Source organism: Ostrea edulis, chromosome 6 (genome assembly GCF_947568905.1).
Source record: "Ostrea edulis chromosome 6, xbOstEdul1.1, whole genome shotgun sequence".
NCBI lineage: Eukaryota > Metazoa > Mollusca > Bivalvia > Ostreida > Ostreidae > Ostrea > Ostrea edulis.
Window position 1 is genome coordinate 56,745,988 of NC_079169.1, and position 72,089 is coordinate 56,818,076.

Genomic DNA, 72,089 nt, shown 5'->3' on the forward strand with positions numbered 1-72,089 from the left:
TTGTGACCAGTGTCAGAAATAGATGAGCAAAACATTATTAAGAGGACACGCATGTGGGGGTAAAACACTATGTCGCATATGCAAGAAACTCGTCACCACTCCACATCTTTGCTTCGTTCAATGGAAACCCAAACCCAAACGCAACAAGGATCTGAAAATGTACATCTATTACGATTTCGAATGTACACAGGAAAATGGAATTCACACCCCTAATCTCTGCGTGGCCGAACGCTTGTGTCAACATTGCGACACGTTATACATCGACACCCAGAATGAACACTGTCAAGGCTTTGGGTCGCAACGCCGCTTCGTATTTCAAGGCCCAGGCACATTAAAGCAGTTTATGGAATGGTTATTACAATCCGAGACGGACGAGAAGAGTAATGTGTCCTTAAAACACGATGAGGCGATTGTCATCGCGCACAATTTCAAGGGATACAATTGGCAGTTCATCTTGAATTATCTGATGTACACGGCTTGTGTCAAACCGGCAGTCATCCTCAACGGGAGTAAAATCTTATGCATGGGAGTGTTCGGCTTGAGATTCATCGATTCGTACAATTTTCTACCCTTTGCACTCGCCAAGATGCCAGCGGCTTTCGGTTTATTGGAACTGAAGAAAGGCCATTTTCCACACTTTTTCAATGCGGAACAGAACCAGAACTACGTGGGTCCTTTCCCGGCTGCGCACTATTACAATCCCGACGACATGTCGATAGCCAATCATGAAGCTTTCTATACCTGGTACAATCAGCAACAGGATAAAGTGTTAGATTTCCAGCAGGAATTTCTTGCTTACTGTATCTCGGATGAGGACATTTTACGCAGGTATTGTGCGCAATTTAAGTCGACTCTCTACAGACTCGTACGCGTGGATCCGTTTCAGGAATCTATTACTTTTGTCAGCACGGTCAATTTAACCTATCGCCGAGGATTCATGCCACCCCACACCATTGTCATCATCCCCAATATGGGTTACCAACCGTCGCGCCGATACTCGGCCAAGGCCTGTCGTTGGCTCACCTCCCTAGAGAACGAAGACCATACCATACTCCATGCTAAGAACAGGGGTGAAATCACTATAGGACCCTATATGGTGAACGGCTACGATGAGGACTCCCGCACTGTGTACGAATTTTACGGCTGCTACTGGCACGGGTGTCCTACCTGTTATCCAAATCTGATGACGGAAACCCATCCTCATCGAGTCCAGCAGAAGTATCAAGGCCTATATGAACAGACCTTGAAACGAGCCACAGACTTAGAGGAACAAGGATATACAGTCGTGAGCATCCGGGATTACGAGTATGATCGACAAGTTCAAAACAATCCGGAGTTACAAACGTTCCTAGGATACCTCGATATTCAGGGCCCATTAAATCCTCGCGATGCCTTATACGGAGGTCGTACCATTATCACGCGCCTGTATTGCGAGGAAGGAGATATGCGATACGTCGATGTCTGCTCCCTGTATCCTTACGTGCTGAAATACAAGGTGTTTCCCATCGACCATCCTCAAGTCATCACCAGCGATTTCGCTGATGTGAGAGAGTACTTTGGCCTCATTCGTTGCCGTGTCCTTCCACCCCGAGGTCTGTATCACCCCGTGTTACCCTACAAGACGGGGGGCAAATTACTCTTTCCCTTATGCAGAACTTGCGCCGAGCCTGGCAGCTTAGGGTCCGACGATCGATACAGTCACAGCGATTCAGAACGGAGTCTGACCGGAACTTGGGTGACCACAGAACTACACAAAGCTCTAGAACTCGGCTATCACCTCGACCGCATCCACGAAGTCTGGCGTTTGGAAAAGACCAGCCAGGGTGTGTTTCGATCTTACATCGACACTTTCTTGAAGATCAAGCAAGAAGCCAAGCAAGAAGCTTCGGGATTTCCCGACCATTGTCAAACGTCCGAACAGAAACAAGAATAAATCGATGAGATCCGACGACAGAAAGGTATCTTCATGAGCCTGATAGACATCGAGAAAAATCCCGTTCGTAGAACCATTGCCAAACTGTTTTTGAATTGTCGTTGGGGAAAATTTGCGCAACGATTGCAGTTACCGCAAACACAATATCTGACAGAAGAAGAAGAATTACAGAAAAAAATTACAAGACGCCACTTTAGAAATCAAAGGAGTCGAGCTGTTGGAAAAATCGAGATCATCCCGAAACCGACATGATGCTGATCAATTATCAGGAAAAAGAAGAATTTCTGGAAGACTGCCCCTTTGGAAATGTGGTGTTAGCCTGTTTTACCACAGCTCATGCTCGTTTACATCTGTACGAGACTCTAGAGCCTTTTGGGAAGCGCATCTTCTATTTCGATACCGAAATCCATTTAATAATAATTACCTGCGAAATTCAAAATGTAGGTCACCATGACCTACTTTTGAGACAACATGATATTAGGTCCTAAGATGCATCAACTGACAAAATTTGATGATCCTAGTCCTTATACTAAGCAAAATATCAAAGTTTAACAAAACAAAATTTAAGGTCAACTTTGAAGTGACCTTGCGACACACCCTTTGCCTCAGGATGATGCCTTGAACAATTTTTTTATCTACAACATATCCTCATCCTTATGCATAAGTTTGGTGATAATTTGCCCAGTGGTTCTTGAGAAGATTTTTTAGCAACCACTCCATTTTTTGCATTTTGCTAATTATCTCCCCTTGTTAAAGGATCACAACCCTAGTTTTAGTACAAATGAAAGCCCTTGGGCAAAGGATACCCTGTGACAAATTTGACAAAAATTGGCCAAGGGGTTCTTGAGATATAACCCTTTTCCCAAAAAGTTGACGCACGCCAGACAGATGGCCATATGATTAGCTCCGAAATGAGCCTTCGGCTCAGAAGAGCTAAAAATGTTAAAAGGGGAAGAAGAGGTCAACGTGCGTTACCCCCAATAGAGTCAAAGAACGCGACAACACGATGTTCGCACCGTCCCGTTAGTGGAAAAAAATACCGCATGGTGTACGATAAACGACATCGGGTTCACCATTACAACACTCTGCCTTACGGGTATTAAAAGGATTTGCATGTGCGGAAAAACCTCAGTCTGCAAACATGAGTAAATGCGGATCACTACGACGATCTGATGTGGCGGCTTATGTTTGACTATCTGAAACTACTGGTACAGAATACACAATGGATCTCACCTCCTCCTAAAAAAAATAGTTTGCTATCACTTACGATTTTAACACCAATCACACCACTATCTGTGTAGGTGTGATAATTGAGAGTTTTACGTATCCATATTAATGAGAGATTGATCTACCGCTATTAGTTTGCATGTATCACCACCATACTACCACCCACATTTCCATTAACACCACATACCACCACTTATACACCATATACCACCACAAATACACCACTTATACACCACATACCACCACTTAAAAACCACATACAACCACTTATACACCACATACTACCACCAACATGTATACACTGCATATCATCTACACACCACTAATGCTACCAGACACCATCACTTGCATCTTCTTTAAGGTAGATCTATATTCAGCCTTAAATAGACTCAATCATGAAAAAATTGCCTTTACAAGATAAATATACATTCCAGTAATAGGTAGACATTGAAAAATATATATGTTGACATGCTATTTTCATTGTTATTGCTTCTCAAAAGTAAGCACCCCATCAACATTTAGGAAAATGCACTCCTCTTTCTTTATTTTTCTTATTAATTATTATTTTCTCAAACAAATGGGCTGTAATAAGCAACATACATGTAGACTATATACCCTTTATTTAATGGTATGTAATCATTTATTCTAATAAATTGGAATAAATATTTTCACAATGTATACTTTGTGAGCCCAAACATCTTAAAGGAAATACCATTTGACGTCAATATTGGTCTTTCCCTAATTTTTATGGACTAAACCGTGAATTAATTGTTTTTGATTTACAGATTATTATCTTTAAGTTAGAATATGCATATGTTGACGTATTATTTTAGAAGCTATCAGCTCTACAACAAGTACACCCCCTTAAAATCTTGAAAAATTATACATTATCATATTTTCGTAAGACATGTGAAGTTTGAGCATATTTACAACCTTGAATAATAATTTGAACTATGCTAAACTATAACTATTATAAGATACATGTGGTTTACTATTAAATTTTATATTTTATCTAAAAAAAATATTCTAGAGAAGGTTTTGCACAATGTAAATGTAAAACGAAAGTAACAAACTGAATTTTGATGATTTTGCTTAAATGATTGATGTATACGTGTAATGTGTGATATATCTTATATCCTAAGACAAAGTTTTATATGAATCTCTACAGGTCATGAAATCATTTACATGTACATAAATTGGATATCTGTACATGTACACATACACCACTTACGCTGGTTTAAGTAGATGCAATCTCAATAAGGAACTAATAGATGCCGCCCCAATAATTTTGAAAAAGGAGAGAGTATGAGGAAAAAATGACAAATGCATGACGGTCGGTGAAATAACACAAATTATTTGCAGCTGATCTTTGAAGCTTGCGTCAATATCTGTAACATTGTAGCAGCGAACACAACTACGATATCTGTGGTCACCGAAGCAGCAAAATGTGAACTTTTCTTTTTTACACGAGCGTACCATGTATTTGTTGATGATAATTTGTAACCTATTGTAACCCGAATCCTCACAAAAGAAATATTATCATGATGCTCGTGGAAATCTGAATTGGTCTGACCTCCTCCCTTTCCCATCTGTTTCCCCCACTTTCTGATGCCCCGTAATTCCATATGTTGAACATTTGGATCATAGTAAAACTTTTACATACATAAATAGTCAATGTATACTGAATGCCTCACGGACATGTACAATGCAATTGACACACCCTCATCCACCAAAATGTTGTTTGTTCTCCAACCGATTTTTTTTCTAAAGCTATAATCATCTCTATCTCCCCCTTTTTAAAAAAAAAACAAACAAAAAAACCCACAAAATCTCAATTTAAGATTTCACTGATACGAAGATAAAAACACCCAGGAAGGAATTGATATCGGATATTCATATCTCGTATCGCCATGTAAAATCAAATGGATATCGTTAAAATATCACATTTCGGAAAACGGAGGCGTGGTTCCGCATTTGCATTTGATTGTGACGTAGGCCGAGTATAGGTCTACTTTAACATTACTCATACCACTAACTATTTAGGTCCTAAGTTTTGCATTTATTTGCATAACAATATTGATGAAAGAGATTGATCTACCGTTATTAGTTTGCATGTATCACCACCATACTATCACCCGCGTTTCTATTAACATCAAATACCGCCATCTGTACACCACATTTCACTACCTATACATCATATACCACCACTTACACACCAGATACCACTACCTATACACCACATGCCACCTCCTATATACCACATACCACCATTTACACACCATGTCACCTCCTATACACCCCATACCACCACCTACACACCACATACCACCACTTATATACACCACATACTACCACTTATACACCACATGCCACCACTTACACACCACATACCATAGCCTATACACCGTATACCACCACCTGAACAACACATACTACCACCTATACACTGCATAACACTTACACACTACTACTGGCACACCAGATGCCATCACTTACGACTTCTTTAACATTACTCACATCACTACCCATATAAGTCCCAAATTTTTTCCTTTCTTTGCATAATGATATTTATCTAAGAGATTGATCTTCAGTAATTATTGTGGATGTATCACCACAATACACATAACATCACTCACATTTTCTTTAACACCTCATATCACCACCAACATTTTCATTAACACCACATACCACCACTTATACACCACATACCACCAGCCACATTTTCGTAAATACCGCCTATACACCACTCACATTTTCATGAACACCACTACTGGCACATGAGGATACTTTTCAGATCATGACACATAACAGGGTGAAAAACATAGATTGTAGCTTTAAAATTGGTTCTCTTTTACTATTTCCGGGAAATTGTTTCGCATTTGAATTAAGGCGTCCCATACAAAAAAAAAAGTAAAATACATACATAAAACAATCCTTTTAAGTGTTTTTATAAATGGATAATATTCAATGCCATTATGAATTAAAACCAACAAAAAAGATTGTGATAATTGCAATAGTGTAACGATATTAGCTAATATGCAGACCGACCCTTTTACATTGAAAAACAAAGCTTACTTTACATGAACTGAAAAGTCTTGGGAGCAATTAAGTTTTAGAAAATAGCCGCTTTTCAGAGAAGTCAAAGCGAAAGTAACCTGTTCTGAGGACTTTAAAAATTGTATTCAATTTATTGTTCAAATTGTTCATTTTTAAATAAATGTTTAAACTCTAAACAAGAGGCCCATGGGCCACATCACTCACCTAAGTCACCTTGGCCAATATCTGAAGACTTTCCATATACATGTAAAACCTTAGTCCCTATTATGGCCCCAACCTACCCCTGGAGGCCATGATTTTTGCAAACTTGAATCTACACTATGTCAGAAAGCTTTCATGTAAATGTGAACTTCTTTGGCCCAATGGTTCTTGAGAAGATTTTTAAAGATTTTTCCTACATTTGTATGTAATTCTTTGATCCCCCTTGTGGCCCCATCCTACCCCCAGGGCCATGATTTGAACAAAATTAAATCTGCACTATGTTAGGAATCTTTCATGTAAATTTCAGCTCTTCTGGTCCAGTGATTCTTCAGAAGATTTTTAAATTACCTCACCCTATTTTTGCATTTTTGTGATTATCTCCCCTTTGAAAGGGACATGGCCCTTCATTTGAACAAACTTGAAAGTCCTTTACCCAAGGATGCTTTTTGCGAAGTTTGGTTGAAATTGACCCAGTGGGTCTGGAGAAGAAGTCGAAAATGTAAAAAGTTTACAGACAGACGGACAGACGACGGACAACAGGCGATCAGAAAGCTCAGGTGAGCTAAAAATTGGGTTTTTTTTTATTCTTTCATACACTGAAAGTAACATGTAGCTATATTCCCTGTATTTATGACGTCACCTTAATGCTCTAGCTCGACCGCTCTTGGCCGCCGGCCAACTTGATTCGCTAACACCTGCACTATCAACCGCACTTTGCATTCGGTCGGCATGGCTTCCAGCTGACACCTGGCTTCCATCAGACACCTGCAGCTGACACGTGGCGCTCTAGCTCGATGGCACTTGGCCACCTTGACTCGCTCACACCTGCACTATCGACTGCACTCAAAACTGCACTGAGTTGAACCCCTCATCGACTCCTGTACTTTAAAAACCGATAGGCAGGTCAAGTGCACTCATTTGACCCACCTATTGAGCCACGTTATACTACTGGTTTTTTTTTTTTATCGTGCCATACCTGTGAGACACGGGAGCTCAGTTTTTGCGGTCTTATCCTAAGGACCGCCCTATTTATTCGCCTCTTACGACAAGCAAAGTGTACTGAGGACCTATTCTAACCCGGATCCCCACGGGATTTTTACCAATAGTAAAGCCATACCAAGAAACATTCATGCGAACAAGCTAAAAAAAAATCTATATATGGTGTTTTAAGAAATATCAGGCAGTTTAACTTACCTGTTGGAAGTAGCTCGATTTCTTCGATGGGGCACTTGGATCACTGTCACTCAGCGAATGTTACAAAAACTGATATACGACGGCGAAGTCGTGCCATTTTAATTTAGTAGAAAAAAATGAAGTAAATCGTAGTTCAAACGATTTAAAGAGTCATTTCTATGGACTACGATTTAGTCAATCGCTTAAATGATATAAAAAGTCGTCTAAATATCATCTACCAAAACAGAATTTCATACAATATGAAGGAATTGTGACCTGGAATATAAAAGGTTTTAGTACCACATGACCTTATACTACAAAATATTTCTAAAATTCCTACCGGGTAACCATTCTATACCTGTTGTTTTATGGCTGCCAATATTATGTAAGTCAGAATGAAAACGGTTCATTTGGAGAATAAAAGTATTCAAATAAATATGGCCATATTTTAAAATTGCACGCGTGTGTGTGCGTGTGTGTTATTCCCTTGTTTAACTTGGGTTAACATTTATACACTTAAAGCATTGTCATCTTATATGAATAAGGTAAAAGTTAAAGCTCTTGGTAAATACTTCTTTTGACAAATCCCGAATTCATGTTTTACAACAAGAATAGAAATGTACTTTATTTAATTGATGCAGAAAATTAAAAGTATACATGTCTAATAAGCCCCTATCTTTGCTCCTCACGAAAAAAATAACAGCTGTGAAGGAGAAATCTCAAACTTAATTTGCGACTACATATGCCAGAGGTGGTGTTAATGAAATGTGGATTCTAAAAAATTCTAAAGAACTTTTAGTAAACTTGAAATCGCAAAACTTTCCCCAAATCAATAACATCAAAACCTATGACTTTTCAACACTATACATGACCATTCCTTACGATAAATTAAGACTATACTTTTTGACATCATACACTGTAGACAGTTGCTTCTTCAACAAAAATGGAAATATTCATATCTAGTGATCAGTCATCCAAAAACTTACTTTGTTAAACACCACTCTGATTCCACGCACAAGTACTTTGAAGTTGAAATAAAAAATATGCTAGAGTTCGTCATTAACAATATCTTCTTGGTCTTTGGTGATCAGGTCTTCCAACAGTCTGTTGGAATACCCATGGGCACGAATTGTGCTCCTTTGTTAGCTGACCTGTTTTTATATTCATATGAAGCAGAATTTATTCAAAAACTTCTACGTGAGAAGAAACAATCTCTTGCTGTGGCCTTCAATTCGACATTTAGATAAATCGATGACGTTTTGTCTATTAACAATAATAACTTTTATTCATATGTCGATTCGATATATCCCTGTGAGCTCGAAATAACAAACACCACAGAGTTGTCCACTTCTGCTTCATACTTAGATATTTTATTAAAAGCAGACATTAACGGCAAACTGACAACTCAACTGTATGACAAACCGGATGATTTCAGCTTCTCCATCGTCAACTTCCCATATTTATGAAATATGTAGCAATATTTGTTTTACAAGAATAGTGATTAATTAACTATTATATGTACTATTTCAGTATTCTCATCTTTGGATATGCTTTCCTTGGTTTCGAGAGTAAGACAGCTAGAGGAAGAAAATGAATGTCTACGTCGTGAAATTGAAAAGAAAAAGAAATTATCGGACACTGCTTGCCAAACATACATGTGGGGAAATAATGTTTTTAATGCAGAAGAAGTTTCTAAGTCCAAGATCAAAAAGTTGTTTGAATTTTATACTGGGTTAACTTATGCTAGGTTTGTTTTGCTTGTTACTTTTCTCTTTCCAAATGGTCTAAATAGTGAAACTCCAATTATGTATGAAGACAAAAGAAAAGAAGCACATGTTGACAGATTTATCACAGCAGGTGTGTATGTACTTGTGAAGACTCAGAAATGGTTTGAATGCTTTTAGATTTGATATTCAGGTTCAAACGGTATCAACAGTTATTAATGGGGTTGCAAAGTATATGTATTTAAGATTAGGTTCATTAAGTTACTGGCCTCATCGAGATACAATCATAGAAATCATGTCCGAGTCTTACAAGCAAGATTTTCCTAATTGTTTAGCCATTCTTGACTGTACTGAGTTAAAGACTGAAAAACCTTCATCATTGAAGCAACAAAGTCAGTGCTATTCTGACTACAAATTGAAAGCTCTTGTTGTATGTGATCCAAGGGGGTCAATTTTATTTGTTTCAAATTTATATTCAGGAAGCATTTCTGACAATGATATCATTGAACAATGTGGGTTTTACAATTATTTGCAACATTTGAAAGAAAAAAAGTTTATTGTAGAAAATGATGTCTAACAAAGGATTTTTAATTGCAAAACAATTATCAGATCTAGGCCTACAGTTAAATATTCCACCCCTTGCATCTTGTTCTAAGCTATTTAATGAAGGCGATGTAAGTGTCACAAGGAAAATTGCTTCACATAGAATACACATTGAGCATGCAATTAATCAAATAAAGTTTTTAATTGTTGGAAAAAAAATCCCTGTGAGTATGTTTAATTGCATTAATGCAAATTGGTTTGTAGCTGCAATGCCGACAAACTTCCAAGATACCTTAGTAAAGTTCTAGAGAAAAATTGTCTTGGATATTGTTTTAATTCATTCTTACTTACAAATTTGTAAGAGTCATTTGTTGGTGCTACATACACTAATACATGTTATAAATTGTACGGTTTTACTGTATGGAAATGTAATTGTTAAAGATGTATCTCAAACTATTATTTTTATGTATGTGTAAAAAAAAATGTTTGGTGGGTCTTGAATTTGAACCAGGGTCATTGTGTTCTTGTATTGTTGGCCTTGGATTATTTTATAGCAGAAATACTGTGATATTTTGCAAGCTAAGTAAATTATTAGAGTTATGCCAATCTTTTAAATAATTTTATTCATACTATCAAGTTGATTGAATGCATATTGTTTAACGTTCCTCTCGAGAATATATCACTCATATGGAGACGTCACCACTGCCGGTGAAGGGCTGCAAAATTTAGACCTATGCTCAGCAGGTACGGCCATTAAGCAGGGAGGGATCTTTATCATGCCACACCTGCTGTGACACGGAACCTCAGTTTCTGCGGTTTCATCCGAAGGACAGCCCTATTTAGTCACCTCTTACGGCAAGCAAGAGGGTACTGAGGACCTATTCTAACCCAGATCCCCACGGGATTACTGTCAAGTTATTGAGATAAGGATATCATTGTTTACAGACAGATCAATCAGTGCTGCATGATTACAATTGGGTGTTTGTTGTTCAGAGAAATCCACACCAGTACTCTTGATATAAATGTGAAACAATTGAGTTGAGTTCCTACAGAAGTGTATATTCATGTATCAATGGATCTATTTATAGTTTGTCCTAATGTACAAATTCTAGGATTTAAATATAAACCTAGATAGAATTGTGTTTTTATATGATAATTGACCATCTCATCTGTCTATCTTATTGAATTGATAGTTTATTCAGAAAATGTGAGTTATTGTAATTATGGTGTTGTCATGAGAACTGTGATTGTCGGGATTGTAAGATAAGTATCAATATGATAAGGTCTTTTTCAGTTAATGAACTGATATATATGATTATCAGGCAAATAGCATCATTTTGAAAAGAGGAAAGTTGGAGAAAATGACTTTATAACAACTGTTTGAAAATTCTTGACAAGCCAAAAAAGAGGGGGGGGGGGGTCTTCCCAAATCTTAAAATCCTAGTGAGGGGAGGATCCATCAGTACATGGATTCAAAATTACATCTCCACTACCATTTACTACTATACCAACAGTGTATGGGATTTTGAGGGGGGATATAACCCCCCCCCCTTTTTTAGTTGTTGCTTTATGTCTTTTTATATAAGATATTTAAATGTTCCTATGTTTCAGAAATGTTTTGCTCATAAATTATAAAACCTAAGATTACTAGAGTTGTCATCTTTTATGCAACAAATAACAAATATGTATATATAGTTGTGCATGTATAACATGGTAGTACCTGATATGGAAGCATTGACCCAAGTTGAACACTTCCGAGTGTTGTCTCAGTCAACTGAACCTCCTCTTGAAGAAGGTAAGAGAGAGGTGTTCCTACCGCAGCATCATCCATCTTTAGTTGTTGTTCTTTTTAGTTCTATGGCATCAACGTCTGGGATACTTAATAATTATACAAGTACGTAATGGTACGTGTATCATAGTATGTGAAAATGACTAGTGTAAAATTATAATTTCAAAATCGGAAATATTTTGGCAGTACCTCCTGTTTGGCATTATGCTGTGGACAGGCCTTTTTTTCTGGGAGTCTGTTTAGGTTTGGCAAAAACCATGGCAGCAACTGGTTCAGGGCTTATTTTAAGTCCACGAGGTTTATGCCACTGTTGTGGCATACTAGTACATGAAAGGGCTGAGGGAACTTCAATCAAGCCAAGGTCTTTGTTGTGTATCAATGTATACATCGAGCCAACAACATGCGAACAAGTACCACTTACCCTAAAAGGAGGAATAACTAAACATGTACGTTTCGTAATAGATTTAATGCGTAATTCATAAAAGTATTGTAAGTTTTTAAATGATGAGCACCTAAATCTTTATATTTAAGTACATACCAGGCTTTGCATGAGCAGTGACTCTCGGTAATAGTGGATGTTTCAAAAGTAATTGTCACATTGGTCTTGTGTGGGGATTCAATTTTGCCCATAGATCTTTAACATTTTGCCACTATATCGATGGATTCATGACTGGCTGAATATAATTTCAATGCATGGGTGTATCCATTAATAAAATAATTATATCCTCTTTCCTTCGCTCTCTTGTAAATTACAGTATTTCTGAAGAAATCGAGAGAAATGTCGGACGGGATCGAAGTTAAATTGATTTCGCCCGCCATGTTTACTAAAGAATGTCCGACCTGGAACCATAGCTAAGACGTAACTACGATGGGCGGGGCTTATCGACGCGTAATGGATCGGTGTATTGGTGGCAGCGGTGGGATTCTGTTGTTTGGTGAGATGCCTGCTTCAGGTATAGGGTATGGACGTGGTTTCATCCGGAGACGGCAATGGTTGTTGTCGGGAACGGCGGATGCCGTTGCTGAGCAGGTGCCAAAACACTCAGAGAGAACTCACGCTAAGCTTCGGGACGAAGCTTTACCGAGCGGGTGGTAGTGTAGCGGTCATGATAAGAGGGAACTTATAATGCCTTGCTTGTGAGTTAACTTTTCTAGTGATGTGGTAGAGTGTATCTCTTCATCACGCAAGTTAAGCAACGGCGAGCGTGATCAGCACTTGGCTGGGTGACCATTACACGCTACAATATCATCAAACGTGTACACTCAAAGTTTTTGAAACATCCTTTTCAGTTGAAAAGTAATACTCCTTATTTTATGATATATGGTTCAACATGTCGTTTTCCATTCTCGTCGTAAATGTCATTCTTTACGCTAGAATGATCTCATTTTGGTTAGAATTATTTGAAAGCTCAGAAAACAATATTGTTTATATTCTACACAGGTCCATGTCACTCATGGTAGAATATTCTGTTGAAGATATTAAATTGGTATTCAGAGCATTTCAGATTCTTGTAAAATTACTTACGAAATGAATTTCATTAAAAAAATACATGAAGGTATGAAATGTGAGGCGTTGCAGTTCATACCTTCATATTTACATTTCAAATGTTTTTGCCTTCGGTATTTCTACCAATTGAAATGCTGGCCTGTTTATCAAGATTCATAGTCGCATTGTTTCATTATCTTCACCCTTTGTTTTACAACAGCAGCAATCCACTTGATATTGATTTCACATAAAAATTTACCATTACATACATTGATATTTACAGTTCCAATGTCCTTGTCAAATTGTAATCTTAGCTATTTCCTTATTAATGTTCTGTAGTTGTGAAAGGTGAAGATAATGAACAATGATAAATCTCATAACTTCTATAAAGGTGAAGGTACCGAACAGTGATCAATCTCATAACTCCTATAAAGGTGAAGATAACGAACAGTGATCAATCTCATAACTCCTATCAGCAATACAGAATAGATAGTGGGGCAAAAACGGACCCCTGGTCACACCAAAGGTGGGATCAGGTGCCTAGGAGGAGTAAGCATCCCCTGTCGACCGGTCACACCCGCCGTGAGTCCTATATCTTGATTAGGTAAACGGAATTGTCCGTAGTCAAAATCAATGTACCAAGAACGATCTAACAATCGGTATGAAACACGTCAGACACAATTTGGCCTAATGATAGGTTGTATTGGCAAACTAGATCGTTATAACGACCATAGAATTTGCGAAATGCTTACTTTTAATAAGACTGTTGGAACCCCTGCACCATCAACTTTTTGTCAGTAACTGATTCGATTTAAAAACTTACTAAAAGAAGAACAGGCTCTTGCGTATCGAATCAGTTGAGAGATATAAACATCATATGCAGGTGATAATGGAATATTGCTACATAAATCTGGGAAATTGACAATGGAGAAACTGCAATCATCCCGTTTGTCATACAGGTGAGTTGTTAGTTTGCCGTTGATATCTACTATACTACTAAGTATGAAGCAGAAGTGGACGGTTCTGTGGTGTCTTATTTCGAGTTCACTGGAATATATCGAATCGACATATGAATGGAAATCATTATTGTTAATAGATCATACATTGTCGATATATCTAAATGTCGAATTGAAGGCCACAGCAAGAGATTTTTTCTTCTCACGTTTTTAAAAATATAAATTCTGCTTCATATGAATATAAAAACAGGTCAGCTAACAAAGGAGCACAATTCGTGCCCATGGAGATTCCAACAGACTGTTGGGAGACCTGATCACCAAAGACTACGAAGCTATTGTCAATGAGGAACTCCAGTATATTTTTATTTCAATTTCAGAGTACTTGTGCGTGGAATCAGAATGACGTTTAACAAAGTAATTTTTGGATGACTGGTCACTACATAGGAATATTTGCGTTTTCCGGTTTTGTTGATGTCAAAAAGTCTAGCCTTTGATTTATCGTGAGGAATGGTCGTGTAAAGTGTTGAAATGTCATACGTTTTGATGTTGTTAATTTGAGAAAAGTTTTGCGATTTCAAATTTACTAAAAGTTTTATAGAATTTTTTAGAATCCACATATGAACAAACAGATATTGGAGGATCAGTTCAAATAAATATATGGTTAAGTGAATATTATAGCTTCTTTAGAGAATATGTATATACATTTACACTTTTAAAATCAAATTTCGAATGTGAAAAGTACTAACTTTATTACCACAAATATCTGAGGAAAGGGGGGGGGGGGTAGAACCTTAAAGCAGTGCTGACCTGTTGAATTTGGGAGGTGGATAGTTAACCCATTCATCAAAAGATCGTGTGTTCTGGTTTTAAAAAATAGGTACTGGATTTCACTTTATTTTTTAAAATGTGGAGCATTGTCGGAATTATGTGTAAATGATTTATGCAAATGATGCACTTATTTTGGATTCCATGTGGTATTTATGGCATCCCTATTTACATAAAAGCATACGCGTGTCACATTGTGAATTAGATACGTTGTATACATGTACAAATGCCCCCTTTACAGATTTTTTCCAACTTGTACACAAAATCAGTGCACGTACGTATTTATGAGGCTGTATGACATGTCATACATTATTTCACCTGTTCTAACCAGTTATTTGGTTTCAAATCGATGTTTACCAACAACTGTCACTCGGACATTTCTAATGCACAAATCAAGTGACTGTCACGTGTGTAGTTCAGACTTTCAGAGATAAGATCATCGGTGGTCTTATCTGTGTAGAGATGTGTATTTTGTTACTACAGTATCGTGCTATAAAGAAAATGGGTGACTTTATCGAGCAGAGAACCCACGGAAGGACAAATATCAAAGTTAAAATCAAAACTCTCCAGAAAAAGAAAAATTTGCATTCAACAATCAATCCAGAGTTTCTAGAAATGCTTTTTCGATGTGCCCATTCCAAAGGAACATTGAAAAAATCCTATTTAAAATCACATATACGCAAAAAAAAAAAAAAAAACCTGCACAAAATAACAGTAAATTTGACTTTTCCAAGTAGATTTTCATATGGAGTGGGCCAAGTATCAATTGTGAACTGAGTAAAATATGTTAGTACATGTTCAGGTGTAAAATGTTTTGTAAATAAAAGAATGGAGACTTCACCCACTTCATGAAAATAAAACTTACTTTTTGTGTATAACTTTTGTCGTATTGTTAAGAAAATTCCCATGTCCACGACGGGTGACTTTACATAGCCTGAAATTTGAATATTACACATGAGATAGATAGCCGAGGTAGTATAGCGGGAGTCTCACTGAAGTTTTGGACAGGCCCAAATTGCATATCTGTGGTTCGAACACCAACTTTTCCTACTTATTATTTTTTCTTATGAATTATTAGACTTTCCATAATTATTTGTCGCTGGCATTTTATGCTAAGTTTTACTCATAGCATGCAGTCTTAATGACGATCACAAGTAATTGATTCCAGCATGCATCCAGTGAATAAATGTCAACAAGTATGGGGTTGTTTATATAAACGACAAGATAACAATTTCAACAATGGTTTAAAAGTTACCTGAAGAGAGCATGACAAAACCAAATATGCAACCAGTGTAGACTGTCTAAAAGGCACAGTGAACTACAGTTCAGTACAAAAACAAAAGCAAATCAAGTGTCTGTTTCTGTTCCATTTGTATTTGCTGGGAAATCTAACAGCAAATGTGCTTTCTATAACTGTAAAACCGGCCTCGGCGTTGTATCAAAAGAGGCGAGAACTGATGCCTTTATCATATTAGGTATATTAGTACCAGTAGGTTGTAAATGCTGTTCAAAACATTAGTTGGGGGAATACATACAGAAAACACTATTCCACATTTGATTTACACCACAAAACATATGAAGTTTCTCATTCACATCAGTTAATATGTCATTGGAAATGCGGAGCTCGTACTGTTGGATGTTGCGAGCATGTATGCAGTGTCGTTTGGTACTTAAGGTTCTCCAGGCATCAGTGTAATCATGTGTGTGTGTTAAAAACTGCTTAATATCTGATATACATGCTGCTGCCTGTGAAACAAATTCTGATGATGATTTTGATTAAATATCCTTCTTTGAAGTATGATCTGTATATTTGTTTTTAATTTTACATATTTTGGATATTGTTTTAGTATGGTACTGTATCTATTGTAACTACAGGTACCATCAATGCCGATTTTAAAGCAATACAAGCTGTAACTGACGGTATTTTTCAACTATCCAATTATTCACCAAATAACACCTATCGGCATAACTAATATAATCCCCAAGATCTGAAGAAAAATTCTGCAAAATAAACAAGGAAATATTGTTTGAGAGCACACCTACAATGAGCATTTCGTATAAACCGCCATTGTGTCGTATATACGGACAGGGGAACGATGATTGCCGAACATAATCGGGTTTCTGAGACCGAGGCCATATATAAAGACGGAAACTGACGCGAGTAACTACACGTGTCGTTTGTTTTAAAATACTACGTTGTTTCATGAATGACTAGAAATACTATGTAAATGTAAAAAGGTAATAATTACGCAAATGTGCCACTCAAATAAAATTTTGCTTGTGAATTTTCTATAAAATTGGCATGTGTTAAACTGTTTACAAATCTAACACGTGCTCAGTGCCTCTCTTTCGCTTTTTCCGAACTGGTGACCTCCAAGGTCAATGCACATCGGAGGTTACGAGCAGGAATTACTGCCAGGATGACAATGATTCATGAATTAACATTTTTTGCAAATTTGATGGGTTTATTGCTTCAGATTCACTCTGATTCTATTAAGTTATATATATTCAATCACATATATGTTGACTATTTTAATTTATTTACCGACAGTTACAGCTTGTATTGCTTTAAACTCCCGATTCGCGACCGGTGACCAATCATGAATAGGCTTATTGTTCGCCAAGTTCACCCATCTTCTTTAAGAGAAATAAAAATATCAAATACATGTACTTCCTAGTAATTCGTTGTTTTACACTCTTTCTTCTCATGCGCGTGTATATATCAAACTGACTTAACGAACGGCAAATGTATTTATGGGTACCCGCTATAAATACTTTTTAATTAATCTTCTCGCTGTTTTCTTTTACATGTAAATGTTTTAACCATGCAATTAAATGAAATTTAATAACTTAATCTGCTTTAAAGTATTTCTGTACAAAAGATAATAACCATCGGACTATATAACTTTAATAATATGATTAGGAATTCTCAACATGTGAAAAGAAAAGTAGAAATGTTCTTCTGGAAAAGAAAAAGGCTTCAAACGTCAGAAATGCAAGAATCTGATATGCTGTATACAGATACATTTTTGTATTAGGCATGGGCTTTAGTTAAGTGTGGAGCCTCGCTGATAGATCCTTGTCTTTTCGGACGAGGTGACTCAAGCCTCTGGACCTCATATATAAACGTCAGTATGGATGAGGTATTATTCTTGTCAGGTGTTTTGTGACATCTTTATCTCGCAAGGTGATTATTCTTTACGATATATATTAATCAAATTTATACAGTTGACATATATGTACATCCCGTCACATAATCGTTACTTTAAATTGTAGAATTTGATTGGATCCTGTACATCATCAAATTGCCCAACCAATCAGAAATGTAGACATTTACCGGCGGGAAAATTTGAATACGATTTATTCAACACTTTCAATTTTTTGTTCGGAATCTGTCTGGAAGTTACAATATTATGCATAGTATTGCGAATTTAATTTTTTTATGTGATATATAGCATGTTGAATATATACATGTATATCAAATGTATGTAAAACTTATACGGTACCAATTTTGATGCACCAGATGCACATTTCGACAAATAATGTCTCTTCAGTGATGCTCAACCGAAATGTTTGAAATCCGAAATAACAATGAAGTTTTAGAGCTATTATAGGGTAAAACAGTGTGCCAAAAAGTGGAGTCAAATTCGTCTAAGGATAAGAGCTATGCGTGAGGGAGATGTATATTCTTTCATATTGTTGTTATGTGCTGATAAAATATTGTCTAATTAAAAAAACCCACTATAAATTAGAGAATAACTGTCAATAAAGAAAGTGTATTGATCAGTAATTCAGTGTGATGATAGTGAACACCAGTGACTGTGACAAGGCGGAGGTGAGAGGTCATTGAGCCGGCAAGGCGCACCATTGAAGGCTCCGGATTTGTTGTTGAAATTTTCAAGTTTATCCACATTTATGAGCATGGTGAACGGGCAAGTACATATGTAGATGTTCGATAAATACGTGTTCCATTTTATAGTATAAAAGTTATTGTAAAACTGACAGTTTTATTCCTTTGTCGAATTTGCAACGAATTCCAAGATGAGTTCAACTCACTTGTATGTGATGTGAAGTAAAAAACTAACTTAACAGTGCGTGTAGACTGTGTTTAATAGTGTTTTAATGTTTATATAGAAAACTGTGTTACAATTGTACGACAATGAGCGAAATCTCGGAAATTATCCACGAAAGTCTCTTGACTATTTACGGTCAACCCGAAGTGCTGACATTGATCAGATCGAGGAGAGTCAACTGCAAATCTCCCTTATATCCATCCACAATCTACTGACTCAAATGAACTCTAAACTTAACAATATTCAACTCAGAAGTGATTCAATCGAGGCAAAGATGTTAGCTATGGAGAATAAAATGGAATCGTCTAACAACCTCCAGAGAGACTTAAATTCAGTTCAAACTCATGTGACCAAATTGGATGAAGAAGTATCAGTCCTCACGAGAGAAGTAAAAGACTTAGAAAACAATGCCACTGCACAAGGTAGCGTCTTTGATTCTGTGATTGATTGATGTTTTCCGCCACACTCAACAGTTTTTCAGTTATCTGGTGGTGCCCAGTTTTTATTGGTGGAAGAGAGAACCCAGATACAATGTACCTGGGAAGAGACCACCGACCTTCCGAAAGTAAACTGGGATTTGATTCTGTGAGGGAGACATCGGAAATAAATAAAACTGCTATTGTAAGTAACAAAAACCAAACAGAACAGTGTGCCAAAGACCTCAAATCTTTAGAGCTGATATCGGTCAGAGATTCGAACGACTATCTTCAAAACTGTGTAGTCGACTTGAAAACGCGATCCATGAGAGACAATCTTATTTTCTGGATTGCCAGAAGATAGACACGAAAACAGAGCACATCCTACAAAACGTCATCCAGAAGTACAAGATCGACTGCGAGTTACCTTTCGAACGAGTACATCTAATTGGAAAGTGGAAAGAAAACAGCACATATCCTAGGAACTTCGTAGTGAAATTCACTTATTTCAAGGACCGGGAATATATTCGCACGCACGCAGCAAAATATCTTCATAGGACAAATGTGTGGGTGAATGAACAATACCCCCCTCCCCTGAAATCGAGGAGAGGAGAAAAAATTATATCCTATCTTGTGCCAAGCCAAGAAAGACCGTCATAAAGTTAAGCTAGTGCGGGATGTACTATACATTAACGGGGAAGTGTACGGCCCTCCCGTTAGATCCATTAACCCTCATTCCAGGACAAACACGCCGCAGAGAACCCAACAAAACGGGACTGGTGATTATCGACAGGCGTTAAAGAGACAACAGCAGGGATCAACGGACTAGGGGCGCGTAGGAGAACGGTTTCCGAGATCTCACTGTGATGATTATCATTTGAAACTACTTTCACTCAATGTTTGTGGAATTAAACAACGTTTAAACTATCCGGAATTAACTGACTTTATTTCGAGCTATGATACAATCGGTTTAACAAAAACGGACGATTCGGACGTTATTAATATACCTGAATTTGTAACTTTTTATGAAAAACAGACAAAAACTATCCAATAGAAGATCAGGTGGAATTATCATAGTTGTGAAGTACAATATTGTCAGACATGTAAAAAAAAAAATTAAAACCTGATTGTAAATTCGTTTCTTGGTTTAAATTGAGCAAATCACTTGTAACGAAACAACACTGGCTGACACGTCGCCCAGTATGAAAAGGTGTCACTCTGTGGACACAGGCTCCTACAGATCGGTTGGTGTCCCTCGGATTATCCTTCGAGATATCAAAGATTTGTCTGATGTACAATTGTCAGCTTTGATACGTAAACCAAAATTCTTATACCCAAATTAAAGACTATTATGTTCCTATAAGATATATATTTGATGATTCCTTTTCAGATCCCATGTGCTCAAATTCAAAATCTTCTGCAAAAAATTGTAAAACTTGTGATATACTGATCACCAGAAATTCATTTAATAGTCATCTCACTGGACGTAGTTTCTGTACTAAAACTTTTGATAATTTGACTTGTAAGTTTTCTAATATTGTCTACGCTATTGAGTGTAACTTGTCTGGCTTAATTTATGTGGGAGAAACTAAGGGTTCACTTAATAAAAGAATATCGGGGCACAAATTTCAAATAAATAATGGTGATAACCAATTTCTTTACAAGCATTTTAATGCACCGAACCACTCCATCTTGTCCATGAGAGTAAGGATTTTGGAAAAAAAATAACCATCACACAAACAATCCAAAATTAAGTACCCCTTTTCGTAGACAATGAAAAGATCACTAGATCAGGATCCTAGGCACTGCATTTCCATATGGATGCAATGATAATGTATATGATGTGGGGAATTTGATTAGTCCACAAGGAAATAACGTGAATGTGATGGGACTCTTTCCCAATACTCAAAGACAGAAACGCAGTCATGGACATCGTTCATATAAAAGACCAAGTATAAATGATGTCACTTTTGGTTCACTTTTACCTTACGTCAACAGACAATTAGGTCCACATCATATTCCTTTCAAACTTTACTCTGTTTTATTGAGAGCCACGGCTATTCTATACTTGGATTTTTCAACACCTGAATATAGACTGAACTCTATGATTATGGATGTTGCCAATCACAGGCTCTTTAAACCAGCACGGGTCGTGGATAATATTCCTTCCAAATCATGCCACCAGTTCCTTTAGCTCCAATTTACAAAGAAAGGAATAGATGCCGTCAACATAAGCAACATTCTTCGTCATAAAAGGATTCAGTCGTGTATTCCAACTTATTTCAAGTTTAAGTCTACATCCTGTATTTCCTACAACTATACTTCTACTATTGCATCTAAACTTTTTGATTATAAACAAACTTTGCAGTGCCTAGATATAGACCATCTTATACGTCATCCACCAAAATGTTCTTGTTCTTCATCTTCTTTCAACTATAGTCGAGCTGGACATGTCATTACTGGTGATGTTGATATAGTTGAAAATGGGGTCCTTAAATCACTTATTCTAAGAGGTCCTAAATACAAATAAGCTCGGTCTTTCAATAGGCGACAGAACTTCATCTCTATCATGAATTATGTCGAAGATTATGCCAGACGATGGGCTAAATATGAAGAAGAACTTGATACATTGTCAGAATGGGTTAAAACATAAGAGGGATATTAAAATCCCGCATTAGACATATTGAAACAAACATACGTACCATCTATCCTTCTGTGTTTTGTAAACCAGAAGTGATGAAAGAATTAGATAGGTTACACGAGGAATATGTTTTGGTTCCAGCTGACAAAGCTTGTTACAACATTGTCTTTGCTTGTAAGACTCATTACAACTGTATTTGAAAATAACTTGGCATTAACTTCACTTGGTAATCGTACTTATAATCTAATTTTCCTTTCAAAAGATGAAATTCTTCAAAATCATGCTTCAATTCTAGACACATTTGATATCCCAGTCAATGGGTCGAATGAATATGAGTTACCGTACCTATACTGGATTCCTAAACTACATAAAAACCCTTACAAATAAAGATACATTGCTGGATCCAGTACGTGCTCTACGAAACCCCTATCTTTGCTCCTCACGAAAATATTAACAGCTGTGAAGGAGAAACTTCAAACTTACTGTGCGACTACATATGCCAGAAGTGGCGTTAATCAAATGTGGATTCTAAAAAATTCTAAAGATCTTTTAGTTAACTTGAAATCGCAAAACTTTTCCCAAATCAATAACAGCAAAACCTATTACCTTTCAACACTTTACACGACCATTCCTCACGATGAATTAAAGACTAGACTTTTTGACATCATAGACAGTTGCTTCTTCATTAACAATGGAAAACGAAAATATTCATATCTAGTGATCAGTCATCCAGAAAATTAATTTGTTAAACACCACTCTGATTCCACGCACAAGTACTCTGAAGTTGAAATAAAAATATGCTAGAGTTCCTCATTGAGACTATCTTTGTGGTCTTTGGTGATCAGGTCTTTCTAATAGTATGCTGGAATACCCATGGGCACGAATTGTGCTCCTTTGTTAGCTGACCTGTTTCTATATTCATATGAAGCAGAATTTATTCAAAAACTTCAACGTGGGAAGAAAAAATCTCTTGCTGTGGCTTTCAATTCGACATTTAGATATATCGACGACGTGCTGTCTATTAATATAAATAACTTTCATTCATATGTTGATTCGATATATACCTGTGAGCTCGAAATAAAAAACACTACAGAGTCGTCCACTTCCGCTTCATACTTACATATTTTATTGAAAGTAAACATCGTAAACTTCCCATATTTATGTAGCAATATTCCATTATCATCTGCATATGGTGTCTATATCTCTCAACTGATTCGATACGCAAGAGCTTGTTCTACGTATAGTCAGTTTTGAAATCGAGGCAAGCTACTGACAAAGAAGTTGATGGTACAGGAGCTTCAACAGTCTCGATTGAAGTAAGCTTTTCGCATATTCTATGGTCGTGGCACACTGATTTTGACTACGGATAACTCCGTTTACCTGATCAGGATATAGGGCTCACTGCGGATGTGACCGATCGACAGGGGATGTTTACTCCTCCAAGGCACCTGATCCCACCTCTGGTGTGTCCAGGGGTCCGTGTTTGCCCAATTATCTATTTTGTATTGCTTATAGGAGTTATGAGTTATGAGATTGGTCACTGTTCGTTATCTTCACCTTTTCTTGTAAACACAGCTGAAGATGTTATTTATGGGGTTGATTATGCACCACCTGAAGGAAGTAAATATTATTTCCCTGATTGTTTTTTTTAGATATTGAGCAAGAAATTTTTAATGTTATTAATAAGAGCAAGTATATATGTTTGTTTTGAGATTTTAATGCTAGAGTTGGTAAATTGCGTGATTATTGTACCTCTAATGATTTTTAGTATCAGATTCCTTTAGATAGAACTGTAAAATATTCCTTTGTACATAAGTATGGGTATAAACTTATTGATTTGCACTTCAAATCACCGTTTACCCATAGAGACAGGAAGATGGTATGGTATTCCCCAGAATGAAAGACTACGTACATTTTGTAATACAGGAGAAATAGGAGATGAATTCCATTTTATTTTACAGTGTCCAACTTTTTCACAATTAAGGAAAAAATACATAGACAACTTTTTTTTAATGAAAGACCAAATATTCTAAAGTTTTCTAATCTATTGTCAACTCAAGATGTGAAAATATTAAGAAATCTCTGTGTTTTTATTTCTCATATTTTTTTTAAGTTGTCTGTTGTTCTTCTGGTACCTCTTAAACGTATTACTATTATGTTTATTTATAAATACAGTGTATATTATGTTCCCCTCTGGTATCTAAGAAAGTAACATTGTTTCATATATGAACCTCTGACGATTTTTATTGCATGTATTATATTTTGTTTACCTCACGTACCGTTTAACATGGTTTGAGCGAATAAATTGAATTTAAAAAATTGCTAAGCCTTTATTTGCAGAATGTTCAGATGGATGGACGCAGAACGAAAACCATTGTTACCAAATGTTTACAACTAAACGGAACTGGACAAATGCCAGGGGATTTTGATGTTGATTTTACATCATCTGGACAGTATTAAATGTTTTGGATTCACAAATGCAGGTTTCATCAATGAAGATTAGTTTTCTTAAAAATATAAAAGCTTTACATGAATACCAAAACCATTTGCGGAAGATTCAAAGAGAAATTGAATTATTCAAAAGGTATCTAAAAGTTTCAAGAACCAACTCTTCAAGATGTGTTATTAAACTATCTCTACTGTATTGGAGTAAACATGAATTCGTTTTGTATATAATGTACAGTTTTACTGTAACAGAGGATCGATACAGCTGTCGGTATACGTGTATTACCGGTGGCGAACAATTGGACAATAATACTGTGACTTACTTTCTACCAGAGTTATTGCAAAGATCAAAGGAATGTAACGGTCATTATTCTACGATATACCTTCATACGTACAAGTAATAACTCATTATGAGAAAATTAATACACATCTATCGTGCGCTTCGTGTTTTGCTAATACAACAATGAAGTCGATATCTGATAATTCAATTTCAAAATAATAAAAAAATAATCAATATATCGTCTGCAATCCGCTCGAGATCAATACACATGTAAACATGTCGATGCAGATTGCACAGACTACATGTAGTTAACCAACTTCAACGTAGGACTGTATTCAAAGCAGTTGATATAATCCTTCAACATCAAACTAAATACTTGAAATCTTTTTCAGATTAGATCTAGTATACCACTTCACCTTTTTCGTCAGCAAAAAAAAAACATAAGCCTTGTCAGTTTCGGACACTGTCATGACATCCCGGTGAACTTATTCGTAGCTGTTAGGTAAACGATCGGCTGTATATTTCTGAGTTGCAGTAGAATACATATAAAAATTTTGTTTTCGTGGATGATTCAAGATAACTTCCGAGGTCGAGAAATGTTGTTTGAAATATAAAAGCCGAAGCTAACGCCTCAGTTTTGATAGATGTGTACATGTATTTTAAAACAAAATTTCTCGACCTCGGAGGTTATCCTGCAAAATACACGTAAACGCGATCGTTATTTCTTAAATCAATGTGTGGATTTTCTTAAAGTGGCTCATTACACAAACTTTTATTTCTAGGTTCATGATAAAAATGTGTTTTGTTTGCATATAAGAGATATAAGAGTCCAAATTACGCTGTGATTTGATGCATAGTATGAATATCTAATAAAACCTGCCAAGGAGACTCATGTAGACGTTCTATTTTTGAAAATAAAAAAATATGAAAGGTATAAGAAACATGTTATTTGGTAAAAAGACATATCTAACAAATGTACTTAAACAGAAATTGAAATGAAATGACAATATCAGAAATATTGCTATTTTTATGTTGTTGTTTTTTTTTTGTTTTTTTTTTTTGTTTTTGTTTTTTTTTTAAAGATTTGAATCAAATCGGAGGAAAAAAAGTAGCAATATTGATCAAATTGATAGAAATTACTGAAACGAGCCACCTTAAATTCTTAAGTCTGAACATATATATTTCATATTGCAGAAACAATGTGAAGATAGGGAGGGTTACCAAGTGGGAGTGGAGTCGGCAGAGGAAAACACGTGGATTACATAGACATTTCTAAAGACTCGTTTTAGAAATAGTGAGTATTAATAACTATCGATACTGTGTACATTAGTCTGTACACTTTATGATAATAATATGCAAACCTTGATATAGCGCTAAGTATTATATGAAAATCACTCTTAAGCGCTGAACATAAATGGAAAAAGGAAATATTCATATTTAGAGATCCAGAAAATTACTTGTTAAACACCACTCTGATTCCACGCACAAGTACTCTGAAGTTGAAATAAAAATATGCTAGAGTTCCTCATTGACAATATCTTAGTAGTCTTTGGTGATCAGGTATTTCCAACAGTCTGTTGGAATTCCCATGGGCACGAATTGTGCTCCTTTGTTAGCTGACCTGTTTCTATATTCATATGAAGCAGAATTTATTCAAAAACTTCTACGTGAGAAGAAAAAGGCCACCTTCAATTCGACATTTAGATATATCGACGACGTTTCGTCTATTAATTACATGTAATAACTTTCATTCATATGTCGATTCGATATATCCCTGTGCGCGCGAAATAAAAGACACTACAGAGTCGTCCACTTCTGCTTCATACTTAGATATTTTATTGAAAGTAAACATTAACGGGAAACTGACAACTCAACTGTATGGCAAATGGGATGATTTCAGCTTCTCCATCGTCAACTTTCCCATTTTTATGTAGCAATATCCCATTATCACCTGCATATGGTGTTTATATAACGCAACTGATTCGATACGCAAGAGCTTGTTCTACGTATAGTCAGTTTTTAAAACGAGGCAAGCTACTGACAAACAAGTTGATGGTACAGGGGTTTCAACAGTCTTGATTGAAATAAGCATTTCGCAAATTCGATGGTCGTTATAACGATCTAGTTCATCAACACAACCTATCATTGGGTCAAATGCAGTCTGACATGTTTCATACCGTTAGTTCTTGGCACACTGATTTTGAGTACGGATAACTCCGTTTACCTGATCAGGATATAGGGCTCACGGCGGGTGTGACCGATCGACAGGGGATGCTTACTCCTCCAAGGCACCTGATCCCACCTCTGGTGTGTCCAGGGGTCCGTGTTTGCCCAATTATCTATTTTGTATTGCTTATAGGAGTTATGAGATTGATCACTGTTCGTTATTCTCACCTTTCATACATGTAAACAGGAAAATAAAACCCATTTATCTCGTTAAAGAGATATAACCCACGATTTTCAATGCCACGATTTATCAAAACACTGCACACTTTTATATTTACTAAATCTTTTCCCTTATATTTCGTTTGAATATGCTGTTGCATTCACAACTTTTTCCGGATTTTGTAGAACTCATGGATCAGATTATTGTTAAGCAATCATCGTCTGCTCTGTATATCAACGACATACTTTAGGATACCCTCCAAAATTCTTATAAAATATTGTAAAACAATATGCTAATTTGATGTTTTGATATCGCTAAAACCTTATATTTATCACAACATTTTTCTATGAAACCATCTTTATTTTTGCATTATTCACAAATCTCTGCTCCAAAATTCAATGAAAAAAGCTTACCCAAAAATTGAAATCCGTCAAAATGGCAAATTTCATGTATAAATGAGCGATTTACATTGTTGTTTGATCAAATAATGGAAAATCCTACGTAAACACACCAAAATCCAACTTCATTTGATGCGTTGAAAACCTTGGATATCTTATGCCCTGCTTAACCAGCAAGGGAAAACAATGAGGATAAACCAGAGTTGAATGTTGAAAAGCAACGTAACGAGATTTCATATTTCACCATCAGAAATTAAAACACCAGAAATTGATAGTTTTAATTTTTTTCAAAGTGTTAGTGAAAGTGTAAAGCCCAGTAAGGTGTCCATTTATATCAGTGCGCGTTCCAACCGACAAAACTCGACCGCGCCCGGAAACATTAAAGTTACCAGATCTGGAAGGGTTACTAAACTACTTTCGTACCTTTCCGAATATGTACAATAACTTTGTTTAGTAATATGATAATGTTTTATATGTTCATGTAGTTTGTGTTATGTCATGTGTTCAGTAATTCATACATAGTCCCGTGGAGATCTGAGTTAGAGTAGGTCCTCAGTACCCCTTGCTTGTCGTAGAAGGCGCCTAAATGGGGCGGTCCTTCGGATGAGACCGCAAAAACCGAGGTCCCGTGTCGCAGCAGGTGTGACACGATAAAGATCCCTCCCTGCTCAAAGGCCATAAGCACCGAACATAGGCCTAAATTATGTCACTGTTGTCCTTCGTGTTTGAGCAGCTGGATTGTTGTCAATGCCTGCAACTTTCCCATTTCCAGTAATTTGATTGCTGCCGAAACTTCTTGAAGGATAGCTAGGGAAGTCATCATTCTCTGACGAGTTCTGACTTGTAAGTACGCTGGGGTCATGTTGTAATGGTTGTAGAGCTTTGAACAGTATTTTATTCATCTGTCAATGATAGTCTTCTCTTCTCTTTCCGTCTTTGTCTTCGATGTTATTGACTCTTGCTTGCTGTGTGAGGTCTTTTACAACTCGATAGGTTCTTCTGCTGTTGCTATTAGACAAACTTCCTTTGGTTACTGTGCGTTGTTTGTCAACCAATTCTTCTTTAGTCTTGTTCATGAGATTTCTGAATTTTTTGTTGTGGATCTCTCTGTATTCCCCAGTTCTCGTTGTGTTCTTGACTTTTTCAAGGTCTCTTCGTTTGTCACACATAAAGAATCAGAACAGATAAGTAGCTAATTGCCCTGTACAATGAGATTTATGTCCCCTTCTATCCTTTTTGTACTCTAAACAAAGCGACAAATGCGATTTAATAAAATTTGGTTATAGAAAATAAAATACATACATTTTGGATTACATGAATTAAAAAATATATAACAATTTTCGCATGAGGTAACATGATCATGCGCTGCAGGCAATACTTCTAAAACTTAAAGGTGTATATTTAAATACCTAGTTTATTCAATCGTACCAATTCCAGTATCTTCATTGAAAACAAACGGACTCATTTTTAAAAAAAAAAATGACAAGGGTTAATAATGTTGTAATAAGATTTTCCCGAGTTCAGATTGATTCCAATGGCATATAATGAGGATGAAGCTGTTTATTTGAATTATGGAATCGTTAACATGATAATCTACAATTATAATGAATTTAACTCGCATACGTCCAACCGTGCAAAGTTTTAACATGAAAATAATTTTACTAATAAGAATTATTTTAATTAAATTGAATTAAAACAGATTTATATGAAGATATATCAAAATAAAGTCTGACCATGCGAGATAGCTTAGGAAATCCAGAAGATATTTAAAGTCATTATAGCCAAAGAACAAATGCTATGAAGCTACTTCTGTTCAGGTCCGTCTCTTGAGGTGTCAGGATTTTCAATGATAAAAACAGATGCGTGATGTTAAAGTTAGCGCTAGACATGCACATTCACTCACAGAACACGAAAACCAAGTCTAACACACCCTTACGCCCCAAGGCATTCCAATAATAGTAACCACTATAAAAGGGAATTAACTCTCACACGATGAACGAATGAAAGAACGAAATTAATTTGTCTAAAAAAATTAATTAATTAAATATCAATTATGATAATGAATAGATTATAACTCGTGACATTCTCCCTTGCCAAGAGAAAATGTCTCCTGACATTTTGTCATAAATCTAAACAAGAGGCCCATGGGCCCCATCGCTCACCTGAGTCACCTTGGCCCATATCTGAAGACTTTCCATATATATTTGCATGTAAAACCTTGGTCCCTATTATGGCCCAAACTACCCTTTGCAAACTTGAATCTACACTATGTCAGAAAGCTTTCATGTAAATGTCAACTTCTTTGGCCAAATGGTTCTTTTAAAGTTTTTTTTTCTATGTTTGTATGTAAAACTTTGACCCCCCCCCCACTTGTGGCCCCATCCTACCCCCTGGGGACCATGATTTCAACAAACTTGAATCTGCACTATGTCAGGAAGTTTTCTTGTAAATATCAGCTTTTCTGACTCAGTGGTTCTTGAGAAGAAGATTTTTCCTATATATTTGTATGTAAAACTTTGATCCCCTATTGTGGCCCCATCCAATCCCCGGAGCCCATGATTTGAACAAACTTGAATCTGCATTATGTCAGGAAGCTTTCATGTAAATCTCAGCTTTTCTGGCTTAGTGGTTCTTGAGAAGAAGATTTTTAAAGTTTTCCCCTATATATTTGTGTGTAAAACTTTGATCCCCCCCTTGGGGCCCCATCTTATCCCCGGGGGCCATGATTTGAACAAACTTGAATCTGCACTATGTCAGAAAGTTTTCATGTAAAAATCAGCTTTTCTGGCTTAGTGGTTCTTGAGAAGAAGATTTTTAAAGTTTTTCCCTATATATTTGTGTGTAAAACTTTGATCCCCCCCTTGGGGCCCCATCTTATCTCCGGGGACCATGATTTGAACAAACTTGAATCTGCACTATGTCAGGAAGCTGTCATGTAAAAATCAGCTTTTCTGGCTTAGTGGTTCTTGAGAAGAAGATTTTTAAAGTTTTTCCCTATATATTTGTGTGTAAAACTTTGATCCCCCCCTTGGGGCCCCATCTTATCCCCGGGGGCCATGATTTGAACAAACTTGAATCTGCACTATGTCAGAACGTTTTCATGTAAAAATCAGCTTTTCTGGCTTAGTGGTTCTTGAGAAGAAGATTTTTAAAGTTTTTCCCTATATATTTGTGTGTAAAACTTTGATCCCCCCCCCTTGGGACCCCATCTTATCCCCGGGGGCCATGATTTGAACAAACTTGAATCTGCACTATGTCAGAACGTTTTCATGTAAAAATCAGCTTTCTGGCTTAGTGGTTCTTGAGAAGATTTTTAAAGATTTTTCCTGTATATTTGTATGTAAAACTTTGATCCCCTATTGTGGCCCCATCCAACCCCAGGGCCCCATGATTTGAACAAACTTGAATCTGCATTATGTCAGGAAGCTTTCATGTAAATCTCAGCTTTTCTGGCTTAGTGGTTCTTGAGAAGAAGATTTTTAAAGTTTTTCCCTACATATTTGTGTGCAAAACTTTGATCCCCCCTTGGGGCTCCATCCTATCCCCGGGGGCCATGATTTGAACAAACTTGAATTTGCACTATGTCAGAAAGTTTTCATGTAAAAATCAGCTTTTCTGACTCAGTGGTTCTTGAGAAGAAGATTTTTAAAGATTTTTCCTATATATTTGTATGTAAAACTTTGATCCCCTATTGTGGCCCCATCCAACCCCAGGGGCCCATGATTTGAACAAACTTGAATCTGCATTATGTCAGGAAGCTTTCATGTAAATCTCAGCTTTTCTGGCTTAGTGGTTCTTGAGAAGAAGATTTTTAAAGTTTTCCCCTATATATTTGTGTGTAAAACTTTGATCCCCCATTGGGGCCCCATCTTATCCCCGGGGGCCATGATTTGAACAAACTTGAATTTGCACTATGTCAGAAAGTTTTCATGTAAAAATCAGCTTTTCTGACTCAGTGGTTCTTGAGAAGAAGATTTTTAAAGATTTTTCCTATATATTTGTATGTAAAACTTTGATCCCCTATTGTGGCCCCATCCAACCCCAGGGGCCCATGATTTGAACAAACTTGAATCTGCATTATGTCAGGAAGCTTTCATGTAAATCTCAGCTTTTCTGGCTTAGTGGTTCTTGAGAAGAAGATTTTTAAAGTTTTCCCCTATATATTTGTGTGTAAAACTTTGATCCCCCATTGGGGCCCCATCTTATCCCCGGGGGCCATGATTTGAACAAACTTGAATCTGCACTATGTCAGAAAGTTTTCATGTAAAAATCAACTTTTCTGGCTTAGTGGTTCTTGAGAAGAAGATTTTTAAAGATTTTTCCTATATATTTGTATGTAAAACTTTGATCCCCTATTGTGGCCCCATCCAACCCCAGGGGCCCATGATTTGAACAAACTTGAATCTGCATTATGTCAGGAAGCTTTCATGTAAATCTCAGCTTTTCTGGCTTAGTGGTTCTTGAGAAGAAGATTTTTAAAGTTTTTCCCTATATATTTGTATGTAAAACTTTGATCCCCCCTTGTGGCCCCATCCTACCACCGGGGGCCATGATTTGAACAAACTTGAATCTGCAATATGTCAGGAAGCTTTCAGGTAAATTTCAACTCTTCTGGCCCAGTGGTTCTTGAGAAGAAGATTTTTAAATGACCCCACCCTATTTTTGCATTTTTGTGATTATCTCCCCTTTGAAAGGGACATGGCCCTTCATTTGAACAAACTTGAAAGCCCTTCACCCAAGGATGCTTTTGGCCAAGTTAGGTTGAAATTGGCCCAGTGGTTCTGGAGAAGAAGTCGAAAATGTGAAAAGTTGACGGACAGACAGACAGACGGACAGACAGACGGACAGACAGACAGACGGACGCCGGACAAAATGTGATCAGTTCAGGTGAGCTAAAAAAAACACCAAAAAAAACCCAAAAAAACATCAAAAGTGTGAAGTATTATATCATAAGAATACTATGGTAATAAGTCATCAAATACTAATTATACCATAAATATGGCAATCTCCAGCATAAAAAACCAATATATACAAATTCAGCGTGACATTCTCCCTGATCTGCTGGGAATGCATTACCCACTCACGAAACCGATCAGGAGCATTTCTTTGTCTTGTGGACCTGCGCGGAACAAGGAACCGAAACAGCAACATTTTTTGTACCGGTAATGTAGATGAATCATTCGACTGGAAACGGAGATTCGGGATCTGAGATTACAGTCGATACAGGTTCGAACTGTGTTGTACTATGTACAGAACCGCGGCTACGATTTTCAAACCAAGGAGTACCCTGTGCACCGGAAGATTCTACAAAATCATTCGCATGGCTAATACTTGAAGTATTGGGAACAAGTCAACAACATCTGGATATTGTTAGTATTGGTTCAATTTCCTTCTCATGTGAAACTCCTTGTGCTCAATCCCTTTGTAAATTCAGTTACAATAAAATATATTCAAACCAAACCACCCTTTATCTATATTTGTAAGTGTATGATAATGTGCCGTCTTAAATGTACATACCTATTTAGGTAAGGACTATTTAAAAAACAACTTCCTGGTATTGTGGTTTCAAATTATATCAAACATGGCGACAGGTGGACTACAGGTCGGGTAAGAACTAATTTTACAAAAATAACCTTTTGTTAATCTTGATTTTCAAAGACGGAAATATTTAACTTAGATCAGCTTACTTTTCAAAGATGAATATTTTGCGGAGATAGCATCTTTTTATTTTTATTTAACTACATGCTCAAGGTACATTGTCCCATGAAGATCATAGAAATTAGTTTTGTGATTTACGCAAATTAGAGTCCACATTCTTATTTACATGACGAATAAATATAGGAATGATTAGTGTGAATTATATGTGGAATCAAATAATACACATGTATTCTATACTTATAAATTAATACATTTTGTCAATAAACTCTGAAACATTTGCTCCAGAGTTACCTTTAATATTGTTTCATATAAGAGGTAAAGTCTGTAAGCTATAACATCTTACTTGATTAGTAAATATCGTGTAATTAATTTAAAAACCCACTTTCGTTTTCGATAAACTACCCTGAAATAGCAAACTTTAGAGTAAAGTGATGGACACGCTTTGGTGGATTTCAGCCAGGTTTTTTAAATGACAACTTCAGATAATACGATATGAAGTAAATCCGTTGGGTTTTTGTTTGTTTGTTTGTTGGGTTTGTTGTTTTTTTAAGTTTCAAGATTTTTATTTATGAAACAAGATAAAACAAAACATATACAAAAACAAATGAAATACATGTATAAGATACAATGTGTATAAGATATGGTTATTATTTTACCATGAAATCAAAATAGATACAGTATATGTCAAACAATTGTAGTTATTAATTTACATCAACATAATTTCAAGTGAAGGAATAATAATGTGTATGAAACATATTTGGCAGTGTGTGTATAATAAGGATAAGTTTTTGGGGTGTTTTTTTTTCAAAAACGCCACGCTGCCACAATGAGTCCACACATATCACGACAGTTCATATCCGACTCATTGGGCAGCTCTATTAGAGGACAGGACCCTCTGAATAGTGGCTTCAGATATAACACAAGTATATATAATACACAGATATACACATGTATACATACATATGCGTGCATAGATATAATAGCAGTAGTAACAATGTTTAAATTTTATATGTTAAACATTTTGATATAAAGAATTTCATAGTATAACTATAGATTGGATACAAAATTTTGAAAAAGTTTCTGTTCTTTTGTTTTATATAAAAACCTGAGAACTTGACAGTGCGATCTCAAATATTCCTTGATGGAACGAATAACAAAATCACTTGTCTCATCAACCTGTTCAACTCTACAATACATCTTACATTTATAAATTCTAAATGCAACAAAAGAAAGAAAATAGTTATATATCTTTATCAACTCAGTATTATCTAAATAAAACCCAACAGAAATATGTTTCCAAGTAATTGTGAAATTAATACAGGTACTTGCGACCTTCCATATATGTCGTACATTAATACAATAAAAAATAAGGTGTTTTGTGTTTTCGATTTCATTTCTACACAGTTTACACTTATTTGTTACAGTGTTGTTCCATTTGCTAATAACTGTTCGTTATGTTCACATTTCATGTACCAACACGTGGATAAACACAAGAAAGTTTTTAATTTGGTTGAACAGGTTTTGTGATGATACGGATCTTGAAAGTAAGTAATAAGTCGAAAACTGTCGAATATGTCAGATATCGTAAGGTCCGGGATTGCTCTGGGAAGTTACGCCTTATAACTTAAAACATTTTGCCGAAATTAGTAAACTGGTGGTAAGAACACGTAAATTGCTCGTAAGAATCCGTAAAACACTCGTAAAAAGGTTGTTTTTTGTTGTTTTTTTTACGAATCTTTGCGGTTAGTTTACGATATGTTACGGATAGTTTACGAGTTGTTTACAGATTATTACGAATGCCTAAGTGATATTTACGATTTCATTCACGTCGGGTTACAATCGCTTTACGGATTATTCAGAGTCATTACGAGCACCTTACGTATAGACACGATTACTTTACGAGTACATACTTAAACTTTACGATTAAGGAAAGGTATAAAAGACGCAAAATCTGACAGTTTCTTTCAGTTGTTATCAAAACATCAAAGACGTTACACATCTTACATACAATATACATACATGCTATTACAAGTAATGTCAGTTGTCGAATGATGATACAAAGCCAATTGCGAACACCTTTAACGTAAGCAATCGTAACTAACTCCTAACTATTCATAACAGCACGTTATCAACACGTTAACAGGTCGTGATTTACACGTAAAAGCTAAGCTAAATCGTAAATTTCCGTATTATACTCGTAACAATCCCTAAAAAGCTCGTAAAATATCGTAAATTGCTCGTATTTATCCGTGTTCACTCGGAACAAATCGTAAATGTGTGCCGTAAATGCATCGCAAGAACTCGTAATAAACTGTAAATGGCCCGTAAATACTCTTAAAACGTTCTTAAATAGCTCTTTAAAGTGTCTAAATCGTAATAATCCGTGTACTTTTACGGATTTGTGGAATACGTAAGGATCCGTAAGAAAATTCCGTGAGTGTGAAGGTACCATAAAGAACTGTCTAACTGTGGTAGTGTTATACCACCTTCACACTAACGGATTTTTCTTACGAGGCCTTACGGATCTCCGACTCGTAGTCAATCGCAAGCATTCGTAAATCATTTGTCGATATCCGTGTCTAAATCGTAACAATCCGTGTACGTTTTACGGATTTGTGGAATACGTAAGGATCCGTAAGAAAAATCCGTGAATGTGAAGGTACCATAAGATACATGGCATTCCTACTAGATCTGGTGAGTGGGTTAACCCTTTTGTTCGATCGGTAGAGCACTGGACTGTCATGCCAGAGGTCTCGAGTTCGATTCTCAGTAGAAACTTAAACCAGTCTCTGTTACATTTCAGCAGCTTCAGATGCTTACTTGTACGATTTCCTCAGCCTCTCTCTCAAATTATCAACATACCTTGTAGGAGATGTTGTTTTCTGCATTTAACCCAAATGCAATGTATATTGGCAAATAAGGTTCTTGTCCAAACATGAGAATATATGGAAGTTGTTTTGTTATTTCCAATTTGTATGCATGCTCTATGCGACCTATATGAGATTTCAAATCGGCCTTTCTTCATGGTTCCAAAGTTCTTTTAAAACATATTTACATGCATCAAAGTTCTGTTTAAGAATTCATAGTCAATTTACCATTGGGTGATATGGAGTAGTACAGGATTTTGAAATGCTGGAAATTTCGCATAATTCTTTCAATAGTCTGCTTTCAAAATTTGGACCTTCATCTGAATGAATGCGTAATGGAAACCCATAGTGTATAACAAAATTATCAAAAATTGCTTCGGCTGTTGTTCTAGCAATATAATTTTTAGTTGGTACGGCAATGACGTAACGAGTAAAATGGTCGTTAATCACCAAAAGATTTTCATATCCTCATTACACTAATTTTTTTTTATCTAATACACTTCTCATGAAGTATGATTTCACCATCGAAAGAGTGATACAAGCTCTCAATTATTTTATATGATTTGTTTTTATTTATCCCGGAATGATAAAAAGGATACTTTGTTTGCAAATAAGATACTCTAGAGTCCAAATTTCGCTGTGATTTGATGTATAATATAAATATCTAAGAAAATCTATCTAAACGACTCAGACGTTCTAATTTTTCAAATAAAAAATATCTATGAATGTTGAAAACGTTATTTGCTAATATTTTTTAAATCTACGGATAAAATCTTTAAACAAAAAAAAAACACACAACATGTCAATTAGAAAAAAGATATATCAGAAAAATATGTTTTAAGAAGAAATTGAAATGAAATGGTCGTAATTCAGAAATATTACGATTTTTCAAATTTGAACCAAGCCCGATCGGATATTAAAAAAGTTATTAGAACATTGTAATCACAAAACTACATTCCTTTGATGTAAAATAGTTTACAAATTAACCGAATTTATAAAGGAAAGTAATTTCTTGATGAACATTGCATACAATTAGCAACAACATTATTACATATGTATTTTAGTAATTTCTATCAATTTTTTCGGGATCGGTACTTTTTTCTCTCGTTTGAACATAGTGATTATATCTGAAATTTTGCCATTTCGTTTCAATTTCTTTTTAGAATATATTTCTTCGATAAATCTCTTTTCTAACTGACATGTTTTTTTAAGGTTTTATCCGCAGATTTAAAAAATATTAACAAATAACGTTTTCAATTGTCATAAATATTTTTTCTAAAAAATTAGAACGTTTATATCTGAATATTTTAGACATGCTTTATTAGATGTTCATATCATGCACCAAATCACAGCGAAATGTGGACTCTAGAATCCTTTATTTGCAAGCAAAACACCTTTTTTATCATTCCGGGGAAAATCACCAAAAATCATATAAAATAATTGAGAGCTTGTCTCACTCTTTCGATGGTGAAATCATACTTCATAAATGGTGTTTTAACGAGTCATTAAATAAAATTTTAGTGTAATGAGCTACCTTAATTCTCTCATCCTTTGGGGATCCGGGTTAGAATAGGTCCTTAAAACCCTTTTTTTGTCGTAAGAGGCGACTAAATGGGGTGATCCTTTGGATAAAACTGAGGCCCGTGTCACAGCAGGTGTTGCACGATAAAGATCGCTCCCTGCTCAAAGGCCGTAAACGCCAAGCATAGGCTTAACTTTTGCAGCCCTTCACCGGCAAAAGTGACGTCTCCATACGGACTATTCTCGAGCGGGTCGTTAAACAATATACAACCAACCATCCTTATTTCTCTCAAGTGTCAGGAAATCCATACAAACTCGTTCTAATGGCTGTGCTGTTTATATATTAATTAGCTCTGCTATATCTTGCGCAAGTGTTTCCTTTTCATGTTACTCTTGTTTGCTTTTATCTACCTTATGTTCTCGCTCCACATTAGAAAGAGCTATTCGGAGGTCATCAAAACCATGGGTACTGTCGTACAAATATCTTCTGATCCTACGTCTCTATATGAGTGAAAAATTCTCGAGAGGGACGTTAACGAATACACGATCAATCCATCCTGTGATCCTCATAAAAAGTAGGCTGTAATCCAACCAACAACATATTTTGCAGCATAGAATCCTTTTTGTCAATCTGTAAATTCTTCGTTTGTTCCACCTTGCTCACAATGGTCTCCAGCCTACAACTCCAAGCAGTAACATCCTCATCTTAAAGGAGCATGGACACGATTTGAGCTGATAATTTTCCATTTTTATTGTTTACAATACTTTACTAAAGTATTTCTAATGGTCAACCAAAATTTGAATATCAGTTGTTGAGTTATAAGTGAGATACAGCACTCGCAATTTTTTGTTATGTAAACTAGGATCGTGACATGTTTTTCTTTACATCAGACAGTTAATAGAAAATACCGTGTTTAAAACAAAATGAGTGTCAAACACTAGAAAATATTTAATTGCGTTAAGAATTCACTTATGAATTGAAAAAAATCTGCTTTAAACGAAATGTTTACTTGTTTATTTAACCTATGTAAACAAAGACATGGCACGAGCCTTGTTTACATAACAAGGACTTCTGACCACTGTATCTCCCATGTACCTTGACTACTGACATTCAGATTTTTGCTGATCATTAGTATTACCTTAGTTGAGCATTCTAATCATTAAAAATGAAAAAATAAAATTTGAAAATGTTCCAGCTCAAATCGTTTCCATGTCCCTTTAATACTACCTTGCTGAGTAAAATTCTGCAAGTACATATTCGACCCTGTCGATATATCTGTAAATATTATCTAATTTTCTCAACATTTCGGCAACTCTTACTCCTACTCTTAAATTCATCACAATTCTACAAGCTTCTCCTTTGAGTGAATGTCTTATACCTTGCAGGATTTTTTTTTCATGAAGTAAGCACTGAACTTCATATCGCCATAACTGAAATGAAGTTGCAAACAATGATAAGACACATGCTGAAGTAAAACATATCTATGATAATGAAAGGTGAAGATCTAATTAGAATCTGACTTCTTAGACCCGCGCCGTATACTCTGCGTAAGCGATTGTGAGCGTATTTTAAGATCTGCTTTTAATTAGATTGGGTAAAGACAACGAACATCTCATAATTGCCACATGGAATACAAAATAAAGAGTTGGGTAGACACAGACTCCTGGGCATATCAGAGGTGGGATCAGGTGCCTCGGAGGAGTAAGCTTTCTCTGTCAACGGTGGTCATACCCGCCGTGAGTCCATGTCTTGATCAGGTAAACGGAGTAATCCTTAGTCAAAATCAGTTTGCCAAGAACGGCCTAACAATCGGTATGAAACCCATCAGACAGCATTTTACGCAATGATAGGTTATATTGGCAAACCAAATCATTATAACAACCATATAATTTGCGAAATGCTGACTTTAAACGATACTGTTGAAAGCCCTGTAACATCAGTCTCTTGATGTGGCCTTCAATTCGACATTTGGATGCATCGACGACGTATTTTGTATTAGCAATCATTATTTTTATTCATATGTCGATACGATATATCCCTGTGAGTTCGAAATAAAAGACACAACGGAGTCGTCCACTTCTGCTTCTTACATAAATATTTATTGAAAGTAGATATCAACGGCAAACTATCAACTCAACGTAATGACAAACAGGATGATTTCAATTTCACAATCGTCAACTTCCCATATTTATGTAGCAATATTCCATTATCACATGAAATAAAACCTGATGATGATTCTAAATTTGGTTTTACACTCAAGTCTTTGAAAGCATCAGTGATATTGCTGATCTCACTTTCGGGACAACTCCATCATCCTTGCTGTATCACAGTCTGACACAACATAAACAATATAGCATATACCAATGAAAATTAACTAGAACAACATGTGTACACAAATCAATGGACAACGACAAAGAAAACACTATTTTGAATAGTGTACTCTAGAATGTGAAATTACAAGCAGTTAACCCCTCCCCCGGTAGTATAAACCTTATTGCGGGCCTGAAATATTTAAGAATATCCGCCCCAGAGTTCCCCGCGATAACGCATGTGCAGTGCAGTGTAGGGCAAGGTTACGGCTCTCCTTATATATAAATTTACCTGTATAGTCGCCATTTTGATCATTTACGTTTATGACACGTGGACATTGGATTCTCTAGTTTGAAAACTTCACAATGCCTGCCCACTACTGGACACATGGCTGTAAAAACAGACAGATACCTGGCGCAGATCTCAAGTTTATTTTAGAATACCTAGGGACCCTCACCTGAGAGCAAAGTGGGTGTTAGCCATTAAGTGAAATGATCGGGAGCCCACCGAACATTCCAGGATATGTTCCAAACATTTTATAAACGGTAAATTGACTTTTAGTTCTATATATTAATAAAGTTTACGATTTTTACATTCCTCTCAAACAACAGATATGTGTGATAAAAAAGTGGGCTAAGATCACCTATTCGACCAAATTTCCTGTTTAAAAAGTAATGTTGGCAACAAAATTTCTTTACGTAATTATCATACACAAAGCAATGTAAGCAACTTTCAAGTAATGATCAATACTTTTGTGATATTCTTGAATTCTTTAGGCCTTATACATGGCTTACATACATCCTACAAAGTGTAACTTGATTTTTGGAAGACCGGTTGTATGGTTTTATAAATAAGGCCACTAGTATGGTACTAGTCACTTTCTGCACCTCTGTTGGTTTAAGCCCTTTCAAGATTGTGTGTTGATTATTTTGCTGGTTATTTTTTCATGTAACGTAGATCTTTTATTCAATTATAATGAAATAATTTTAAAATGTGTTCGCAATGTTTTAATTCTGTTTATATATTGAAAAACTGAGATGTAAGAGGTTATCAGGGATTCTATTTTAATATGATGTCAATGCAAAAATACAGAACAAAGTTACTGTAACACAGTTTTAATTTTTTTTTTACCATACATTTTGCAGGTCATCCATCCAGGAAGCCTACAAATACCGATTATGTACCATCTGTATTTTCATACAAGACTCAAACCAAATGAATCCCTTCAAAGTAAGGTCCTTCGACGTCAGCGTCTCTTTAAGCGAAAAGAAAACATTGCCAAGTCAGAATCTGTTGCAGATCTGCTTTCATTGGGAAATGAACAACCAACATGTGTGCCAGGAATCTCCATTCAAATCCCTGTTGCATCTTCGTGTGGAATTTCTATTCAGAAAGATATTACCCTGCCAGTTTGATATTCACAAACCAGTATTTCAAGCATGCGTATGACACTCAGAAAGCAACTGTTGATGACTTGAAACTCCGTCAAGATGAGTTGCAGTTTTGTGTGAGCAACAATTGAAAGAACTGCAATATTTGATTGATTGATTGATTGATGTTTCCGCCACACTCCACAATTTTTCAGTTATCTGGTGGCGCCCAGTTTTTATTGGTGGAAGAGAGAACCCAGATACAATGTACCTGGGAAGAGACCACCGACCTTCCGAAAGTAAACTGGGAAACTTTCTCACTTACCGGCGCGAGCGGGATTCGAACCCACGCCGACAGAGGTGAGAGACCGTGTGATTTTGAGCGCGATGCTCTAATCACTTGGCCACGGAGGCCCCTGCAAGATTTGAGGAATTCAGTGAAAAAACTCGAGACAGATAACAAATTACATGTACTAATGGAGGAACTTGATAGAAAGATTCTAAGTTAGAATGCTATTAAGAACAATGACAAAAGAACCAGATTTTTACACTGGTTTACCTAACTTTTCTACATTGGAAAATGTGTTTGCTGTTGCATCCAAGAACGTTAAAAGACGGAAAAGAAAGCTGCAACAAGAGGATGAACTGCCGCTAACATTAGTGAAGTTGAGAAGGAATTTGGCTATGGACGACCTCGCCTATCGATTCAACATCAACCAGTCTTCCCTCACAAACATTTTTCACTCGTGGTTGGATGCATTATGCCAAAGGTTAGTAAAACTTGTTGTGTGGCCGAAAACTGTTGTCTACCAGCTACCAATAGTGTTCCAGAATAATGTGTTCAAGAAAGTTAAGTGCATCATTAACTGTACTGAAATTTTCATCGAAAGACCTTCAAATCTAAAGGTCTTTTCCAACTATGAACGTCATGACACAATCAAGATACTTGTTGGAGTAAGCTCCACTGGATGTCACATTCCTGTCAACATGTTGGGGAGGTCGGGTCAGTTACAGATAGATTATAGTTCAGTCAGGTATATTGGACAAACTTTTACCAGGTGATGTTCTTGCAGACCGAGGGTTCCAAATGACTGAAGACTTTGCTTTAAAGGAAGCCAAACTCATTGTGCCAGCATTCACCAAGGGGGAAAAGCAATTATCTAAAGAAGAAGTTGAAACTTCTAGGATGATGTCAAGGACCAGAATACATATTGAAAAAAGTTATCAGACGCCTTAAGGATTTTGAAATTATCAAAGGACCTCTACCAATAAACCCGGTGAACAAGAGACACAACAGTATCATTCCTGCTGGAGACAAGATCGTACGTGTGGACGCAGCAGTAGTGAACACTAATGGAGCTATTCTGTAAGACAACCATCAACAAGTGTGAATGTTAAACCTATTCTAACTTAATCTGTAGAAGTTAAATAAATCCACAAAGGCTTTTGTGACTATGCTGTTGGTAACAACATTAAGTATTTCTGATGCTACATCTAATTATTGATGTTCACATCCTCCTAGGCACCTGATCCCACCTCTGGTGTGTCCAGGGGTCCGTGTTTGCCAAACTATCTATTTTGTATTGCTTATGGGATTTATGAGATTTATTACTGTTCGTTATCTTCACCTTTCATTGAATGTTTTGAGGAACTTGGTTTTCATTGCCTTTGTCCCTTTTGTTTAGCAATGCATGATAAGGTATATTTTACCATAATGAAAATTCAAATGTACAGAATACATTACTGAAATAATTTTTGTTGTACTCTATGACATTTTCTTGAAATAAAATTTATAAAGCAATATCATAATTTTATGTTTTATTCAATACAACAAACATGGATTTCAATACATGAGTCGTTTTGAAAAAAATAAATTCGTTAAATGTTGTCCTAGTTGAATATATCACAATATTAAATTAAAAATAAGTGTCTTAGTCTACAGATGGCAGTGAACACCGCCATAACGATGCACACGTCCTGAATTAATTCATAATCTTCATCTTTTTGATGGTGGCAGCTTTCTGCATGAGAAACATTTTCAAGATCTTTGGGGAATATCATTTCATATGGACCACTCGACACTACACTGGCCAGAATCACAACCTATAAGATTGTCCATAGTCCTCTGTCTTTCCACAAATGAAGACTGTTGTGTCACGCTGTCTCATGTTGCTATTAGCATCACTGCTTTAACGATTAGTTAGCAGTTCTGGATATTCAGGTTTTGTGAAAAACATACTCATTTTTTCAAGCATGTCTCTGGAAAAGGTATGGTCACGTTTCACTCGCTCGATGTGCAACCCATTAGGAGTCCAACAAACAAAGCCACAAAAGGTCACATGACATATTGCAATTCGTCCTTGTACTTGATCAAATTACCTGGATGATTGTTTAAGTATATTGTCACAGAGATTCAGTCCACCTTTCATAGTATATGTCCTGCTGTTATATTTTTCTACATAAAATCCAGTCTCAGACACAGAACATGGATAACTGTTCACAAATTTGAATAAACACCTGGTTTCGACAAGTCCACATCCACAGCAAGGAGACTCTGGCACTCCCATCAGGACTGGCTCCTAATATTCAGGATGTAGGACCAATCCACTTTTTTCACCATGAATGTTGGATTGTGTTTCCTCATTTCTGCCTCATACTCCCTAAGTGCAGTGTCCTCTTTGGACTTCCCCATCGGATTGCTGCTGTGTCAATGCTTGTGAAGAACATCATAATTCTACGAATCAGAGAAATGCTAGGTTGTTGTGGGTATGTTTGGCAGATGTCATAAAAAAATTGATGCAGTCAAACGTTCTTTCCTGTGACTGTGCCAATGCATGAATAAGCTTTGTTGACGTGCTAGTTTCGCAAGATTTTATACTTCGTCAACGGTGACTTTAACGGTTTCTTCACTAGCTCACTGCACTTTGACTCCAAATTAGAGTTAGGTAGTTTTACATACTGTTCATCGTTGAGTGAAGTCAGAAGAGATTTTAATAAAGGGTTTGGAATTGGTGGGTTTAATAAGGGATCAAGTACATGTGACAGCATTAAGGTTGAATTCCTTTAACAATTCCAGGAAAGTGCCTGTGTTGTCGAAGTGAAGGTTGGGTTAGATTTGCATTATTGTCAATGGAAAGTGAAAGGTAGATTTCTTGGCTTTCTTGAGGTTGATTTCCAATAAAGGAACTGTTTCAACCTGTTAATTATCAATAGATAATTAAATGGATATGAATCATTCAAACACACAAAAGAATGGATATTTATCTTGACTTAAATTTAATGACAGTTTAGTGAACTGACATTTTAATTCTCATACAATGCCAATTTAATATTGTGAAAATTTGTGTCACTTCCACTGTTACATCATATATTCATTCTGTTATATCATGTATTCATATTAAGCATTATGCATGTGAATATCTTTTTCTAATCATAACTTATTTATAAACAGTGTTTACATTAAGTTGTGCAAGATCATTGTCTATTTTATGAGGGAGAGGTTTAAGAAAGGAAAAAAATGAAACAAACCTTCTTTGTGAAGTTTTGATTCCATTCACTTGGCATCGATGTGCAGGATACTGAGTTATAACCAAATCGAACATTTGCTTCAACTCTGAAGAGAATTGCAGCGACATGGGAACAAACCTAACTCATTCTGTAAAAACGTCAATGATCCATCTGCATATAATATGTCATTTAATCAATTCTAATGATACTAATAACAATAACAATCTTCCTGAGATTCAACAAAATTGTTTTCATCACAGTCACACACAAGATTAACCAACAAGTTGTCACTCCATTAAATTTCATCTTCAAGAAAACTATTTTACTACAATAATGCATCCCTCTCCATTTCTTTAGAACTTTTTATTGGGGATGGGGGGAGACAATACCCATATGTGTATTCATCATATCTCTAGCATGCTTGGTTACGATTTTTATGTAATACATGTATTTTCTCTTAAATAGATATTTTTGAAAAACTTACCCTGCCACGTATGTGTAATTTGCGTTGAAAATCGTGCCATTTTGTGTGTTTACACAAATCCATGCTTGTAGTGGCCTGCGATCTCAGATCTGTTTACTTTGGCACGCAGGAAGCAATTATCATCTCTGTTCATTTCACTATCTAAATTCAATAGGGGATTTTCGAGTTCTTCCGTTCCGTGCGTATTTTGTGTTTTAGAATCTACCTAAGTCACGTGATTTGGCGATTTTTTAAGGCATGCTTTCTTCCGGTTTAGCTTACAATCAGACGTGCAGACGAGTTCGTTCATATATTTTACTCAATGGTTTTGATACCCCGAATTTAAGTACCAGTGCCATTGGTGTGTGGCAGAGGGATGTAATACGGATTTACGCAAGAGGGGAAAACAGGCATGTAGCATAGTTTTTTAGGGAAGGGGGGTGGGTAGTCAGAGACGATGCCTTCACACTACTTTGTCTAAAATTCTTGACAAAAATAAATAAATATATCAAAACAAACAAATCCTAACATGTTCTTTTGACTAATATTTAAAATCTTTCAAATTTGAAATGCATGGATGAAGGTTAAGTAGTGACATACGACTTATTATACCTCAATATATATATTTTCATACCTTTTAAAATTCAGGAGGGGGTGGGGAGGGTGTTGAATGATTGATTGTTTTTACGACTCGTCAAGGAGTTTTCACTCATTTCTCAGTTTAAGACACCAACAGCTTTAGGTTAAGTACCGCAAATTTAGACCCATGCTTAGCACTCAGGGCCGTAGCAGTGAGGGTTCTGTATCGTGCCAACGCCGGCGGGGTTGGGTGGGGTTAGCGTATCGTGTATATTGCATAAGAATCCCCCCAACAATTCTGATTACTTGAATCGTAGGGAGAACATATTATGGATTCACTTCATAAATTGCATTCGTACCATTCACTTCTGCCGCCATAAAAAATCGGAGGGGGGGGGCTTGGTGGTTGTGTCACGAAATATATCTTTATTTGTATATATAAATAATAGAAAGTTATGGTTGTTAAAATGGGAACCATCCCCCCCCCCCTCTCCCACATTCTACGTGCATGCCTCAGAAGTACCGATATATCCATTATCGGATTTGCAATGCTGAAGTCGCCGTTCATTCCAATGGAGCCCAATATTTGTAAAGATAAATCATGACATAATAACTTTCAATAGCTGGTATATGTCCTCATTTAATCCCCCCCCACAATTTCATTGATGATTTCCGACAACTCAGTCATTCAGTAAGTTTTCTTTACCAATTGGCGATTAACATTCAAGAGCTTGAGATCAATTCTTTTTACGTATCTACACCAACATTTTTGGAAAGGATTATGGCGTGTAAAACGTTGCATTATTATACTAATCTTGTTATTCATATTCGAAAACTTGTAATTTATATTCTAAAGCATATCATTCATATTCGAAAAGTTGTTATTCATATTCGATAATTTTATCATTCATATTCAAAAACATGTTATTCTTATTCTAAAACGTGTTATTCATATTCAAAAACATGTCATTCTTATTCAATAAATTGTTATTCATATTCTAAACTTTTCATTCATATTCAAAAACATGTGATTCATATTCGATAATCTTATCATTCATATTCAAAAACATGTGATTCATATTCGATAATCTTATCATTCATATTCAAAAACATGTGATTCATATTCGATAATCTTATCATTCATATTCGATAATCATGTCATTTATATTCGATACTTGTGTTATTTATACGACAATCATGTCATTCATATTCGATAATTTTGCTATTGAATATGAATGATAAAATTATCGAATATGAATAACAACTTTTCGAATATGAATGATATGCTTTAGAATATAAATTACAAGTTTTCGAATATGAATAACAAGATTAGTATAATAGTGCAACGTTTTACACGCCATAAAGGATTTCCAAATTTAGATTATAGGGCCAATCGCACGCTTACATAGCCTTTGTATATTACTTTTACGGTAAAAGGAACAAAAAGCACTTATCTATTACAAACATTTCTTTAGTTCGATTATACTTGCATAGAATTAACGTCCATTTCAATAGGTTGTAGGCCCAATATGTATATACACTTACACAAGACTTTGTGTATTTACGTTAACTACGATAAACCGGATATGACCATGCCTAAAAAAGTATGATGTCATAGTGACTAAATGCAGAATAAACACGGACATGGAAGAACTCGAAAATCCCCTATTGTACAGTACACCAAACCCGAGCTCAAAGGCCTATCGGTTACCTGAATATCATATCCCATACATAGACCATATATTCAGTTTTTCTCACACGTTTTTGATAGCAGAGAACAATTTTAAAGATTATTTCTTAATAAAAAGAAATTCCCTGTGCCTGCAACACCTGCGATCGAAACATTATGACCAGATAGTACAGCATAAGAGCGAATTGAATTGACCAATGAAAACATTCTATAAATTGTGATTGACGTATTTTTCAGATATGATATAAACTATATGTTTCGAGGGCTAGATGAACAAATCTGTCAAGTGTAACGAACACAGTAAAGTCGGTTCTCTAAAGAAATATGGCGCGAAAACAAATTGAAGTGTTTATAGCCTATACTCTAACTTCTACTGCTTACAAGTATTTTGTCATTTTAAAAGTAACGAGATGTGGTTGATAAGCAAATGCATGATACAGGAAATGCAAAGTTGATAAAAGCATAACTGTATAAGCATAGAAACCCAGAAGCATTTTTCTTGATATACTACTGGCAACAATATCACATTTTGCAAACCTTGCTATAGCAGTTTCCACAATAACATCATTTTCAAATACAAATATCCTTTATAAGATTTTAATGGCTAACCCCACTTTTTTGGTGCAGGTATATTTAAAAGGACATCATAGTCTGAAGAAAAGCTCACTAGAAATTATCTTAATGCGATATCTTATGATAAAAATGGAAAAGTTTAAATTTTTATACATCGATTTAAAACCTTTTTCAACAGCTATGGAAAAGATGTGAAAGAGTACACAAACTGCCCATGTTGTTTTAAAACCTATGAAGATCCTTGGTATCTAGAGTGCGGACACACAATGAATATGAAATGTGTTCGGAGACAGCAGCCTATCGTAAAATGTCCGATGTGCGAGGATTCTTTTCTGATTTCTTCCAGTAGGCTGTGTAAAAACCGATTTGCAAATGATCTTGCAATGCAGGTAACACGTATAGATATCATACAGCTTCTGCTGGACAACCGTAAATGTTCTTTGCATGAGGAAAAAAATGCAGAAAGCTACTGTGAGAAATGTCATATGAAAATGTGTCTCGGTTGTAGCCACTTTCATGATAGGAATCCTAAAACTAAAAGGCATACAGTTTATGAAGTCAACCAAATGATAGAAGAAAAGCAAGATGACATAGATATTAATCCAGTGTCGATGTGTGAGTACCATGATAATGAAATAATAAACAACTGGTGTTTGGATTGTAAAGTCCCAGCTTGTGAAGAAAATTGTGCCCAACATCATTTAGAACCTATTTCGAGTTATGCAACAGATTCGAACACTCAAATTCAGAAGTTAGAAACACATGTCGAACACCAATTATCAACGGCAAGACTGAGTTTTCAAAAAGTGAAAAAAATAAAAAAAGACATGAAGACAGAAGGAAAATATCATGGATCAGTAGCTGCAAGACTGGATTGGGCAAAGGAAAAGTGCAAACAAATTATCAAAAGATCCACGTTTTTAGTTCTTGAGGTAAATTTACTATTGAAAAAGGGAAACGAGTTCCATAAGTGCTACTCTCTACCGTTCTTATCACGCCAAATCCAAAGAATTAAAGAGTCGACTAAAAGTATCGAGAGCAATAGTCAGCATACATCGAACAGGTCATCTGCATCGACCAACAGCGATTACAGTTTGTCTGGTTCATCATACGCACAGGTCAATCCAAGATTGTCACGGTCGACAAATGCCCTATCTGACAGAGCAACATATATCAATGTGAACTGGAAGAGTAGTATGGAAGCATTATATGTGAATGAGGTAAAGAGAGAGGGGGGTGTCCCATGCATTACTGGTATTATCACAAAAATGGTCTACTAAATCTTTCTCAAAGCAATTTACAGAAATAATTTTTTTATTCCATGTCTCTAAAATGTTTTTTTTTTCATCAAATGATTTTTTCATATTATTCTCGTTCCTGTCAATTTTGTACTTGGGTGGTAGAAGATTACCACTAGTATGATTACAATGTGCATTCTACATGTAGTAACGTTGATTATAAATTGTTTTAAATTTTTATTCACTTACACAGAATATGTTGATCAGGTGTTCTTATTAGAAAACTAGTCTTTTTTTATCATCTCGTAGCAAACGTACGAAGATATAAGTCACATAGAATCAATCATTAGAGTGTCTTCCCAATCTCTGAGTAGAAGTACAAAGCTTAGTGATGATATTCAAGAACGACTCAACTTCTTTGACACAGGAGCAAGAATTACAGGTAAATATACATGTACCCTGCATTTATTGTACATAAATTACATATGTACATCACAATGCAAAAAATAAAGGTTTTTGACTTGTTGTAAAAGGAATGTATGCTTAATTTTCAGTATCAAAAGGATAAACAAATTTAAATTTCGATTTTTGTGATTTGCATTACGACCCCTGGGTCGATTGTTTTGTGACGTACCTCATTTTATTTATTTATTCCATGATTATAAAACTCCAACAAAATTATATATATATATATACCGATTGTTAAGCCGTTCTTGGCACACTGATTTTGACTGCGGATAACTCCGTTTACCTGATCAGGATATGGGGCTCACGGCGGGTCTGACCGGTCAACAGGGGATGCTTACTCCTCCTAGGCACCTGATCCCACCTCTGATGTGTCCAGGGGTCCGTGTTTGCCCAACTATCTATTTTGTATTGCTTGTAGGAGTTATGAGATTGATCACTGTTCGTTATCTTCACCTTGCATATATATATATATATATATATATATGTGTGTGTGTGTGTGTGTGTGTGTGTGTGTGTGTGTGTGTGTGTGTGTGTAAGACTCTAAAGTGCGATGGTTGCTCCAAAGTGCGATGGTCACGTCAAAGTGCGATGGTCTGCGCCAAAGTGCGATGGTCACGCCAAAGTCCGATGGTGCGGAGTTTTGTGACGTCACGTCATTGTGCCGTAATTCTTAACGTCTTTCAAAATAAAACCGAAGAAATGCAACATGGACGATAGCAACGGCAAGGTTTACACTGTTGAGGATAGTGAGAACGGCAAAGTATATTTGTTGTCGAACTATCTACTTCGCCCAAACATTCTTTAATTCATGATCATTTATTACTTGGACGTACACGTATTCATTCCTGGGGGTATGCTATGATACAAAACATTCTATACGATTTTGCGTTGGAAAATGTTGTGTTTAATAACACGACAACTAAATGGAAATATAATAAGTTCTTATTCTTATTTCTGTGCATGGATTTTGCACTGATATTTTGGTGAAGCAACACACGGTTGGTTCAGTCTGTACCAAAATACTGTATCATTTACAAACCAATGGATTTCGGCGTGTCACACCATCGCACTTTGACGTGTCAGACCATCGCACTTTGGCGAATGAGTGCGGACCATCGCACTTTGGCGTGTCGCACTATCGGGGTTTGGCGCAGACCATCGCACTTTGGCGTGACCATCGCACTTTGGAGTCCCAATCGCACTTTAAAGTCCTACACACACACACATACACACACACACACACACACACATACATATATATATATATATATATATATATATATATATATATATATATATATATATATATGTCTCTTTTTTCAAAGTAAAATCTAAAAAAAAAAAAAAAAATAGAACTCTAAACACTTTCTAGAAATATTTCGACCGTGTTACCGGTCTTCTTCACTCGTGTTTATCTGTCATAGCAAAGTAACGCAAGACTACATACACAAAAGTACTATGACGCCACATTAAGTATTATACAGTTGAAAAGTAACGTCAATGTTGATATTGCGCGAAAAACATTTGAAAAACGTAAGAGTCTAATAATAAAGTCAACAATACTGACCCGACCTCGTAGACACATCCTAAAATATGACTATGCATATAAAACTTATACGGTACCAATTTTGATGCACCAGATGCGCATTTCGACAAATAATGTCTCTCCAGTGATGGAGCAAAATTTTAGAAATGTTTGTTCACAAAGCAGTTAACTTCTGACCTAAGTGAATACAAACAAGAAATATTACACTAGGTAGTTAATCGTAAATACATCAATATTGTTAAAATCAGTTATTATAACACGTTCTTTGCATACAAGACATTAATTATTAAAGACAAAAATGTTCCCTTTTGTTGTTCCTGAATGATACATAAGTATTCATTTTTTTCTTCCATAAATTTTCTCGAAAGCGACAATGAATGTCATCTTTGTAAAGTTTTTCAATTTCTATTGTAGAATAATCGTCAATTCTATGAGAATCCGTTCAGAAATAAATAGCAACAGGGTCATCAGTTTCTCGTCTAATAAGTGACAAATTCATAAGATGCCTTTGGTATAAAGTTACCCAAGTTTCTCCCACATATACAATTTTGTTACGTGTTTTGCAAAACACTCCATAAACTACATTGCTGGATTTACAATCGATATCATTTTTTAATCTGGTATTTATTACCATTGCAGTCCTCAAATTGATTAGTTTTAATGACATATTGACATAAAGTACACTTTTTAACACCACACGGCTCGCATAAATTTTCTTTTCTAGAAAATAGATTATTATGTTTCTTATATACCAGAATGTATTTTAAATTTTTGTTTCTTTTAAAAGCCACTATGGGCATATCTCTAAAAACGTTTTTGAGGCAGTCAGAATTTTCAAGATTTTTTTGACGGTCTTTTAAAATCTGATGAATATTGGGAAGCCCTTTAGAATAGTCTACCACAAAGGGAACACAGTTACCCTGCTACGTCTTTTTTCTGTAGTTTAGGAGATTGGATCGGTCGAGTTTATCTACTTTTTAAAATTCTTTTTCAAATATCATTATCTAACTAACCGCGTTTTCTTAAATATTTTTTTATTTCCTTCCGTTGAATTTGATATTTTTCTTCTGTGTAACAAATTCTACACACAAAGAGACAATTAATGTCTTGTGTGCAAAGAACCTGTTATAATAACTGATTTTAACAATATTGGTGTATTTACGATTAACTACCTACTGTGATATTTCTTGTTTGTACTCACTTAGATCAGAAGTTAACTGCTTTGTGCACAAACATTTCTACAATTTTGCTACATTTCTTACCAAATATTTTATTGTATGCATAGTCATATTTTAGGATGTGTCTACGAGGTCGGGTGAGTATTGTTGACTTTATTATTGGAATATTATCCTTGGACGAATTTGGCTCCAGTTTTTGGCACTCTAGTTTTCCTTTTAGCTCTTACAAGTTTATTGTTATTTCGAATTTCCAACTTTTGGCTTGCGCATCACTGAAGAGACATTATTTGTCGAAATGCACATCTGGTGCATCAAAATTGGTACGGTATAAGTTTTACACTCTTACCTTTTCGCGCAATATCAACTTTGAGGTTACTTTTCAATTGCATAATACTTACTGTTATACGTCATAGTACTTTCCTGTATGTAGTCTTGCGTTACGTTGCTATGACAGATAAACACGATTGAAGAAGACCGGTAATAATAAAAAAAACTAAATTAACATTTACATTCTACTTTCATTTCTGTTAGAGTTCCCAGTCGTTAACGAAGGCGTACTATGTTTAGCAAGAGTGGACAATCGCGCAATCCAGTCTTTCCGTCTAGCGGAAAATTCCCCTCGACTGTAATCTCCATTTTAAAATCAAATCAATACACGACGATAAAACATTATTTATTGGATTTTTAATGAATATTTGCTAGAAACGATAAGATCTCGTAGTAAGTATAAAAACAAGTTGATAATAACTAATTAGTGACCTACCCAATGATTGGAAGCGTCCATTCTGAACACATTTTCGTACTTCCGGTAAACGTAATACACAGCAGAGTTTATTCAAAAACTTCTACATCAGAAGAAAAAATATCTTATTGCGGCCTGCAACTCGATATGATGTTTTATCTATTAACAATAATAGTTTTCATTCATATGTGAATTCGATATATCCCTGTGAACTCGAGATAAAAGAAACCACAGAGCTTCATACTTACATGTAGATGTTTTATTGAAAATGAATATTAACGACAGACTAACAACAAACGGGATTATTTCAACTTCTCCATCGTCAATTTCCCATATTTATTTAGCAATATTCCATTATCACCAGTCTATGGTGTTTAGATCTCTCAAGTGATTCGATACGCAAAAGCTTGTTCTGCCTATGATCAGTTTTAAAATCGAGACAGGCTACTGACAAAGAAGTTAATGTTACAGGGGTATCAACAGTCTCGTTTAAAGTAAGCATTTCGCAAATTCTATGGTCGTCATAATGATTTAGTTTACCAATACAACCTATCATATGGTCAAAGGCTATCGGACGTGTTTCATACCGATTGTTAGGCCATTCTTGACACACTGATTTTGACTACGCATTACTCCGTTTACCTGATTAAGACATAGGGCGCACGGTGGGTGTGACCGGTCGACAGTGGATGCTTACACCTCCTAGGCACCTGATTCCACCTCTGGTGTGTCCAGGGGTCCGTGTTTGTCCAACTCTTTTTGTATTGCTTATAGGAGTTATAAGACTGATCACTGTTCGTTATCTTCACCTTTTATATTAAAGGTACCTTTCCCGAGCGTGTCGGAAATGTCCGAGATTTTGAAGCTGTGCTTGTGTTCACAACTGCAGCGCATTCGTGAAGAAATGGCCATCATTATAATTTGTAAAGATATTTTTAAAAAGCCAAAAACATTACAAATGTATATATTAAATATTGAACTATTCCAGGGGGGGGGGGGGGGCATGCATCTCGCTGTGGTGGCATTATTCACCATGATATATGTTAACAACAAACCAAGCTGACAGACTGACAACCAGACAAGTTATCCTATGTAGTGTTATGTTTCGCAGGCGACATAGCTGATGACATAGATGTATATACATATAATTGGGGATGAATTTATAATTATTCTCCACCCCATGATAGATAGCCAGTGTGCACAATTACCCTCCCCCCTTTTAAAGATTATTTGATAATTGTAGTGACGATATACATTGTATAGAAGACTTCAATCTCCCAAGAAGTAAAAGTGTGCCCATCTTTCTTACGAATTCAAACTTCAGTTGTTGAGTTCATTTAAAGAGGATATGATTACTTTTATCACTTAAAATCTACTTCAGCTAGGGTCTTACAGTCAACAGCGAAAATGTATGACATAACTCATACTCGAATTATGATTAGTTTGAAAACTGAAATAATTCAACATGTAAAATTTTTACTATAAACTACAGAGCATTGGCTCATAAGAGTAATTTGATAAAATCTTGTCTTTTAGGTATGGTATATGTTAATGACACTATCGTTGTTGCCAGTCACTCGGCCGGATTTTGCACGGGCTATGACCTACATGGAAAAATCCAGTGGGATATCACGGAGCGATTAAACGGACCCTTCGATGTAGCAGCACATAAAACGGATGATGGCAAGCAATTCCTTTAAATCACCGACCCGGGAAGACGAACTGGTAATAATAATACAAGTTTATAAACAACCGATGAATGTATCCACGGATGGATGAATGGATTTGATGGATGGATGGAATACAATAAACCCCTCTGTTTAGAAAATATCAAACAGTTTTTAATAGAAGTTTGCTTTTGTTTCTCATTCAAAACGCAATGGGATATCCCTGGTAGGTAATTTTTTGCGACAGTTGTACTGAGAACAGTCCGATATGAAAACAACGTTATAAAAGCTTATAATGTATAACTATAACTGAGATAGACTAAGTCATTTTATTGGCCGGGTTGCACAACGTGCATCCGGTTTATGTGAATGGCGGGCGGGCGTCCCTGTAATAAGGTATCTACTTTGTGTAACCAACTCCTTTCACACCTCTAACTTGACATTCCTCAAACTGAAGATGTGCATGTGTCTTTCTGAAAGTGATCATTTAATGTCACATTTTTCGAAAAAATTACGTGTAGTTGGACTTTGTTATTTTTGAAGCATGTCTTGAATAGACGGTACCTATTTTTGTAATCAACTCCTCTTACAGCATTTATTTGACATCCTTCAGACCTTGTACAGCTGTTATTGAAGCATTGAATATGTGCATGTGTCTTTTTGGAAGTGATTGAACATTCATCTAAAAATTTACATGCAATTGAACTTTGCCATTTTTAAGCATGGTACCTACTTTGCATAACCAACTCCTCTCACAGCTTTTACTTGACATTTTTCAGACCTAGCACATTATAGTTGTTATAAAAACATTGAAGATATGCATATGACATTTTAAAAGTGCTTCTGGTTTTTTTAAATTCTACAGTACATAGGTCATTTTTCCTGTATGAGTTTTTTTAAAGGTTACGTATATAGTCTGGTTTTATTATAAATGCATACGAAAATCCGAGGCATCTTTAGGGTAGACTTGATAAAACCATTACATAATGGATTCTCTACCACAAATACTTCAGTTTACATTTATTTCATCTGGATCCATGTACTGCTGTCTCTATGATAGATAACACGTTTTAAAGCAACTCGGCCATTTCTGTTCTTGAATCGATTTTTTTCAATCAAATTAGAATTATGTCCAGTTATAAAGATTGAATTAGAATGGACGGAAATATTAACAAGAGTACCGCAAAACGTTACAACAGACGCCCGTTAGACCTTCAGTGCAATATCTGTATCCATGATGAGAATAAGTCCAGAAAATGATTTGACATATTTTTTAGCCCTAAATTACATAAGGTTATGGTGCACCAATCAAGTTGAAGTGTGAACTAATTAAGGTATGTATTTCTCTGAGAGCGGGTTGTGGCAAAGTTTCAGGGCAATACCTGTATTCATAACGAAAAAAAATCTGGAAAATTGTTTGACCTACTTTTACCCATAAAGTAGGTCATGGTCCATATCCAGCTGAAATGCAAACTGAACTTATATTCCTCCGAGAGGAAGCTTGTGAGTAAATTTCAGGGCAATATTTGTATCCGTGACGAAAGTTAGGTTTTTCTACTAAGTGATACTATGACCTTGACTTTTGACCACTTACCTTGAGAAACAGTAGGCATCTTACTCTTATCATGGTGATCAAATATACCAAGTTGTAAGAACGTGGACTTTACGATTTGGTCTGAATCTTGCCTATCAATTTTTCCTATTAAGTGATACTACGACCTTGAACTTCAAAAGCAATCGGCATGTTTCTCTCATCATGGTGATTAAATGTACTAAATTGTAAGATTCTGGAGCTTACGATTCGGTCTCTACTAAGTGATATTACAAACTTGACCTTTGACCTTGAGAAACAATAGGCATCTTTCTCTCATCACGGTGATCAACTGTACGAAGTTGTAAGATCCTGGAGCATATAGTTTATTATGTATTTTGCTTACAAGGTCCGGACAAACAGACAGACGGAGAACGCCATACCATGATAAGTCCCGTCTTTGACGGGCGTATAAGAAGTAAATTGTTAAGCCGTTGCAGATAAGGACTTGATTTGAAAATGTACAGATTGGTTAATATGGTTTGGTTTTACTTTAAAATTCTAATCCTTGTTCTTAATGCTATAGTATTCAAGTCATTTTAATGCTTACATTTGTTTTTCCCAAGAGACTTTATATATAACCAAAACAATGTATCGCTTTTGATTTAGGAGATTATGATTTCGGACTTTACAGTTTTTATGTCAGTTGATCATATTTACTACAGATAAATGTTGATGACTTCTATATTGCATGTGTTGATTTGAATTAATGAAGAATTAATATAATATGAAAATTTTGCAAATTAAAAGGGATGTGTAACATCATTGATTTTATCACATTTAGCAAAGTCAGAGGGAACAATTCACGTCTTCAAGCTGAGAAAAAATCATCGATACAGTTTTGAGAAAAAATTTACGAAAGACTGTTATCAACCACGGGGTATTTGCGCTGCTTCCTCACGGGTGTACGTCTGTGAACCGGAAAAAAACGAAATAATTGAGTACAACATCAACAAAAGTGGCACAGGAAGGGTTCTTCATCGATACGGCAAAAGCGATGTTTTCCTGAAACAACCAATATATGTATCGGTGGAGACAGATGATAGAATAAGACTTTTGATATCTGACGCTGAGTTGGGGTTAAAGAGAGTATTAATAAGGGAGCGTGAAAACAATACAAGTGGGTGGAAAAGTCCCAAGGATGAGAGTTTTACACCGTCGAAGTGTTGTGTGAATAAAAGCAGTGTTGTTGTTGGAGATTCCACTGGTCGAAAACTACATTTCGTGAACTTTCAAGCTCGAAAGTTGAATCACCGAGAATATACAATCGAAGATATCTTTCATAGTCCTGTTGCTATTGCGATTTGCAGAGATCAGAGGTATCTCATCATGGCCTGCAAAGATGGTATAGTTGTCGTTTACCGGACTGTAGATCTCGTTGAAATGGAGGAAATGAAATCGGTTGTAGATAATGAGGATCCAGTTTATGCCAATTCAGAAGCCCTTTTCAAATAAAATCTTAAGATTTAGAAACACTAATTTCTCTGTCAGATTTTCTGAATTAGTATACGGAGTTTATTCATGGTTAATAAAACTATAGACCACTACTTACTTATAACCTTGTGATAAAAAGGTGAAGATAACGAATGCGGTAGTAATCAATCTCATAAATTCTATAAGCAATACAAATAGAGAGTAGGACAAACACTGACCCCTGGACACACCAGATGGATCAGGTACCTAGGAGGAGTAAGCATCCCCTGTTGACTGGTCACACCCGCCGTGATATTGGTCAGTTAACTGGAGTAGCCCTTCGTCCAAAGCTGTTTGTCAAGAATGGCCTATCAATTGATATGAAACACAGCATACAGCATTGGACCTCATGACATATTATTGTATTTGCAAATTAGATCATTTTAAGACCATAGAATTTGCAAAATACTGATTTTAAACATGACTGTTGAAAGCCCTGTACATATCATCAACTTATTTGTCAGTAGCCTGCCTCGATTTGAAGATTTATCATAAACAGAACATGCTCTTGCGTACCGAATCAGTTGAGAGACATAAAACCACATGCAGGTGATAATAGAATATTGGCACATAAATATGGGAAATTGACAATGGAGAAGCTGAAGCCATCCCGTTTGTCATAAGTTGTTAGTTTACCAACAGTGCATTGTCTTGACAGGTATTATAACATAGTGGGATACGTAATGTTTGAAAGCCAGAATGAAACCTAATTTGGATAATGTGTTATAAATATTTCACAACACATACACACCACAAACCGATATAAGAAAATTACCTAAAAACATCGTTTTGACATAATTATTGCACAATGGATCATATGTCATGCTAAAATGACTTAATGATGTATAGTTTTGACATCATAGTATATAGTATTTTCATTGTATAGTGGACTTATGATATAAACGATAGTCTTAATATAATATGTTTTTGGTGTCATTGTTTAAAAATACCAATGACATGTTGTTTTGGTATCATCTTATAACGTCTGAACCCACTGCTTTTTGGATATGACTTGATGAAATACGGTTTAGACGAAATATTGTGGATTTTTGACTGAATAGTATGTGCATCCGATTATGTAATACATTGATTTTACATCATGGTGTAGTTCATTACATACATGTATTCTATTAAGTAGACTTAAAGATTTAAAGAATATATTCAATGATATAATAAGCAGACCTAATGCTATAATGAATGGACTATCATATGTTATTGACAATATGATGCATAGTTTGTAGCCTGAAGACAGCTGCTGCTTTCCATGCACACACACACATGTGATGTTTGTCAGGTCAGCCTCGAACTTCATTGCGCGCGAAAAACACCCATCGAAGCTAAATGCGTTAAATGAATAGGCGGATCGAAAGTGTTGCAAGATGCTAAGGGTCTTCTTCGCTTGTCTCAACGGTCAAACCGTAAAACCTATTAAAGCAGAGACATGTGTAATATGTATCTCAGATTAAAGATATTACTGTAGATTGGGAAATAATCACGATGGTTTTAATTTCACTATGTTCACGATTTATCTTTTCTTCGCGAAATTAAACCCATAGTGAATAATGAAGTAAAAATATTTGAATGCGGCTATAATTAAAAACAAAGAGAGATAACTTTTATTTTTGTGAACGGGATACTATGATCAGCTTGGGAAAAGTATTGAATAGTTACATCATTTAACATATGAATGCATACACACAATATGACATTTTAGTATACATGTACTTGTATACTCTTAACTGCTTTTACACTGCAGGTCGCATTGAATAATATACGGGCCTTATCAAAAGCCCTTGTTATTACTTCCTTGTCTTAACCCAGTATATCAATGGCTCTCACAAGCCATTTAGCGTGGGTCGGTTTTATTTCGACAACCGCAAGTCGATTTCAACATCCTCAATGTCGACACCTTTTTCTAGAGAAGTTTTTATTTCATTTGCATAACATGTCTGGAATTCGGATGTAAACGCGTTTTAAATCGCCCGTTAATCTGAATATCAAGAGGCTGCAGGTTGTTCGTACACGCAGTGGGGACGAACACCACTTGAATTCCCTTTTCCTCCAGCATAGTAAGTAATGCTTTGTCTTCGTGAGCTATATAAACATCAAAAGATTTGCCTTAAAAGCAAATCCAACTCGTCTCGCACGCGCTCAACATGGGGGACGGTGATCTTCTCAATATATCTACAGTGTACATGTATGTATTATTTCTACATTGCTCCAATGGTGTTCACTGTGAAATATATCCCAGTCTTTAGGAAAGTTGTATGAGGGGTGACATTTATCGGTGAGACCCCGATACAAAAGTTGGGTAGGGAGCAATATACAGGCATCATTGCCGCTATTACATGTACCACAGTTATTTGACGCTTGTCGCCGACACCTTTAATTGGCGCCTACTTAGCACCTAAGGATAAATGAGAAGATAATAGATCTTAATTCATTTATTAAATTGTTCAAAATAGATGATTTAAATATGTTTTCATGGCATTGTATTTTGTACGTGTTGATACATAGAATTTGGGGGTTTTATCGCAAGCTTTCCGTTTTTCACCCAGTTTAAAATAGACATGTTAACTCTCCAAAGGCTACCTTGAAAATGAAATCATTAAATGACCACACAAAACGTAAGTTTCTTGTGAATTTTACTCAGCAGTTGATACTACTAGTCGTAGACTGCGGGTCATCTCAGTGACAAAGTAGACATATCACCGAGACTGAGCGCGCGAAATTTAAAAAGTATATAATCCTATAGCGTGAAAATAAAACCATCGCGATTGGTACCATTGTAACAAATCGTGAAATTTTAACAACGTGGAATTAAACCAACTTACAGTATTTCTTCACTAGAGAGGCAATATCCGTTCTTAGTTTTCATTTCTATGTTAAAAAAAACATTGAGTGAGGACAGTCTATGAAACCTAAATCATAGTATGTATAGTGGAACTTTAAAGTTCACAAAGGAGATATTCTATTTACTATAAAGCAATTAAACCTAAGCTGTCCAATATTCAAATGCCATTGAAAGTGAAATTTATATTTGTTTTAAACCTAAGTGTACCAAGAGCAGAACATATTTGGCTGGACCTATCTAGGCCACGCCATTCCGAAAAGCAATGTTTCAAGCAGGAATAGGTCACTGATTTACTTACAGTAACTCTGGTCATACAACACGCGTCTTCAGCAAATAATTCTACCATTCTTACACCATGAGAAAATGCAGTCCGAAATAGAAGACACAGTATTTACTTGAAATGCCTTTTGGAACAACTGAAATATTGTTCATTGTTATTGAAAGAAAACTATTCCGTTCAAAGAAGTGTAAAATCTGGTAACGCATTTTTATCCATTTCCTTGAAGTATGAACATTCCAAACACCTTTGCAAGAAAAAGAAGACGAAAGCGCTGAAATGAGACTCTTTAGGATCCATGTCGATGCCTATCTGTCTTCTTTTTAATCTTCCATATTTATTTGTTTGGACAAATGACATCGAAGTGGCTTTCCCGCCAAATGTTCTATCTCTAACAGAACGCTCGCTTAACATCTAGTTGGCTTGTTTCGTGTTCATCCACGATGAAATGTCTTCTTTTTCGATATCCATTCCAATCTGTTATTTCCATATTGCTAATTGTGCAATGAAATCCTGTAACACCCGGCTCTGAATTGACTTCGTTTCTTAATACCGAAACTTTGGCTGTCATAACAATAAGTTACACAAAACTTTATCCAGTGGGTGTTTGCTGAAGATATATTTCAGTTGTATATGATTATATTGGAGTAGGCATAACTTTTCCCCGGTATTTATACATTCTTTTACTTTATTAGCTCATCTGAACCAAAGGTTCAAGTGAGCTTATTTGATCACATTTTGTCCGTCTTTCTATTCGTCCGTAAACTTTTCACATTTTCATCTTGTTTTTTCCCCTACACGATATATTGAAGGTTTTGAATAGAAATTATTTACTATTCCAGTTTCTCATCTTTCAGATGCCTCTTGTAAATTTTGAAAAAAAATTATTTGATATAGTAGCAAGATTATTGAATAAAAATCGCAATTTCTTATGTACAAAGCACAATGTTAGATTATTGAGTACCGATTTTCAACGAAATTCACGCCATAGCCGACATTGATCCCATCAGAATTTTACACAAGTATAAACTGTTTTTCCCTATAATAGCTCTAAAACTTCATTGTCATTTCGGATTTCAAACATTTCGGTTGATCATCACTGAAGAGACATTATTTGTCGAAATGCGCATTTGGTGCATCAAAATTGGTACCGTATAAGTTTTACATTATGACCATTATGGTCGGGGCCTCTGCTGGTGGACTGTTAGTCCCCGAGGGTCTCTACAGCCCAGTAGCTAAGTACTTCGTTACTAGCTTGAAAATACGGATGTATATTTAATTGCTGTTATAAAATTTAGAAATTCATTTCAAAATTAAGGATTATCTACCTCACGCATAGCTCTTATTCTTAGACGAAATTGACTCCACTTTTTTGGCACACTGTTTTTCCCTATAATAGCTCTAAAACTTCATTGTCATTTCGGATTTCAAACATTTCGGTTGAGCATCACTGAAGAGACATTATTTGTCGAAATGCGCATCTGGTGCACTCAAAATTGGTACCGCTTAAGTTTTACAAGTATATTTTTTTCGTAAGTTGATGACTATTCTTTGGCTGTTTATCTCCAATAAGAAAAAAAAACCAATTGAAGCAAGTAAATACTGGCCCGATTTAACTTATGCTCTCAAAATTATTTTCATCATTCAATAGTTTAGAGTAGGTGTATCTTTATAATGAGTGCCGGAAATGCTGAATAATAAATCCGATCCATATAACACAAAGTGATAAGTTGTTGTGTGTAGTACTTAGGTTTTACATCTGTAACTTTAATGATAGTCAGCAGACATATGTTTTGATAACTTATAGTCAAATTTAAGTACACTAACAACCATAACGACGAGGGCACTAGGCAGTCAATAAAAGATGAGAGAAAATCTAAAGACTGCTTTTCGAGATCAACTGCCAACGTCCAAAATGTTAATGAAATATGCTAAATTGCAAAAACCTGTAGGAAATCTACTAACTAAATATAAGTGTAACTAATTGCTTTTGGCTGGAACTCCGTATCTTATTGTAGAGATGCCCCAGTTGGGGTAGGAATCGGCCATTTGCTTTTGGTTGCATCTTCTCTCATTCTATACTTCATCGTCCTCTATCATCGTAGCGGTTTGTGTGGCGTTGACACTATGTCAGGTCAGAATTTGTCTGCTGGCAGTGGTCCGGGGCTTAACTCTGGGCCGGTGTCAAATGTCTCATAAATACGCTGCGTCACATCCATACACAATACATGAACATCCCTACATCACTTACTGACACCCTCAACTGTCAGACACTCTTGAAGTAACACCTCTGGTGACAGGAGTGGTTGACGGTTATACTTTTTAACCTTTAAGGGCTGCTGCAGGTATCAGTCTCTTCTGCTAACTGTAGTTTCCTGGCTATAACACATGCCCACCGCCATTAGAATTTATACACAAAAACACCGAAACAAACCATAAACATATCACTTACCCATGACAGTTTAAGCTTACACCTTTACCCATATAATATACTAACATGCATGTCTTTCCTTAAAATAACACAAATTACAGCCAACACTCAAACACTACATCTATAAGTCCCTAATATTAAACTTCCCATTTCGGTCTATTATTAATTTATTTTAATATATCCAAGTATATCCTGGATTAAATATAGGATTCAGAATCTTATTCTCTCTATTATCAATAAGCGTATGCTCTTTAATAGGGTGTAAAGCTCTGTATATTACAGCTTAAATTAGACACACATACACTTAAATTTTATCAAGCAAATCTTTATACAATAACGCATCGGTGTTAGAGGCCAACTATCTCTTAAAGACAGTGGTCTAACGCGTCTTCCGTGGCTTTCTCATAAAGTCATGGACGTGCGAGCTTGGTCAACTCCACGTTAAACACTTTCGGCCATAAATACATTTGCACACACAACTATCCTTCTGCTTTCGGCCAATGAATATGGAAGTTTAGGCGACTATCTACATTATTTAGACAATTGAAGCACAGAGCTGGTGGGTTTCTGCACTGGATCCGATGGAGGGCTCCCTCCGTACCTCCTTTGCCTCGTCCTCAACACAGTCTTCAAGAAGACCGTCTCCCCGATTTTACTGAGGGAGACCCGAGGGTCGGTCGGCCACAGATGAAGAATCGCAAGATATCTTCAAGAAGCCCTTCCCCCAACTATACTGTGGGGATCCGTTGGCGATCGACTCGAGGAAGAGATGGGCCCATCCACCACCTTATGGAGGACCTAACCATCCCCAGATCTTCAGGAAGACCCTTCCCCGTTTCCAGGGGATCCTAGGGTCGACCACCATCGTCACCTCGCCGCAACAAACCTAGTGTAGCAGGGCCCCTACTGGGCAGTCTGCACTATAAATCTACACCATCGTCATTCAACAATCGACCATTACGTATTACACTGTCCACTACACAGCTAACACAGAACAAACCTCATTGAAACGCTTCACGCAGCAGGAGTCACTCCCTTTAACCCTCAAACAATATTAACACTATCGTACCAGTAATATTAAACTTTATCACCTCAACCGGATATAATCAATTATATCTAGGTGTGATTGAATTGCTTATGGTCCAAACTCCGTATCTTATTGTAGAGATGTCCCAGTTGGGGTAGGATTTGGCCATTTGCGTTTAATTGCATTTATATCATTCTCTCCATTATTACCGTCTTCCTTGGAAGACAGTATATATAGCTGAAGTATTTTACATTCTTTGGACAATGCACTTCCTCTTCCTTGTGATAAGGGGGAAATGCATGATACGAAAATTCCAATTTATTTCATTGGTTGAAATTCTGTTCAACGTAAGGAAGATAATTTGCTGATGATATTATTTTCGTACGACTTAACAATTTTACAAGATTTTCAGAGCTGGTGGATTTCTGCACTGGATCCAGTGGAGGGTTCCACTCCGGACCTCCCTTGCCATGTCCTCAACAGTCTTCAGAAGACCCATCTTCCCGATTTTACTGACGGAGATCCGAGGGTCTAGTCCTATACATAGGCGCCAGGGTCAAGGATATTGCACTAAAACCTATAAATATTTCTCTCCGATCTATGGTGTCTCTTTTTACATTTTTTATGTTTCAAGAAGCTTAAGTACATGTATCATTAACACATAATGCTAAATCCACGTTTTAAGAAATGCGTAATCCCATTCATTCATAATATAAAATGTTGGCAAAGCTTTATAAAAACAATTACAAAGAAAGTTAAATATAAATAGTGATACAAAAGATAAACTATTTGGTTCTAAACCTCATTATTTCATTGTAAATAAAACCTTTGAAGAATTAGAACAGACTGATAACACCCAATGTGGACAGCTCTCATTTTATAGTACATTATTTAATGACACACTTAATAACTCACAACACTAGAAGTACAACTATATTTGTTTCCTCCAATTCACAGGAACCTGCACTCTTATTCTACAAAACTAAGTGCACATCAGTTATATATAGAAACAGGTAGATATTGTAATCCTGTCATTTCTAGAGAAAATAGATTTTGCTACCATTGTAAGACCAGTATTGAATATGAAAACTTTTCTTATTTGATTGTCCTGTAAACAAACATGTAAGAAAAAAGTATTAAAAAATAGCATATGATTATATCTTCTTTACTGAATCCTCTCAATGTTGTATCTACAAAAGAAATTTGTTTATATATCAGAGACTCTTTATACATTAGAAAATGATTGTTAGAAATTGATTGTTACAATTATAATACCATGTCACACAATATATATACGAGTGTATTTTATACTATATGGCTAACAATATACAACACTTGCATGTGCTTTAAAAGTGCCAATAAAGAATTGAATTGAACATACGTCCTATATATCATAGACTATGGGCTAGTAAAGATAATGGGGGAACCCCATAGGGATTTTTGCAAACAAGTATTTTTTGAAAGTACATAGTCCCTTGATTATTAATGAAGTTGTTTGACATTTCTACGTAGGTGTCATATGCAACACATGTGTCTGGGAAACATGTTTATTGTTCTAACTCCTCAGGATGCTTATAAATCAGTATAATCATCATGTATTATATTAAACGCTTGACTGATATAGATAATCACTCCACGATTAACGCCATGTTTTTGTAGTGGTTCAAACGCTATGTTTGTAAATTTGCTAAATAACGACGCTGAATATGACGTCACAGTGTACTGTTTACATCGATTGAGTTATATTTCCCGCGTTCAATATATAGGCGGATCAAATGTCCAAAATTAGGATGCTTTGATACAGCTCCGTCCGCGTGCTAACTTCGGGTTGTTTTTGTCCTGTTTTGGATAGATACTAATGCCAAAACTTTTTTGCTTCGCCCTCAAACACGGTCACGCCGTAAAACATATTAGCGAGCGAAGCGACGAGCTCGTTCCAATGATTACACATATGAGTCACGTGATTTGCTCTTCATCAGCTGAAAAAAGATGAGTATTACCCATAATGCTTCCGAAAAAATGTCGCCGTCACTGCGGTATACTTCATTGACAAACCCGTAATTAAAATAATTAGATTGTTTAGAAAGGACCATAAACGTTTTTAAATTCCAGACAAGCTTTCTCATAGCTTCAAACATTTTGTTTTTGCTTGGTTTGAGAGAAGAAGAAGAAACATTGCAGCTAATATGACGTCACAATGTAACTGTTTACATCCACCACGTTATATTTCCCGCGTTAAATGAAGAGGCGGATAAAATGTCTATAAGTCGTGTTGCAAGATTTTAATGGGCTTCGCTCGTCTCAACGGTCACACCGTACAACATAATATGATTACGGTGTGACCGTTGGGGCGAGCGCAGCATATCTGAATACATTTTCAAAAAAATTTATATTGAAAACAAGGAAAACTGATCTGGTTCACTGTCAATACGTAGGATTACTGTCTTGCTCTTCTCGCCAATGTAGGAACCAGTTTAGCGGGAAATGCAACGAGCGTGTTGTGACGTAGCCTGGTAGTTGTGACGTGACTGTTTACATTTCTTTAGACAATATTTTAAAAAGAAAAAGAAAGGGGAAGAATATGATTGTCATCCTTTCCTTTCAAATAAGAAAGGTTTGTAATACTTCAAAGATTTTTTTTATTATTATTATTTTACGAATCGAACCATCCGCCATTTTGTACGAGGGACTTCTGGGATTGGCGTCAAAAAAAATTCTTGTTAGAGGTTGAGATTTAGCTCGGATTATTTCCCGCGCTCTAGTCATTAGAGCTCGTAATACGAGCCAGCGCTCCGCGCTGGCTCGCTGCGCTCGCTATTAGCGAGCGAAGCTCGCGACGCGACGAGCTTGCTCCAATGATTACGCAGATGAGTCACGTGATTTGTTCTTCATCAGCTGAAAAATGATGGGGACTACCCATAATGCTTCCGAAAAAATGTCGCCGTCACTGCGGTATACTTCATTGACAACCCCGCAGATAAAACAAATAAATAGTTTGGAAAGTACCACAAATGATTTTAAATTCCAGACAAGCTTTCCCATACCTTCGTACGTTTTGTTGTGGATAATTGCTCGATTTGAAAGGAAAAAAATCGCAGCTAATGATGACGTCACAATGCACTGTTTACATCAACCACGTTATATTTCCCGCGTTAAATGAATTGCCTCAAGTCGTGTTGTAAGATGTTATGGGTCTTCGCTCGTCTCAACGGTCACACCGTAAACATATAAGGTAATTTGCACGAATCTCACTATTCGCAGCTTTAGGACTAGGCTATTGCGCATGCCCTAAATACTGACACCAATATCTAGCTCGAATTTGTTAAGTTATTGTAAACAAAAGACCAATCGACGTGTGTCACAACATCAGTACGTATTACACTCAGAAAACCAATTGCTTTACTCATATATTATAATGTACAACACTCATAAGGTTACTGAGAATGAATTTACACCAACGCCTAATGATAAGCATATAATTTCCTGATGTATTACAAACACACAATGCACATGATGTTTATATATGGATTAAACCATTAAAAATGCTAGTAAAAACATTTTACAACGTTTGAATAGGTTTTGAAACAGTGATGATGTTTCTCAGAAAATATAGGGAAACTCGGTGCTGTGCCAATCAGAACATATAGGGAAACTCGGTGCAGTGTCAAGGGGACTCTTAACCCCCTCCCCCCATTTCAGTTATTATGTGGTACCCTATCTAAATACCACAGGAGCCCACATGATTAGCTGTATAGAGAAAAATGCATCACATTGTAACACTACTGGTACATACACAATTCTTTATAGAGATCTCAATATCCTGTACACTTTACCTATAGTTTTATACTCCCTGTTCGACAATGACTTTATACTGCTCAATAAGATCACAATGGCGCAGAATATCATGTGTTATTGAGTTACATCTTGCAAATTCTGTTTCAGTATTGTATGGATTTAAAACGAACCTTCTGAGTAAACATTATTTTAAATGTCAGATCATTCTGCATTCTCACCTACATATGGTGTTTGTATCTCTCAACTGATTCGATACGCAAAAGCTTGTTCTGCGTATAGTCAGTTTTTAAATCGAGGCAAGCTACTGACAAACAAGTTGATGGTACAGGGGTTTCAACAGTCTCGATTGAAGTCAGCATTTCGCAAATTCTATGGTCGTTATAACGATCTAGTTCGTCAATATATCCTATCAGTGGGTCTAATGCTGTCTGACGTGTTTCATACCGATTGTTAGGCCGTTCTTGGCACACTGAGTTTGACTACGGATAACTTCGTTTACCTGATCAGGATATAGGGCTCACGGCGGCTGTGACCGGTTGCCAGGGGATGCTGACTTCAATCTGTATAATGAATACATGTGTTAGTCTTCTCAAAACATCCATTAATCTTGAGAAAATATTACGCTTTTATTTCACAAAACCCAACAAATTTCCTTGCAGGAGTTGATGCATGAAATTGGTACACATATCGTCTTTTCAGGAACTTTATCTCTGTAAAGGAAATTTGGTCTTGTTAATTTGTGTACAATTTTCATTTTAACAAATTCATAGTTAATCATATTAAACAATAAAACTAATTCTGCAATTTGTAAAATCCAAGTGGCATGGTGGAGATAATATTTATGAGAACTTCATTGGCAATAATCAAGTTCATTACATTTTAATAAGGTGTTTTAAATAAATTTCCCTTTAAAGTGATTTTAAATAGCTATTATTGATCTTCAGAATTGACCAACTCTGTAATGTATATAAGTTATGTGATGCATAGAAATCTTGTGGTTTTCTACAGCCTATCATAATTCAAAAGTGAGTCTGTATGAAAATCACAAGGCTATACAGCCCTACCAAATTTCGTGGTAAGTGAATCTGATGACGATGTATGTCAGTTTGTCTCCCTGGGTCTCATCAGTCAGAGAAGAGATCAAACTGAGACACCAAAATTGTCAAGGATAATCTCTGATACCTTCCTGGTTTCAAATATACATTTTAAATGCATGTGTGTTTTTACAAGTAATATTTTTACATATATTCTCAAAATTCACATGTTTAAACATCAAAACATTGAGCTTTATTCAAGAAACCAGGAAAGTCTCGGCCCATTTTGAACAGAAATTCTGCAGCAATGAAACAAATCAAAAGTTGGGTGGTTTTTGTTTTTATTTACAGTATATACGCTTTTGGATGTTGTTAGTATATCCCCATGTACTTGTAACATGAAATGTACGACTCTCATGTTAACAAATGAGTTATTTCCACTATCGTAGAAGAGCACCATTCACTTTTAAAGTTATCAATTTTGCACATGTATAACGATCATTATTTTTTTAAATAACTTCCTAATGCTTTCAATTGTACATGTATTTCTCTAGCTTGTTTGGATTAACATTTTCTTCAATCTGATTTTGAATTGATTGCAACCTCACTACTGATTTAAAAACATTAACTCTACTTTCATGTTTTCATTGCTATCGGTAATTATGCACTGAAAGTTGTAGAACAAGTCATAAAGATGCATACCTATGAACATCTTAATGATTTTTGGAAAGGAGTGTAAAGTGTTTCAGAGTCCTTCTTCATTATGCTTGTGTATTTGAAATCAATATTTGTGGCACTTGTTATTTGTAATTATGTCTCCCCTCTTTCAGGGGGGAGACATATTGTTTTTGTACTTTCTGTCCATCCGTCCGTCCGTCTGTCTGTCACAAAAGCTTGTAAACGCTTCTCCTCCTCTATGGCTTATCGCATAGACTTGAAACTTCGTACTATTATTGTACACTATTGTATTCATGTTTGTGCTTCATTGTCATTTGTAGATGCGCATATTGTCGGGACAGGAGGATCCAATTAATATCCTAAAAGTTATAGTGGATCTAAGAGGGGTGGAGGATGTTTAAATAGCTTGTGAACGCGTCTCTCCCTTTATATAGCTTATCTGATATACATGTACTTGAAATTTTGTACAATACTTTAATGCCATTTGTAGATATGCATATTGTAGGGACAGGGGGATCCAATTATTATCCTTAAAGTTATAATGGATCTGAGGGGTGGATGGTGTAAAATAGTTTGTGAACACTTCTCCTATGTGGCTTATCGGAGTTCATAATGTCTATGTTCCTTCTCATGCTTTCTCCTCCATACCATGCAGTACATTAAGGGGAGGAGGTTTCATTTGGAGCACTTCCAATTTGGAGAGCTGGAGAGAGATTTGTTTTTCATAAAATAATCTCTAGTTCTTATGTGTTTTTTTTTTTTTGTTCAGTTGTTTGTTTCTTCTTTCCTTCCTTGCTTGACAAATGTATCAATCTATAGGTTAACTTCATTTTAGTTTTGTTCTAAAAATGTTTCTTGCACTATAAAACTAGAACACAGTAGTAAGTTATTTATTAGATATGTCGTTGTTGTGAATGATAGGCTTGAAAGTTTCCATTGACTTCTATTGCATTTGGTCAGCATAAGTCGTGCGTTAAGAATTGAGTATTTGTGACGTCCATTAACTACCATTACAATTCTTTTCAAATTTTCAAACACTGCCAAAACTTCACCAAATTTCAAAAATCTTCTTCTTTACAACCTCACTTATGTAAGAAAATTCAATTGCATATAGTCATGTAGAGCAGGAAGTTCTTTACCAAGGTAAATTTCATGATATCCAGGATAGAGGTTCTGACTGTACGGTGGGACCAAACTTGGTGTATAGTGTATATGTGTAAAACATTTCAATTGTGTCTTCTTTAATGCTATAGATACCAAAATTCAGACTAAATAGATATTTAGAAGAAGCAGGCGGCGCTTTACCAAAATTGTAAATTTTAAGATCCCAGGGGTAGGGACTATTGTGTTTACCAACGTCATACTAGTATATAGTTTAGATAAGATAAGATAAGTTTATTCCAATTTTGGGCCCAGAGGGCATAACACCAAGACAGCATATAAAGAAGGAAATTTCAAAAGAGAAAGTTTACAATATTAACTACAGGTTCCATGGACTACAAACTACATGTGGATGTAGCATGTTGGGGGAAACGAGTACATACATATATGAATTGCGAAAATAATCATTTAATTTTACATGTTACACGCTTTTTCATTGGTTGAAAAATTATTGGAATATTGTATCCAACGGGAAAAAAAATAAATGACCGGAACTACTTTCTATTGGGATGTTGGGGATTCCTCTGGATGCTTCGTATTTATATATAGATTAGGGAATCCTGAAAAGAAAAACTTAACAATTCTATCGATCTATATAAATTTATTAAATAAAAACAAACAAATATCAAATATAAATAATAATTAATTATGCAAAATGAAATAAACATGGCTATTTGAGGACACCCCCCCCCCCTCCCCATATAACAACACACGTCTGCTTCTGCAATTCCGGGCTGAGATTTAAATGTATTCAACCGGGGATGACAATAGTCCAGTTTGCACCTTGCGACAACTTCCTTCGTGTCACGAACCCAAATACCAGACACACCGCACACT

General features: G+C 35.9%; 2 protein-coding genes and 1 pseudogene across 3 annotated transcripts; 2 read left to right on the forward strand and 1 right to left on the reverse strand.

Moving 5' to 3' along the window:
• The first annotated feature begins 22 nt into the window (after positions 1-22).
• Positions 23-1,933, forward strand: LOC125647269 (uncharacterized). The gene has a single exon (XM_048873957.2). The coding sequence runs from the start codon at positions 23-25 to the stop codon at positions 1,931-1,933; it is 1,911 nt and encodes a 636-aa protein (XP_048729914.2).
• An 8,914-nt stretch (positions 1,934-10,847) lies between these two features.
• LOC125647270 (uncharacterized) lies at positions 10,848-12,277 on the reverse strand (annotated as a pseudogene).
• A 19,276-nt stretch (positions 12,278-31,553) lies between these two features.
• On the forward strand, positions 31,554-58,069 carry LOC125646734 (tripartite motif-containing protein 5-like). Of its 2 annotated transcripts, none has more exons than XM_056140161.1 (5): positions 31,554-33,160; positions 48,271-49,312; positions 49,640-49,772; positions 54,801-54,989; positions 57,307-58,069. In XM_056140161.1, the coding sequence occupies exons 1-4, from the start codon at positions 33,135-33,137 to the stop codon at positions 54,962-54,964; spliced, it is 1,365 nt and encodes a 454-aa protein (XP_055996136.1). In that variant the 5' UTR covers positions 31,554-33,134; the 3' UTR covers positions 54,965-54,989; positions 57,307-58,069. The 2 variants fall into 2 exon arrangements, with proteins under 2 accessions (XP_055996136.1, XP_055996137.1); XM_056140162.1 differs by lacking the exon at positions 31,554-33,160 and adding an exon at positions 39,049-40,455.
• Positions 58,070-72,089: the final 14,020 nt, after the last annotated feature.

Bases quoted from the DNA above. Each gene is read 5' to 3' on its own strand.
- LOC125647269 (XM_048873957.2), top strand. From the start codon at position 23: ATGAGCAAAACATTATTAAGAGGACACGCATGTGGGGGTAAAACACTA.
- LOC125646734 (XM_056140161.1), top strand. From the start codon at position 33,135: ATGGCGACAGGTGGACTACAGGTCGG. The intron at 49,313-49,639 runs GTAAAGAGAGAG...ATCATCTCGTAG, and splicing joins AAGCATTATATGTGAATGAG to CAAACGTACGAAGATATAAG. The intron at 49,773-54,800 runs GTAAATATACAT...CTTGTCTTTTAG, and splicing joins CACAGGAGCAAGAATTACAG to GTATGGTATATGTTAATGAC.